Here is a 51,991-nt window from a genome sequence, read left to right as displayed (position 1 = left end):
TGACTGCATTAAAAACTCCAATGAAACTTCACAAAGAGGGGACGGGGCGCCTGGGTGGCTCAATCGGTTAAGCGTCTGACTTCAACTCGGGTCATGATCTCATGATTGGTGTGTTTGAGCCCTACATCAGGCTCTCTGCGGTCAGCCAGACCCCGCTTTAGATCCTTTGTCCCCCTCTCCCTGTGCCCCTCCCCTGCTCTCTCTCAATAAATTAATAATAAAAATAAATTTTAAAAAACTGCACAAAGAGGCTGTGGACTGGAGTTGGACTCTGGGCTGTGGCTTGCCAGCTCCTGGTCTGGGGCACCTGACTCTTTGGGGCCTGGGGTCTCACCCCTCCATTTCCCTCTTTCTCCCCTCTCTCTCTTTTCTCTGTGTCTATCTTCTTCCTCCCTCTCCCCACAAGCCGTCCTGACAGCTGTCTGGCCCAGCCTCTGCGAGAGTGCGCACTAAAAATATCCCCCGGCAGCAGCCAAAGCACCTGGGGGCCCTGGAGCATGCGCCAGGAGCCGGATGTGCGACCTTGGCCCGGGCACTCTCAGCACAGCCTGCTCGCGGGCAGCCCCTCCCTGCTTCCCTGAGCCTGGGCCACAACTGCCCCCTGATTTCTCCATGTTCCTTCAGCATCCAGGTCAGACCTCCAGGCCTCTGCACCCATGCTGTCCTCTCTGGGAGGCCACCATCCAGCCATTCGTCAGTCAACATACTGGATCCTCACGGGGAACAGCGTCCAGTGGGAGAGTCAGACACGTAGGGCGATACAAGCACCCACGGTGTCAGGGGCGGGGGGGTGGGGGGGGTGGGGGGTGGGGCCAGAGGAGGACCCACGTGCCCCTTGGGGATGAGAGAAACCCTCGGGAGGAAGCGGAGAATTAAACCACTTTAGGGGAAGAGGAAGAGCGCACCTGGCGGAGGGACCACAGAGGCCCAGGCTGGGTCTCTTAAAGGAATCGGTGGGGGGGGGGGGGGGGGGGGGGAACTGGTAGTGTTGAAGCTCCCCAGGGGGAGGCTGCTGCAGGTCAGGGCGGGCCCTACAGCTGCCCGGACAACCCCCCCCCCCCCCCCCCCCCCCCCCCCCCGCCAACACTTGGGGCTTCTGCTTCAAGGGACTGGGGGGAGCAGGATGGGGCTGGGAATCTGGGGCATTTTTCTGGGAAGAAGTGGGCTTTTAGGAGGTGGTTATGAAGGAGGGGATGGCTGCCTCTCCCGGGAACAGCAGTGCAATAAGCTCTCGTCTTCCAAGCCCCACCTGCTAGGACCTCTCCTCCAGGAAGCCCTCCCTGTGCTCCCTCTGGTTCTGTCCTACCCCACTCCAGGCCCTCCTCTGGCTCTTCCCGACCCACTCCCTTTAAATGCCAGGCTGCCACCGGAAGTCACCCTCCTCTGTTTCCTTCTCATCTGTAGTCTGGGTTGCAGCCAGGACGGGACAAGGTGGGCACCCATCTACACACGATATGTGCCTTTACCCTGCATGGCACATAGTAGGTGCTCAGGAAATGTTGATTGCACTGCTGGTGACCTTGGGGACGTTCCTTAACCTCCCTGTGGGCCCCTGCCCCCACCTCTCCCTATCTTAGAAGGAAGAAAATTGGCCTGAATTTCAAGGTGGCCTCAGGGCCTGAGGCCTCCCCCCACCCCCACCCCCAGGGCTTCCTTCCCCAACAGACAGTTCTGCATCCTGTCCTTCCCATCCCCATAGCATCGGTTTTTAGGATCCAAGGTCAGGGCCGGTGAGAGCTTTGGTACCAGTGCACCCGAGCCAAGTCTTGCCTCTGACCTGTCTTCGGAGTGGGACTTCAAAGAGTAGCTTCTTGTCCCGGAGCCTCAGAGCCTCAGTCCTGTAACATAAGAATCACCACCTCCTTTCCCCTGGTCCGGGGGGCGGGGTGTTCAGCATTGGGTCGGAAAGAAGCCTGGGCCAGGGCTTCTGTGTAGGAACTAAGAGCTAAGTCACCAGGTCAGATGTAGAGCTGGGAGGAGAGCACTGCAGGCGAGGGAAGAGCAGGGGCAAAGGCCCTGAGGTGAGACTGGTTTTGTTAGGGCAGCAGTGAACAGGCAGGGAGAAATGAGGACAAGGAGGTGCACAGGGCCCTCCTGCATAGGCCTGGAAGGTTGTGGGGAGGGTGTGGGGGTCTTTACTAAGGGTGCTGACCCCTCAGGAGAGGGCTTGGAGCTGGAAAGGAAGGTGATCCGTCTCTGTCTGGAAACTCCCGCCCAGACCCAGGGGCACATGTAAACATCCTGAAGCCACCGTGCACACACTGGAATGGGGCACTTAAGCAGAGGGTGGGGGCCAGGTTTCTCACTGTCGGCGAGGCATGTTATAGACAGGCAAGGGGAGGAGACTAGAAAGATCCGTCTGCTAATGGATTAGGCGTGGAGACATCTGCATGAATTCATGTGTAACTTAATATAGACATAGTTACATATGGAGGTATTTACAGATCTGTGTATGTACATAGTTAATAGACACATTTTGGATCCTTGCTCCGTCAGCTCTGAGGGCCTAGAAGCAATGACACCCCGGTGGCAGGCCACACACACACCTGCCCAGATCTTGGTTTATATTAATACAGCACCGCGCCCTTTATCTGTGGGGAATACATTCCAAGATCCCCGGTGGATGCCTGAAGCCACAGATAGTCATGAACTGTATATCTATCCTATGTTTTCTCCTCTCCATCCATACCTATGATAGAGTTTAATTTCTAAATTAGGCACATGATAACAATTTACTGCGGTCTGTCTCTCAGATTAGCATCTTGTACTGTACTCGCTCTTTTCGCTCTTCTCGTGGTGATGTGAGACGATAAAATGCCTATGTGAGGAGATGAAGTGAATCGAATGACGCAGGCGTTGTGATGTAGCACCGGGCTACCGTTGACCTTCTGACCATCTGCTTCTGGACTGCGGTTGATCACAAACCACTGACACTGTGCAAAAGGGGAGACTATTTGTACCCTCCAGCAAAAGGCACCAGGGCTGCTCCTTGGAGAAAAGGCCGACGGTCAGAGGGGGGCAGGAAATATACAAGAGGAGCATAAAGTATTTCGTAGGGACAAAGTAAGGAGGTACTAAGAGGGGGAAAGCATGGGTGTCATGGGGGCATGTCAAAGAGCCCTGGGAGCCAACTGAATGAGCTTCCGATGGCCAAAGCTGACACAAATTTGAGCAAGAAAATCAATAAAGTAGTATTGGGTTTTAACCCAAAGTAGGAAGTAAATATCCATGAGTCCATACCGATGTGAATGATTGAAGAAATAAATAAACAGGGAGAAGAGAGGAACTCAAAATAATTTGTGCAGGGGGAAACTTGACTCCCCACCCCTTAGGCGTGGGCTGCACACCCCGACTTCCTTCCACGGGGCACAGCGCCAAAAGAGGGAAGAGAGTAACTTCACAGTGGAGACACTTGAGAGATGCCACTTCCGGCAGGTGAGCAAGGTCAACGTCACAGTCAAGAGTCACGCTCGTGGCATGTTCTGTGGACTTGGTGTGACAAGAAGGGCACTTCACCTCTGTGGTCTTCCCCAGAGCTGTCACCACCTTCCCCCTCCCCCCCAGGCCAACCATGAAAAAACACCAGACAAATCACAGCTCAGGGATTTCCCACAATACACTTGACCCAAACTGGCAAAGACATCAAAAACCAGAAAGCCCAAGGGGCTCCTGGGTGACTCAGTCAGTTAAACCTCCGACTTCAGCTCAGGTCATGATCTCCTAGTTCGTGAGTTCGAGACCCCCATCGAGCTCCCTGCGGCCAGCTCAGAGCCCGCTTCGGATCCTCTGTCCCCCTCTCTCTCTGCCCCTTCCCTGCACGTTCTCTCTCTCTCCAAAATAAATAATAAACATTAAACAACTACAGGGAAGTCCAAGAAACTGTCTGAGCCTAAGGAGACCTGAAGACGAAGTAAAACATGGAGTCCTGGGACAGAGAAAGGATATTAGGGAAAGTGGAGAAAATCTGAATAATATATAGACTTTAGTTATTAGCAATGTCTTGGTATTCAGTTCACAATTGTGACAAATATACCGGATTAATGTAAGGTGTTAATAATCGGGGAAATTGGGCATGGGGTATACAGGAACTCTGTACTATCTTCACCGTAATTCTGGAAATCATAAACTAAAATAAACTGTGTATATTTTATTTTATTTTATTTTATTTTATTTTATTTTATTTTATTTTATTTTAGAGAGAGTGTGAGTGGTGGGGAGCAGAGGGGGAGAGAGAGAGAGGTAATCTTAGGCAGGCTCCATGCTCACCACCCTGGGATCATGACCTGAGCCAACATCAAGAGTCAGGCTGTTTCGAAGGGACACATGCACCCCATGTTTATAGCAGCACTAGCAACCATAGCCAAAGTATGGAAAGAGCCCAAATGTCCGTTGATGGGTGAATGGATAAAGAAGATGTGGCCGAGGGAGTATTACTCGGCAATAAAAAGAATGAACTCTTGGGGTGCCTGGATGGCTCAGTCGGTGGAGCATCCGACTTCGGCTCAGGTCATGATCTCGCAGTTTGTGAGTTTCGGCCCCTCATCGGGCTCTGTGCCGACGGCTCAGAGCCTGCAGCCTGCTTCGGATTCTGTGTCTCCCTCTCTCTCTGCCCCTCCCTTGCTCATACTCTGCCTCTCTCTGTCTCTCAAAAATAAATAAATGTTAAAAAAAATAAATTAAAAAAAAAAAGAACTCTTGCCATTTGCAACTATGTGGATGGAACTGGAGGGTATTATGTTAAGTGAAATTAGTCAGAGAAAGACAAATATATGACTTCACTCATATGAAGACTTTAAGACACAGAACAGATGAACATAAGGGAAGGGATGCAAAAATAATATAAAAACAGGGAGGGGGGCAAAACAGAAGAGACCCTTCAATGTGGAGAACAAACACAGGGTTACTGGAGGGGTTGTGGGAGGGGGGATGGGCTAAATGGGTAAGGGGCATTAGGGAATCTACTCCTGAAATCATTGTTGCACGATATGCTAACTCATTTGGACATAAATTTAAAAAATAAAAAATAATTAAAAATAATTAATTAATTTAAAAAAATAAATAAATGGGGGGAAAAAGAGTCAGGAACTCTACCAACTAAGCCACTCAGGCGCCCCTAAAATAAATCGGGTATAAAAGAAAAAACAGAACAAAACAAAAACCCTATAGTTCCCATGGGAACAGGGACTGTTCTGGGCAGGAGTGGAGGCAACCAGAGGCCCGAGTAGGAAGCCAAGGCAGCATCCAGGCTGGAGATGACTCGGCCTGACCTTGGGCCACGGGGTGAGGAGTTACAGGAAAATGGACAAATTGGGGTGTTTCAGAAACACAGGGCCAGCAGGACCAACGTGGATGACAGGAAGAAAAGACTATGGGACTCGGGGCGCATGCTCTTGGGCTACCCTTACTGAGCTAGGGGAGCAGGCCTGGGGCCGGGAGATCATCCTAGTGTTCCAATGGAGGGCTGAATGACAGGTGCATTGTATAAATCTCACTTTATGAGGGCCCAGGTGAGGGGGGCGGAAGCCTTTCTGATTTGTGACATGACAGCATTCTTGTGGATAGTTCTTCCCAGTCCTGGGGCCAAGGATGCGGACTTGCTGTGTGGCCTCCGAGCGAGTTCTTCCCTTCTGAGTCTCATTTTCTCCATCTATAAACTGAGAATCAATAAGGTCCGATAAGGTTCCGCCCACAAGCTTGTCGGTGGGGGACATCAAATAGCTCTGTTCAGTACCTGGCACACAGTGGGCCCTCAATAAACTGTGGTCACCCCGTCCCTCTCCCCCTGGGTCTCAGGTGGCGGGAGAGGCGCCTGTTGCTTTAACTTATGCAAATAAACTGCGGGTGGTGGAAAGGAGGGGGGTGATGAAAAAAAGGCGCCGCTCCTCTGGATCAGCCAATCAGCTCGCCGGACCGACGGAGCCAGCCGCCTGAATGGCCCAATGGCGGACCGCGCGGACTCCAAGCCCGCCCCTGCCCCCGGGCGCCGTCGGGTGGGTGGGGACTCTCTACGCCACGCCCCGGGGGCGGAGCCAGGCGGCTGCCGCGCCGCAACCGCGGAGGTAGGGGCGGGGCGGGCTCGGGTGTCAGAGACCGAGCCGCAGGTGGCGGCGGGCGCGGGGCTCGGCCAGAGCTCGGGAGGTGAGTGCAGTCCTCGGGACCCCTCGAATCCCCTGGCCCGCGCACTCCCTCATGCGTACCGCGCCCAGTAGCCCAGGAAGCCACTGGGGGCAAAGGCGCGGCAGGGCATGAGGGATGGCGAAATTGGGGGTTGGGGGCTGCGCGGTGGGCGCCCGGCCTCCCAGCGGCCATAATCGGGGGTCTTTGGAGGGAGATAGGGACCCTTCTCCAATTCCCCCGTCTCCTGGCCTAGAATCGGAGCGTGCAGGAGGGCGGCTATCACGTGAGACCCCTCCCCAAATCTCTTTATTCTAAGCCTGCATTTGGGTGCAGGTTCCAGGGCTGCAAAGATGGGGGCGTCGCTCTCCCTCCAGCCTGGGACCCAGGACAGCCGAAGTGGAGACCACTCTCAATTTCCCTCTTCCCAGCTCTGGTCTGCAGACCCCTGAGGACAGAGATGAAGAACCCCCTTCCCTTTTTTCTCCACTGGGAACCCTGATCCGCCTGGAGGAGGAGCTGGGGGGGGGGGGGGGCGGTGGTCCCCGGGCCCCTCCCCTGGACTGTTCTATCCCAGCCCCCTGCCGCAAGGATGAGGTGGGGGGCGTTTCACGGGCATCCTCTGCAGGGACCCCCCAAAGTTGGAATTCTGGGGAGGGGTCAACATGGGGACTGGCCAGGCAAGGCCTGGAAGGGCCTGGAGCACGGACTTGGGGGTGGTCCCTGTCTCAGTGGGGGGTGGGCAGCCAGCATCTGTTCTGGAGATTAAAATAAATCGAGGTAAATTAGGATCTTGCCGGAGGCTGACTGCGAGTGGGGTGCGGAGGAGGGTTGTGGGGTGGGCGGCCCCTCCATCTGCCTCAAATCTGGGAGTTGCCTGCCCCAGCCGCAGTGGGGACCAGGAGGCAGCTTTGATGGACCTGCCTCACTGGTGACCTTGGGCAGGTGACAGCACCTCCCTGAGCCTTGGTTTTCTCCTTTGAAAATGGGGCTGAGGGCTTCAGAGGCTGTATCCCACGGATTCTGAAACCCACACACTCCATCATTAGCCAAACTAGAACTTCCCCTTTTGCTTAAGATGTCAGTGGTTTGGGGGTGAGAGGGCAGTGGGTTGGGAGACCCCCTGACATGCCTTGCCGTCCTCCGAGCCTCAGTTTACTGCACCGCAAAATGGATTCGTGGTCACTCTGGCATTGCTGGAAGGGCTATTCTGCCGGACGGTAAAATATATTACGAAGCTGCGATCATTGGAACAGAGGCCTGGGGCACACCCTGACCCACATATTGTCACCCACGCCAGGGGTAAGCCAGTTCCTGGGTGGGGTCCTGGGTAGGAGGAGGTGGGAGGCACCAGGCCAGCCCATCTCTCGTCTCTGCAGTGGACACAGGGGTGAGTGTGGGCCTGGGAGTCCAACACCCCCAGGTTTAAATTCAATTCTCCCCCCCCCCACCCCCGGAACTTGGCGTGTTCTTCTGTGAAATGGGCTGAATCCCCCTTGGAAGATCATAAGAGACGTGGGAAGATGGGAGCACTGTAAATACAGACATGGTCATTATAATACTATTACAAAATTAGTGATCATAAATGGGGTCACAGCTGCCTGGGAGCAGGGAGGAGAGAGGAGAGTCTTCAAGGGTGTTGCCTGCTGTGTCTCTAGAGCCCGGTACACAGTTGGTGCTCAATAGGTGTTTGCCAAATAGATGACAAAGAGGGAAGAGACTAGTGGGGAGGACTGAAAACTTCCTAAGCCTGACAGTTTGGGCGCCGTATGACATGGGGCGTGTGCCTCAGTTTCCCCAGCGGGGTAATGGCCAAGCTGAGACACTGCCTTGAAGTGAGAATCAACCCGGATTGTGCAAAGGTCACTGGCGGCTGGGCCTGGAAGGGAGGAAGTTCATGACAGAAGATGGTCATTGAAACAGCAGGGCCAAGAGGCCAGTCACAGGAAAGGAAGAGAAAAACCCCAAACTGGCCCTCCTGGGTACAGAACTGGAGTCTGCGGGGAGCAAAATGTCAGAGCCTCTTCCACAGGAACCTGGAGGCCCAGAGGTCAGGGTAGGCCCAAGGTCACAGCAGGAGGTCAGGGGCTTTGGACAGGTGGCTTAGAGTTAGTGAGCCCTGCCTTCTTTGCTGACTCCATTCCTGTCTTGTTTTCTCTGTTCCTGGGTGTGCTCACATGCTCAACCCAGTGCAGAGCCCCAGGTTTTGGGGGGAATTGGTGCTGGCAGCTCCTGGGGCAGGTGTCAGAGAGGCTCTGTTCTCTCCTCCAGGCAGCCAGAGGATGGGGGCATCCCGGTCGACTGACAGCCTGCTGTGTGACCTTGGGCAAGTCCCTGTCCATCTTTGGGCTTTGCCCTGGTGCTATGGACCTCTTTTCTCCATCAGATACAGAGGCCACCGTGTCTCAGACACGATACTTTGAGAGGTCCGTGGAAGTGTCTTAACCTCTTTCAAAATCAGAAGGGAAGAAGATGAGCTTTGGGGTCAAAAAAGACATTTTAACATGTGATATTAATATATGCATTTCTGTGCCACTGCAATCGTAACATGTAGTTTAAATTCTTTTTTTTTTTTTTTTTTTTGCTAGAGGAAGGGGCCCGTGAAAGTTTTCACGCAGCCCTGCATTTGAGCCTCGGCTGTACAAACACGAGCATGTGGTCTCCCCACCTCTCTGAGCCTTGGTTTCCCCTCTGCAAAGCAGGCATCATTAGCCCACCTCAGGATGGGGAGATGTGGAAAGCTTAGCCCAGGACAGATGCAATTTAGGGCATGCTGTTATTTCACAATTGTTGTCATGATTGTTATTTGTTGGGTAATAACAGCCCCAGCCTTGGGGCCCCAGGTTCAGGTACCTCAGTTTACCCGTCCTCGGCCGGCCCAGTTCCAGGGAGGTCCCAGGGGTGCTGGTCTGGTGGGGGAGGTGAGGTGGCGGTTGGGAGGTAGGCGGGGCAGGGTAAGCTTCCTGTCCCCCAGGCACACAGGCCTCCTTGGGGCTTGGTGCTGACTGACGGAAGTGACAGGGGCCCGCGTGGCTATCTCCTGGTGCCCACCCTGTCTGTCGGGGGTCCCCCAGCCCCGCTCGCTGCCCTGTCTGGTGAGTTCGAGCCCTGCCAGGAGGTCCCCATTGCCCCCCTCAGGAACAGAAGTTGGGGGGGGGGGCCTCTGCCTGGCCTGGGGTTTCTGGAGAAGCAGCAGGTGTCACTTCCTGGGCCGGGCAGGAGCTTGCGTGGCGGCTACCTTTCGCTCTGCCCCTCTGCCCCCCATTACGGTTCGGAGTGGTGGGCCTGGCTGTGGGGCAGTAGGGGGGGACACGGACCCCCAGAGCCGCATGCGGTGGTTCCAAACCAGAGTTCTTTGGCAGGCAGGCCAGGGACAAAATCACAGGGACCTTGGGACAGTGAGTTCTTTCTCTGTGGCTCAGTTTCCTCATCTGTAAAGCTGGGGTTGAGCCCCATGGTGTGGCTGTGAAGGCTGAATGAACGGGTACCTCTGGCGGGGGGGGAGCTGGGTACTGACCCACAAACATACTGGCTCTCGGCGCGTTGTGGGGGGAGGGGCAATCTAATCGGAGCTGTGAAAACAGTTGAGATTCTAGGTTTCTGAGGAACTTGGGCCCGGGGGCTCCTAGGATCCTCTAAGCAGCATCTTCTAGCAGAACTTTCTCTGTGCTGTCCGATATGGTGGCCACCAGCCCTGGAAGCAAGGTTGGCTCCAAGGAGCTGGGATTGGGGGGGGACAGGAGGGGGCGTTCATTGTATTTCATTGCACTTCGTTTAAAATTCAGTTGCCACATGAGGTTAGTGGTTCCCATATCACTCAGCTCAGCCCTAAGGGATCTGGAGATACTCCGGGTCCAAATCGTGGTCAGGAATGAAGAAATGAGATGGGAATTTAGGGCTTTTCCCCCTTGGGAGGTCAGCCTAGCTCCGGACCAGACTGGGTTTCCTCTGGGAGGGCACAGTGACTAGGGTTTCTCAAGGTCCCCAGCATCACCCGGCACAGGGTGGTTATTGGAAGTAAATATTTTTTTAATACACGTATTTTTTTTTTCAACTTTTTTTTTATTTTTATTTTTTATTTTTTTTAATTTTTGGGACAGAGAGAGACAGAGCATGAACGGGGGAGGGGCAGAGAGAGAGGGAGACACAGAATCGGAAACAGGCTCCAGGCTCTGAGCCATCAGCCCAGAGCCTGACGCGGGGCTCGAACTCACGGACCGCGAGATCGTGACCTGGCTGAAGTCGGACGCTTAACTGACTGCGCCATCCAGGCGCCCCTTAATACACGTATTTTTAAGTTGACTTATTTATTTTGAGAGAGACAGAGACAGCATGAGTGGGGGAGGGGCAGAGAGAAACAGAGAGAGAGAGAGAGAGAGAGAGAGAGAGAGAGAGAGAGAGAGAGAATCCCAAGCAGGCTCCGTGCTACCAGCACAGAGCCCAACAGGGGGCTTGAACCCACCAAGCCGCGAAGATCGTGACCTAAGCCAAAACCAAGAGTCCAACGCTTAACCAACTGAGCCACCCAGGCGCCCCGGGAATATTTGCTGAATGGAATAATTTTTTGCCTGGTGAACTCCTATCCATGCTTTAACCTCCCACCTCCCATGCCCCCCTCCTTCAGTCCAGGCTCCCACAGTCCCTTCTAACATTTGGCCCAGCCCTGATCCTGCAGGACTGGTGTGTCTGCGTCTGGCTGTACACCCCTAGGCTGGGGGCTCCTCAGGCTCCTCAGTGACCAGACCCAGGACCCAGACCTCGGGTCCCTCTCGTGAACCCTTGCATTGCCCTGGCCACATGGGTACATGTGCTGGGTGACTTAGAGAAGTCAAAGGACCTGGGGCTAGACGACAATGGTTCAAATTAAACTCACTTTTAAGGTTAGCTAAACTGAGGCTCGATGAAGGCAGCCTTGTCCAAGGTCCTTGCTTGGTCCTTTCCCAGTGAGGCCCAAGGAGCTTTCCCTTTTGCGGTCACCAGCCCTGTCCCTGCTGCCACTGTGCCTCCTAGGCTCCCAGCTGCTGCTGAGCTGCCCGAGGGGTCATGAATTATGGATGAGGCCTGCGGGTTCCTGTGACAAGCCCAGCGTCGAGAACGTGCCAAGGACACCAAGTGTCCCTCCTTTGCCAGGCAGCTTGGCCCAGCCCCCCTCTGCGGGGAGGCCTGGGTTCCCCCAACAAGACCCCTTCTAGGCATTCCCTCTTGTTTTGCAGATGGGGAAACTGAGGCACAGAGCTGGATAGTGACTCAGACACCAGGTGAACAGTGGCTTCTGGGAGTCGGGCTTGGGACTCATGGGGGCCCCACTGCCAGCTGGGTCATCATGGTGAGGGGTGAGCTCTCCATTCCAGAGCGTGCATGAGATGCGGACTCACGTAGAGGGATTTGGGAGACCCCCAGGGGTCCTTGGGGACACTTCAGGGACCCCAGCCCCCATGTGGCTGATCACAGTCCCAGTGTCCATTTCTCAGCAGACCCTTTCCAACAGGAGCTGCCCAGCGTGGAGCTGAGTGCTCAGGTCTCGATTCAGCTGGCCCAGGGTGAAAATCTACTGTCATTTCCTGGCTGTGTGACCTTGGCAAGTGGCTTCCCTCTGCAGGGGGTGGGGGTGGGGGGCTCAGTTTTTCCATCTGTGAAATGGCCCTGAGGTTTTCTGCTCAGGCTGAGGGGCTCATCCAGTATTCCAGCCCCCAGTGAACTCCTATTTGTGCTTAAAAACCCCGACTCTTGTGCCTTTTCCTCTAGACCAAGCTCCCCAGCCCCTATCCTTCTATCTAGTCCAGCTCTGACTGCACAGGACTTGGGACATCTATATCCTGATCTGTCCCCGCTAGAATGGGGGCTACTTGGGGGCCAGGCCTGGGGATGAATCGTCTCAGGGGCCCTGGCATGCCAGCCTTGGGGCTTTTGGTTCCTCCTTCATCCTTTCTCTTCCTCTTCCACAGGGAGGATAGTTGGAATTTCCCCTCTTAGGCCCAAGCTGGCCATGGCTTTGTAGCTCAAATTTGCCTCTTTTTGGACAGACACTAAACAGGAACCTGCCGGGGGCTCCACAGAGGCCATCAGGATGTCGTATTTTGGGGAGCACTTTTGGGTAAGTAAGATGCACTTTTATTTTGATGGGGGCTCCTGGAAGGGCTGTGGGGACTTTTATAGAGCTGGGGGTATGTGGCGGCCTATGGGCAGAGCCTTGGACAGGTGGAGGGTCTGCAAGGTGTCGAAGTTAATGTGGGAGGAGTCAGGCTGGATATGAATCTATACCCTCAGACCTCATGGACCTTGTGACCTTGGACAAGTCCCGGCTTCAACAGGGAGACTAAGGCCCAGAGTAGGATTCTCTTTCCTAAAGTTGCCTAGTGAGAAAGTGCAGAGTCGGGGCTCAAACCCAGCGCCGGACTGAACTTCCAGGATCCAGGGTCATTGCAGCCAGGGAATTTCCACGTCTTTCCCACCCTGGAGAGTTGGGGGGTTTCTTGACTTGGCCCCTAGTGGCCCTCCTCAGCCCTGTGCCTTCCGGGCTGGGGACCACATACTGTGACCCAAGGGGGCCAGTGAGACAAAGTTGTTTTTATTCATTCATTTGCTCCCTCCCTCCCTTCCACCATTACTCCACACCCAACCTACTGTGGAACCTGAGGAGGCCCCCAAGAGGCTTCATCCTGGCTCTGACCCCAAGAAGCCCCCAATCTGGGAATCATAGAGCCAGCCAGAGATTCGCAGCCCTGCAGGGTCACGGCTGGGCCCCCCGACTTGGGGGCAACCAGAGGAGGGCTGAGAGCCATGTTTCCCATGGGCTTGGAGGGCTGAGATTTTCCAGAATGTAAGAAAGGCATTCCAGGCAGGGGGAACAGCCTGAGCAAAAGCCCAGAAGCGTGACAAGGTTGACTAGTTGAGGGCACAAGGACTCCTCTTCCAGGGCCGGGCTACTGGGAAGCCACAGGGAATGTATGAACAGAAGAATCTAGGAAGGACCAGGGCAGAAAGCCCCTTCCCCAGTTGCACGCCCTGAGCTTGCCAGAGGAAGCTTGTTGCTAGGTAACTGGTTGCCCCTGGCAACAGGCCTTCTCCCTCCCTTTCCCCTCCCCAGCTGGGGCTCCTCTTACTGCCACTTGCTTTCTTAAAGGGGCCTCACCCCCTTGCCACCTGCTGGGAGGGAGTGGGGGGAGGGGGCCTGACCTCCACCGGCTCCCCAAGGGTCAGATTCCCGGGATTTGTCTCTGAATAGCTATGTGACCCCAGCAAGGGGCCCCCGCTCCTCTCTGAGCCCCTGTTGGTGCCTCTATGTAAGGAGGTTGACTGTTTGCTGATCAGTTGTTGCCCACGTTTTGGAACCCTGACAGCAGCACCTACATTTATTTTAAATTCTTTTTAATTGCATGAGGCATGCAAGCTTGCTGCAGAAAATCCAGATCAGCAGAGAGAAAATAGAAGCCACCCCCGATGCACTCCCCACCCAAAGATAGCCTGGTGCAGAGTGGATAAGGGCTTTGAGTTCAGGATTTGATCTGGGCTCTGCTGGGAGCCCTTGGGCAAGTGACTTTGTCTCTCCAGCCTTCAGCTTTCCCATCTGGGAAAGGGGATATAATTCCTGCCTCCCAAGAGGACTCAGGGAGTACCCTGGGATGTCTTTCACTGGCAAGGTTTCTTTTAATCAATTGTCTGTATTGGTGGCTCTTTGCTGGGTGTCGCTGGCCTGAAGGAGGCTCCTCCAGTCGGGGGAGATCAAGCCAGAGAGGGAAGCCCTGGTCCCACTGGGCCAAGGCAGGGCTGGAGGCATAGAGGGCACTGGGGAGCCATGAGGGAAGTGTGAGCAGGAGAGGGACATCATCAAGCGGTGTTAGAAAGATCCCTCTGGGGTTGGCCTGGGGGCAAGACTGGAGTCCAGAGAGGTTCTGATAAGAGACACAGGCCCAAGACACCCCCTCCTAGGACCCTCGCTGCCAGCACAGCCTGAGAGAGGCAGATACCACTGGGGGCCTTGCCAGGTCTGGGAAACGGGCCAGTGGTTGGCTGCAAGTCAGCCCCAGATGCTGGCCTGGGCAGCGATGCCTGGTGCAGCCTTACTCGAGGATCCCCTGGGTGGGGCAGGCGGGGGTGGGGGGGCTGCTGGGCCTGTTTGCTGAGCCCTCCCCACTGTGCAGGAAGCCCTGTGTTCAGCACACTGCGAGCCTCATCCCACCGAGACCTGTGGGAGGTGGGTGCTGACCTTGTCCCCATTTGTCAGATGAGGAAACGGAGGCCCAGAGAGGTGAAGTTACTAGCTCAGAGCGACCCAGGGCACAAAAGGAGGCTCTGAGACACATCCCTGGGAAGCAGGAGGGGGCACCACTGAACATTCAGGGAAGTGAGCCTCCGAAGAGGGCGGGCCTGGAACTGATCCTTGACAGGCGGAAGGATTTGGATGGATGGGAAGAGAGGCACCCTGGTGGGCTGGAACAGCCCAGGCTAAGGGACAGTGGTAGGAAGGCACGGTATGTCTTTGCACTGTTTGCCATTTTTCTGGCGAGGCCAAGAGGAAGAAGCTGGGGGATGAGATTGGAAAGCCAATTTTGAGGGGCGCCTGAGTGGCTCAGTCGGTCAAGCGTCCAACTCTTGGTTTCAGCTCAGGTCATGATCTCACCGTTCACGGGCTCCAGTCCCGCGTTGGGCTTCGTGCTGACAGTGTGGAGCCTGCTTGGGATTCTCTTACTCTCCCTCTCTCTCTCTGCCCCCGCCCCTCTCTCTCAAAATAAATAAATAAACTTTAAAAAATGAGGGGCACCTGGGTGGCTCAGCCGGTTAGGCTTCTGACTTCAGCTCAGGTCATGATCTCGTGGTTCGTGAGTTCGAGCCCCACACTGGGCCCTCTGCTGTCAGTACAGAACCCGCTTCGGATCCTGATCCTCTGTCTCCCTCTCTCTCTCTCTCTCTCTCTCTCTCTCTCTCTCTCTCTGCCCCTCCTCTACTTGTTCGTTCTCTCGCTTTCTCTCCCTCTCTCTTTCTCTCAAGCCCCCCAAGGGGATAGACAGCAGGCTGATTGGCTCAGGCCTGAAGCAACCCCCGCCGCCAAGGGGTTGGGCTTCCGCTGGTTGGCTCCTCCGGCCACGCCCCCGTTGCTAGGCAACCTTTGATGCCTCCTCCACCCCTTTTCTCAGTCTCCACGTCCATCCCCTGCAGGGTGAAAAGAACCATGGCTTTGAGGTCCTGTACCACAGCGTGAAGCAGGGGCCCATCTCCACCAAGGAGCTGGCCGACTTCATCCGGGAGAGGTGAGGATCCCTAGGCTCGGTCCGCACCTGGCCACGCCCCGCAGCCCAGTCAGCCCCGCCTGCCTCGTGGCCCCGCCCTGGCTCCGCCCCACCTCTCCCCGGCCCGTCCCACCGCCTCCACTCCACACCCTGCCCAACCTGCTCGAACGCCCTGGAAACCAGCGGTTCTCAACACTGTCAGCCCTGTGCCCGCTTGTCAACAATTCCCAGGTTTCTGACGCCTCCTCCTGAAGAGACGGTGATATGACCTACTTACAAGGGGAATTCTGAAAACTCAGTCTCATGCCCTGAATATGATAAAACACACGTATGAGGAAATAATCGACATTTCGGCATGGAAATGCTCATGCTCCGACATCTATATCCCAGAAAACATAATACATTGAAATTGCAAGGCAGCCTTCTGCCCCCCCCCGCCACTCGCTAGCTGAATGCGCGTTGAATCCGGGCAGAGTTCAAAAGATTATAACCAGGTTTTTCTCTTTGTGGCTGTCTGGCGAGACCTGTCTGCGCTGTCTAGGACAGGGGCCACTCTTTATTTAGAGAGCCCTCCCGGACCCATCCACGATTGCCCGTGGTACCCTCTGGGTGCCTCTATCAAAAAATGAGCCCATGGGTAGTTGGTTTTCACGGGGGCATATTGTGGCCCCAAAGAAAATCGAGGTTCTGTTAACCTGGACGAAAATGTGAGTGGAGATTAGGTAGGCATTAGCGGTGTCTGTCCAGAGGGAAAAAGGTAATAGAAGTTCGTCTCCCGCAGTTAAACAAGACGAAGCATATAAAGCATTTGTAGTATGTGCTCAAAAACTTTTTTATCTGATGCTGTTACTGCTGTTCCTCCTGCTGTCGTTAGTAAAGCATATTACTTAACCTCGCCCGTGACTTTCCAAAATGCCTCCTCCCAGCAGGGGACTATACTATCCTCCTTGAGAGCTACTGCTCAGATGTCTGAATGAGGAAACTGAGGCCCAAGGGGATGGAGCGTCTCCCAAGGGCGCCCAGAACCTTCTGCATCTTTTCTCCATTCTATTCAGGGCCACCATCGAGGAGACCTACTCAAAGGCGATGGCAAAACTTTCCAAGCTGGCCAGTAACGGGACCCCCGTGGGGTGAGTGGGCCTTGGCTGAGGCAGGGGTCGCCAAGGATGCAGGGTCCTGGGGTATCGGGGGCCTACTCTTGGGTGGACATCTCTTCACACAAGTGATATGTAGAATAGGGAGTCAACCCTCCCCCACGCAAGGGGCTAATTGGACAGGAGGATATAAATCATTCATTCGCTTCCTCCTCATTCATTCATTCAACACATACTTATCTGTTGTGTGCCAGGCACCATTCTAGGTACTGGGGGCCCAGGAGCGATCAAGACAGATAAAACCCCAGTCACCTGCATGCCACGTTCACGTAGGGCGTGCGGCAAGATAGATGTTAACTACAAACATGAACAAAAGTCCCTTCCTGGGGTGAACAGCTCTAGGAAGGGGATGAAATGGGAGCGTGAGAGGTCAGGTGCTTCCTCTGGGGTGGGCTTGGTTCCGTGAGCTGAGACCTTGATAGCGGCGTGGAGCCAGCTACAGGGGTGTCTGGGTCAGAGACCCGGGCAGTGCAAAGGTCCTGAGGCAACCATGGGTTTTGCATGTTCAAGGAAGAGCAAAGAGGCTGGCTGCAGGGTCTGGGTGAGGGACAGATGAGACGGGAGGTTGGACAAGGGGGGGAGCGGTGCACGCCCGATTCACAGGTGACGTGGTCCCATTGGCATCTGCAGGATTTCCTGGGGCTGCTCTGGGGCAAAGGTTCTGGGGGGGAGGGGGGGAGGCCAAAGAGGTCTTCTGCGGATGTAGGAAAGCCCTGTGAACTTGATTTGGGCAAGTTGAGCCTTCGCTGCCCTTGAGTATCAGCTGGGGCCTGGAGTCCAGAGTGAGGATGCTGGGGGCCTCAGAGCCTGGGTTTCAATTTCCTAAGGAGCCTTGGGTGAATTGTGGAGCCTCCTATGCCTCAGTTTCCCCATCTGTCACAGACCTGCCTCCTAGTTGTGGTGCAGCTGCCTCAGCAGGGCCTGGGGCGCGCGGTGGGTGCTGGCGTGCTGTTTGTGGGGAGCCCCCGGGGGGGTGGGCCCCGCCGAACCCTGGGTGTGACCTGTTTCCAGGACCTTCGCCCCACTGTGGGAGGTCTTCCGCGTCTCCTCAGACAAGCTGGCGCTCTGTCACCTAGAGCTGACACGGAAACTACAGGACCTCATCAAGGACGTGCTCCGCTACGGCGAGGAGCAGCTCAAGATACACAAAAAGGTGTGTGTGTCGCCGCGGGGCGGGTGGTGACAGTGGCAGGAAGGACCCCAGAACGTACGGGGCTTTTGAACCTCCAGCTCCTGGCGTGTGTTCCTCCGCGAATTCAGTCGATTCCACCACGTCAAACCCAGGGTCCCACAGACCTGACCCCGGTCAAATTTCAGACTCAAAATTCTAGACCAGGGGTCTGCACGCTATGGGACACCGACCAGATCCAGCCTGTTTTTGTACAGCCTGAGAGCTAAGAATGGATTTTGCGTGCTTTTTTTTTTTTTTTTTAAATTTTTAATTTTATCTGTTTGTTTGTTTAGCTCTGATTTATTTTTGAGAGAGAGAAAAAGAGACAGGGAGTGAGTGGGGGAGGGGCAGAGAGAGAGGGAGGCATAGAATCCGAAGCAGGCTCCAGGCTCCGAGCTGTCAGCGCAGAGCCCGTCGCGGGGCTCGAACTCGTGAACCGCGAGACTGTGACCTGAGCTGAAGTCAGATGCCCAACCGACTAAGCCCCCCAGGCGCCCCTGGTTTTTACATTCTTAAATGGTGAGGGCGGGGGGGGGGGGCGTTAAAAGAAGAATATTTCATAATAGGTGAAAACTCTATAACCCTTAGATTTCAGTGCCAGTGAATCAAGCTTTATTGGCCTAGAGCCGCATCTATTCCTGTCCAAAAAGGGAGTTGGGGGGCTGCCTGGGTGGCTCAGTCAGTTAAGCGTCTGACTTCAGCCCAAATCATGCTCTCGTGGTCCATGGGTTTGAGCCCCACATCAGGCTCTGTGTTGACAATGTGGAGCCTGCTTGAGATTCTCTCTCTCTCCCTCTCTCTTTGCTCCTCCCCTGCTCTCTCTCTCTCAAAAGAAAGAAATAAATACCCGCCCCCCCCCCAAAAGAATCTTTCTTTCTTTCTTTCTTTCTTTCTTTCTTTCTTTCTTTCTTTCTTTCTTTCTTGTTTTGGAACTGGGGGACAAGGAAGTTTTCTGCGGGCTAATACAGAATAACCTTGGGAATAGATTATGAAGCTGAAAAAGCTGTGACTTACACAGAGGTTGCCCCTACTTGTCATTAAAAAATGGCCTAGAACAAACACATCTGCTTGTCTATGTGCTGATTATTTCTGGAGACAGATCTATTCCTAGGCAGAGGCTTGGGAGGCTGGGGATCAGGGAGGGGTAGGTTTTTCCCTGAGCTCACCCCGTAAAACTTTCTGAAATAAGAACTGTGTGTAACTATCACCTATTTTAAAAAGTTAAGACTTTTTTTTTTAACGTTTATTTGTTTTTGAGACAGAGAGAGACAGAGCATGAATGGGGGAGGGTCAGAGAGAGAGGGAGGCACAGAATCGAAACAGGCTCCGGGCTCTGAGCTGTCAGCACAGGGGCCCGACGCGGGGCTCGAACTCACGGACCGCGAGATCGTGACCTGAGCCGAAGTCGGCGCTCAACCGACTGAGCCACCCAGGCGCCCCTAAAAAGTTAAAACTTTTGAAAGCAATAGAATACTCAGAAAAAAGTAATCTGTGGAACCTGGGTTTCAGAGCCGGGAGTTTCCCAGTGGACACCTGCTGGGGGCTTCAGGGCCTACCCATGCTCCCCCTGCCCCCGCCCCCTGCAGTGCAAAGAGGAAGCAGTGGGCACCCTGGACGCCGTGCAGGTCCTGGCAGGTGTCAGCCAGCTCCTGCCCAAGTCCCGCGAGAACTACCTGAACCGTTGCATGGACCAGGAGCGGCTGCGGAGGGAGAGCACCAGCCAGAAGGAGATGGACAAGGTGGGCCTTGGGCTGCGGGTCCCCGGCTGCCGTCGGCCCTCTGCAGACCCAGGGGACGCTTGTCCCCTCCCGACCTCATCCCCTCCCTGTGCCTCCTAGGCGGAGACCAAGACGAAGAAGGCGGCAGAGAGCCTGAGGCGCTCGGTGGAAAAATACAACTCAGCCCGCGCAGACTTTGAACAGAAGATGCTGGATTCGGCTGTGGTAAGAAGCAGGCATCGGCACCTTGGAGACCCACACATCCCTTGGCCCAGGATCCATGGGCGCCGGAAGTCCAGAACCTCTGAAAGCCTCGCCTCCCGGCAGCCTTAGAACCGCAGGTTTAAAGGCATAGAATCCTAGAGACTGTTGGCTGTGGTGGTGGTGGTTGGCATTAGTATTTCAAAGGCCAAATCCTTTTTGTGCCTCGGCTTCCCCATCTGTAAAATGGGAACAGTAAGAGTACCTGCCTCGCAGAGTTTTTGTGAAGATTAAATGAACCGGTCTATGTGATGTTTGCAGACTAGTAAGTACTGGGTGCATGGACACCTCTCTAGAAGGGATTACAGTTTCTATCGTTACGGATGAGGTTTGTGAACAGGGCAGGGCAGGGTTTAGAAGCCAAGAGCCTACTGATGGTTCATGGTGGCTGAAAGACCTGGGTCCCGCCCCAGTCTCCATTCTTCACCAGCTGTGTAACCTTTTTATAAGACGTTACACCTCTCTGGAACTACTCAAATGTGTGAAAAGCAGATTGGAATGTCAGGATTAGGAATCGGATTTTTTTTTTTTTCTGACTTTCTATCTGCAAGTGATAGAAAGTTGCAAATGATAGAAACCTTCATTCAAACTGACAAGGAAGACTAAAGGCTCAGGGGACTGAAAAGTTTGAAGGGAGAGCTTCAGGCATGGCTAGATCCAGGTACTCAACTGGTGTTGGCGGGAAGTTGTGCCTCTCTGCTCTTTGAGTCTGTTTTTCTCCCTGGGGACTTCACACCCAAGCCGAGATGCCCCTCCTGGGTGTGCGTGGGTGTGTGTGTTTGTTGCGGGGGTGGGGGGCGGTGGCACACGCTCGCAGCAAAGTGGCCACCTGCAGCCTCCACATGGATCCCACCATCTCATTGACTCAGGGTACGAAAGTGTCTCTTTTCCCGTAGTTTTAGCCAAAGTCCCAGGGAAGACTCTCATTGGCTCTTCCCCGCCCAGTCACTGAGGCCAGGGGGGTTGGAACGTTCTGATTGGTCAGGCTGGGTCACCTGGCCACTCCTCGTGGCCTCCACCTTCCTGTTTGCCCCTCCCCTCCCGGCTCAGCGTTTCCAAGCCATGGAGGAGACCCACCTGCGTCACATGAAGGCACTGCTAGGCTCCTACGCCCACTCCGTGGAGGACACCCATGTGCAGATCGGGCAGGTGAGGCGCCCCAGGGGTGGGAAGCGAGGCAAAGGGCGCCGGGCAGGAGGGCCCCGGCCGCGCCTGGTTACACGCTTCATCCGCCTGGCCCAGGTGCACGAGGAGTTTAAGCAGAACATCGAGAACGTCAGCGTGGAGATGCTGCTGAAGAAGTTTGCAGAGAGCAAGGGCACAGGCCGGGAGAAGCCTGGTGAGTTGGGACATCGTGGGGGTTGGGCTCTGGGGCCACAACTACAGGGAAGGAACAGGACTCAAGAGGCAGGAGACTGAACCTCCCTGCACCTCGGTTTCCTCATCAGAAAAACGGGCCGATGACAAATCTAACTCCACAGCCCACATAGGAACAGTATTTGATGCCCCATCTTATTATTATTATTTATTTATTTAAGTAATCTACACCCAGGGGTGCCTGGGTGGCTCAGTCAGTTGAGCGTTGGGTATGGGGCTTGAACTCACGAACCGTGAGATCATGACCTGAGCTGAAGTCAGATGCTTAATTGACTGAGCCACCCAGGCGCCCCTTCGTGGCCCATCTTATGTGTAAATCTCTTACAACCAGATACCAGAGGGACCTTGAAGGCCAGGCCCAGCCTTTCATTCTTTACCCTGAGGGCCCAAGGGAGCCCTTGAGGACTGTTGAGCAAAGGACCAATTTGAAAAACCAATGTCCAAATGAGAGGTCAGGGAGGAGTTGAAGAGCAAAAGTGTTGGGGTCAGATCTGGGTTTGTGTCTGTTCCTCACTAGTTGCTATGTGACCTTGGGTGACTGTCTTGACTTCTCTGAGCCTCAGTCCCCTGTACAGACTCACGGTCCATCCCCTGACCCACTCAAGTGCCCGTGAACAATGCCGGAAGTAGAAAAAGTAACTCGGGCATCGCTCCGTCCGGTGCATCCCCAAGGGGGACCTGAACCCCTGGCCCATCCCACTCATGACCATCTCTGGGGCTGGCTCAGCCCCTTGGCTTGCGCACTGGATGCCCGCTGGCCTCGAGCTCCGATGCAGGTGCCATTGTGAGCCCGCGGGTGCTTCGCTGCCCTTCCCCGGGCGGGGTCTCCCAGCCAGGCTGAGTTTCTCCGTCTCTTCCATCCCAGGGCCTTTGGATTTTGAGGCATACAGTGCAGCTGCCCTGCAGGAAGGCAAGTACGTCTGGGCCTGGATGCCCAGGCTGGACAGACGCTGGGGGTGCGGGAGGCAGATCTGAATGGGAAGGGGGCACCCCCAGGGCTCAGCTGCACCCCCTCCTCTGTTCTCAGCAATGAAACGTTTGCGGGGAGCCAAGGCCTTTCGCCTCCCAGGACTGAGCCGGCGGGAGCGGGAGCCCCCTGCAGCTGTGTGAGGAAGCACCCCTGCCCAGCCCTGGCCCAGGCTAGCCCGGGATCCCTTCCCCCTTCCCAGGCTATCCCAGAAGTCCCCTGCTGAGGGTAGCCCCGGGAGAATTCCTGTCCCAGGCTATCCCGAAACCTCTGTCTCCCAGCTAGCTCAGTTTGCCACTCCCCAACCTAATCCCAAACCCTTCCTCTTGTCAAGGTCAGTCCTGGTGGTTCCCTGCCGAGGCTAGCCCTTCCATTCCCGACCTCCTCGAGCCAACCCCTCAGAGTAGCTCCAGGTTCCTCCCCTGCCAAGCTGTTTGCGGAGACCTTGTGCTCAGCCAACTCCAGACTCACCGCCCCCAGCCCCAGGCAAACCCCTGGGTCCTATCACCGGGAGGACCAGCTCAGGACATCGTGGCCCAGGGGCCACTCCCAGGCGCCATGTCTAGTGTTGGGGGGTCGGGGGGGGGGGGGTCGGGAGCATGCAGGTGAGGTGGGAGAGCTGACATCGGTATCTCTTTCTCCATCCCCAGAGATTCCCTGGAACCCGATTCAGGGGTGAGTACGGGGCTGCGAGTGCGAGGGGTTCAATCCCACCTTGGGCCCCAAGCCTGGAGCTCAGGGGGCTAAATCTCATCCCGGCTGCGTGTGGAGCCATGTGGGAGGGACTGATGTCCCCACTTAGCTTCAAGGTGCCCCTCAGTCTTACCGCCATAGCGTACTCTGTTCCCTCAAGCCCCTGCTTGCACCAGGGAAGACTGTTATTGCCACTGGGGCTGTTTTTAGGTCTGAGTCCGGGCCCAGAGGTGGGAGGGGCCGTGGCAGGGAGAGACGGGAGGGAGGTTCGGTAGCGGGGAGCCTGACTCCCTGCCTGTCCCCGCAGACGTGTCCAGAGGTGGATGAAGAAGGTTTCACTGTCCGGCCTGATGTGACCCAGAACAATATCCTCCTGGTGCCCCCTGGCGGCAACTGTGGGCACAGCAAGGACAAAGCGCTGTGCGGCCGTGATCCCTCCGCGAATAGCGACCCTCTCTGCGTACATCCTGCGGGGGGAGGGGGGGGGGGGCCCTCCAGGGTAGACAAAGCAGATTGAAACGAAGAATCCTCAGGGCTGAGGAAGAGAGGCAGGGCGAGAGCCAAGGGGGCTTCCTGGAGGAGAGGGCACCGGTGTTGGGGTTTAGCATCTGACCAAGAGTTTGCTAGTTAGGGCCGGGCGTGCTTGTGCAAAGACCTGGGGGCAAAACCGTGGTGTCGAGGAGGCCGGGGTGGCAAGTGGTGATAGACCGGATTGCGCAGGGCCTTGAAGGGGTGGGTGACCCCCGTGTCGGGATCCGCTTGGCCCCTTGACCGCGGTGCACGCCCGGCGGAGCCCTCCCGCTTTTCCTCCAGCGACTCCGACTTCGATGACGAGGAACCCCGCAAGTTCTACGTGCACATCAAGCCCGCCCCTGCCCGCGCCCCGGCCTGCAGCCCCGAGGCAGCTGCGGCGCAACTCAGGGCCACGGCCGGCAGCCTCATCCTTCCTCCCGGCCCAGGGGTGAGGCGTAGGAGGGGTGTGCGCGGGTGGGGCCGGTGGGGCTGGCTGGCTGCACCCGACCTGACGCCACCCACTTTGTCCACAGGGCACCATGAAACGCCACGCTTCACGTGAGCAGCCTCCGAAGGGGTCTCGGGTGTGGGGAGGAGCACGAAGAGGGGAGGCTGGGCCTGGAGTATGAGTGTGGCTTTGAATCCCAGCCCTGCCGTGCAAGCAGGCTGCTTACCCCTTGTGACCCTCCGTCTCTTCTTCTATGAAATGGGGTCATTGCGACAGTTAAATGAGAGCTGAGACAGGTTGGCTCGGGCGCAAAGCCCTCTCTGCCCGACTTGCTGATCACCTTGGACAGCTGGCTGGACAGGCCCAAGCCTTAGTCTCTTGGTCTGTGACAGAGGGGGCACTGGAGGCAGGGTGACAGGAAGGCTCAAGGTGGTATATCTCTCATAGGGGACGCTGCTGGAAAACCACAGAGGCCTCGATCTGCCCCAAGAGCCAGCAGGTGGGTCCTATAGCGGGGGGGGGGGGGGGGGGGGGGTTGATGGGGACACACTGGGCCCACATGAATGAGCAGATGGGGGCTGTCCCTGACTCCTCTCCCCTCTTCCCCTGCTGCCTCCCTGTGTCTCTGCCTCCCCTCCTCTCACCCTGGCAGGGAGTTGAGGGTATGCTGTATCTGAGGAACCACTTAGTCGTTCATTTGACGAGCATTTATTGAGCACTCACTGTGTACTCCTGCTATTCTGGGTTCAGAGACATATGCCCAAGATAGCTCTTCCTTCTCAGATTCACATTGTCGTGGCCCGGGATTTTTTTGTTTTTGTTTTTGTTTTTAAGCGTTTATTTATTATTGAGCGACAGGGAGACACAGAGCATGAGCAGGGGAGGGGCAGAGAGAGGGGGAGATGCAGAATCCGAAGCAGGCTCCGGGCTCCGAGCTGTCAGCGCAGGGCCCGACGCGGGGCTGGAACTCACGAACCGTGAGATCATGACCCGAGCCCAAGTCAGTCGCTTAACCCACTGAGCCACCCAGGCGCCCCATCGTGGCTCGGGTTTGAAGAACAGCAAACAAGTTAGAGCATGTTGGATACTTCCAGATGCTGTGAAGAAACTGAAGCAGGCAGTGTGGTGGGAGATACCAGCGGGCAGCTTTAGTTGAGGCCCGGGAGGCTGCTCTGGGATGGGGGTGGGAGGTTTTGAGCCCAGCCTTGAAGACGGCAGGATGTGGCCTCAGGGAGGGCTGGGGGCACGGAGCTCGGGACCAGGAACGGTCTGTGCACGGGCCCTGAGGAGGGGAGGAGACGTGGAAAGGATAGAAACCATCCCTGTGTTCCGCTTGGTCCACAGCTGTGCGGAGAAGCTGCAGTCAGATGAGCAGTTTTCCAAGAACCTCTTTGGGCCGCCCCTAGAGTCGGCCTTTGACCACGAAGACTTTACAGGTGATGGGGGTGGGGACTTCGGGGCCACAGGCTTGGCTAGCGAGATGGGTGGGTCCGTTGCCAGGGCAGGTTTGGCGGGGGACAGGCTGGAGGGAGCACTTGGGGGTCCTGGTTAGGCAACCGAGAAGATAGACTTGGCAGTGAGATGGTGGGCGGGGCCGACGAGAAGGCGGGGAGTGTAGGTGACAATGGGCAGATGGGCGGAGCATCGTGGAGATGGAACTGACCAGAGGGCCTGGCCTGAGGGGGGTGGGCCCCTCCTCGGCGTGGGCGTGGCCTGCAGGAGGAAGGAAAGGGCCTCCGTGTGGGCGGGGTCTGGAGCTGGCGCCCCCACCCCCCCCAACCCCCCCCCCCCCTCTAGGCTCCAGCAGCCTCGGCTTCACCTCCAGCCCCTCACCTTTCTCCTCCTCGTCGCCCGAGAATGTGGAGGACTCCGGCCTGGACTCGCCATCCCACGTGGCGCCTGGCCCCTCCCCGGATTCCTGGGTCCCCCGCCCCGGCACCCCGCAGAGCCCACCTAGCTATAGGGCACCGGCCTCCGAGTCGAGGGGGACACGGCCCCTGCCAGCATCGGACTCGCCGCAGCCCCTCGCCCCATCCCCGGGTCCCTGGGGGCTGGAGGCTGTGGCCGGAGGAGGTGAGTCCAGGAGTCTGAGAGTCATCAGAGCCCTGGGTGGGGAAGACTGAGCGCCTGCTGTGGCCAGGGCCTGAATGGGCGGCTGGGGACACAGCCCAGAACCTTCACCCTGGCAGGGACAATAATGAGATGGACATTTAACAAAGTGGAGGTGGCAGGTGCCTGGTGAGGGCTCAGAAGGTTGGAACCTCCCTGAGGAGGTGACATTTGAGCTGAGATTTGTTGGAAGTGAGGAAGGAGCCATTGGGATGTGGTGGGGGGTTGGGGGGGGTGCTTCCCAGCAGAGGGCGCATCCTGTACAAAGGCCTTGTGGTGGGTAGCTGCCTAGGCCCTCTGAGGAACAGCTTGGGGGCTGGGGGGTGGGCCGTGAGGCCAGAACAGAGTGATGACCCGGAAGCGGAGGGAGAGGAGGGAGCGATGTCAGCAGGGAGACGGGCCCAAGCAGGGTCTGGGACCTGATGGGAGTGATGTGAGCTTTACTCCTAGCAAGGTCTGGGCCACAGAGGGGCTGTGAGCGGAGGAGTAGCGGCACCTGACTCAGCAGGCTCCCTCTGTCCACCTGGGGGGCGAGGGTGGGAGCTGGAGACCAGGGACGGGAGTCCAGGGAGGTGGGGAGACGCGGGCGCGAGGGCACAGGGCTGAGACGGCAGCAGGGTCGGGGAGGAGGGCTTGCGGGCAGCTGGCTGTTCTTCCAGGAAGGGACAGGAGGGGCAGGGAATGTGGGGCGGAAGAAGCCAGGGGCGTGTTGGGACTGGGCCTTTAGATGTCAGGCGGACAGTGGGCCCTGAGTTCGGGGGAGTCCAGCTTGGGGCACCCCAGGCACAGCTGTGTGAAGCGGGAGGGGAGGCCACCCGGGAGAGGGCAGGGCCTAGTGCTACAGGTCCTAAGAAGAGACAAGTGAAGGGGGTGGGGGATGGGCTCTCCTGGGGGCCTGAGTCCAAGGGCTGTGGGCTTCGACCCCATGAGGTCCCCAGAAGTGGTGACAGGGGTGCTTGGCACCATCCTTGAATAGCGAAAGAGCCGGTTCGGAGCTGGGTCAAGGAAGGGTCCAGGAGAGTGAGTGTAGACCACGGTGTAGATTAGTCCAGTTGAGTTGTCTGAGCGGCACTATGGAATTAGGCCTCTCAACCAAGCCTGTTCTGCCCCCTGGGGGACACTTGGCAGTGTCACCCGTGATATTAGACTGTCACCACTAGGGGGGGTGGGTACTAGGGACATCTGCGGTGGGTGGAGGCCAGGGAGGCTGGTCAGCGCCCCACGGTGCCCAGGACGGTCCCCGCCCCCCCCCGCCCCCCCCGCCCGGAGAATGCTCCAGCCCCAGGCGTCAGCAGAGCGGCTGAGCAGCCCTGGGGAAGAGAGGAGCACGTCTCGGGGGTGGGTGGCAGGGGACACCGAGGAAGCAGGGAAATGAGAGAAAGCTGAGTTTTATGCAGTCACTAGTTAATCTTAACGGGTGAGACTCGGACAGAGGCCAGGGTGGGAGGCTACCTCATCCTCACAGAGAGGATGAAGGTCACGGAACTGCTGATGTTGGATGAAAATGCCTGCCGCGTCTCCCCCCCCCCCCCCCCCCCCGGACTGTGCCTGCCTCCTGAGCATCCAGCCCTTGCTTGCGCACTCCCAGTAACCTCCCATCGGGCTGGTGTCTGGGAGGCTGGGGGTTGTGGATGGCCTCTGCAGTCCTGTCCGGCAGTTCTCTCCGCGGCCCCGAGACCTCAGACCCAAGGGGTGTCCCCAGAATAAGCCCGGCTCCCGGTCTGGGGCCAAGTCCCTTCTCTGGGGCGGCCCGAGAGGCCCACGGCAGCATCTGAGCTCTGTCTGTCTAACGCTCGCTCCCCAGACCTGATGCCTGCCCCTGCTGACCTTACAGCCAGAGACGGTCTGGCAGCCCCACCCCGGAGACCCCGCACCAGGAAGGTGTCCTGCCCCCTCACGCGCAGCAACGGGGACCTGGTAGGGTGAGGGGGCGCGCGGCAGGAGTGGGGCTGGGGGCGCCTCTGGTGGGGGCACGGGCAGCCCCAGGGCACTGCTCCTGGGTGATCGCAGCCCGGCCTGTCTCCTTCCCCAGTCCCGGTCTCTGAGCCCCTCCCCGCTGGGCTCCTCGTCCGCCAGCACCATCTCAGAGCGGCCTAGCTTCTCGTCGCAGGCAGGACACGGTATGGGGGGCGGCCCTGGGCCCTTCTTGGGCATCACTAAGTGATGCGTTGGAGGCCCGGAGGGCAGAGGGTGGGTTCTGGAGCCTGGGACCCGTGCCCACTCTGTCTGTCCCTGTCCCCTCCCCTCCACCACCAGGAGTCTCCCGGGGACCCAGCCCTGTGGTCTTGGGCTCCCAGGATGCCCTGCCTGTGGCTACAGCCTTCACCGAATACGTCCACGCCTACTTTCGAGGCCATAGCCCCAGGTACGCAGTGGTCGGGGAGAGTACAGACAGTGACAGGGACAAACAGGACTCTCTGGGGCCTATGTGTCTAGGGTCCAGGAGAAACAGCCTTCCGGTGTGTTTCCTGACCTGCTTTACCACGGAAGGGCCTTGAACTCTGAGCCAAGCAACCAGGCCCCTGTCCCGAGGGCAGTGGGAACCACAGAGGGTGTTTGAGCAGGGGCCAGGCCTTGCTGTAACCACAGTTGAGAGCAAGTCCCCTAAGGCTGCTGTGGGCATCACACTGAAGGGAGCAAGGCCCTTGGCGGGGTGGGTTAAGGGTGAGTTGAGGGGCCAGGAATAATCTGGGAGCAGTGCTCAGCAGGAAAGATCAGACCACACATAGGAGAGAGTATTAGGCCTGAAACCCAAGCTGAGGACCGTATTATAACTGTTTTGCTTTGAGCTTCCTGGCGGCCTAGAGGAAAAGAGAACTAGGGAAAGGGGATGTTTCTGCCTTCTTCAGCCCAGTGTGGTTTCTTCCCGGTGCCTGGATGGCTGTCCAGGCAAGGACACGAGGAGGGGAGGCTGGGAGTGAGGATGCCGGGCACGGTCAGGGCCTTGCTTCTTCTGGGGAGCCTGGGGGGCCCACAAGCTGCAGCAGAGCCAGGAGAGAGGGGAGGACGAGGTACCAGGCAGAGCCCTGAGCCAACACGCAGTCTCCTCACCTCCCCCCCCCCCCCCACCTCAGCTGCCTGGCTCGAGTAACTGGGGAACTGACCATGACCTTCCCTGCTGGCATCGTGCGTGTGTTCAGCGGGACCCCACCCCCACCTGTCCTCAGCTTCCGCCTCGTGCACACGTCCGCCATTGAGCACTTCCAGCCCAATGCTGACCTGCTCTTTAGGTACTATAGGGGGAGTGAGGGGGTCAGAGGCAGGGGGGCCCGGGAGCTCCCCGGCGGTGAATTCCTGCTCTGCCTCCTGGGAATTGCTGTGTGGCCCGGGGCAAATCACTGTCCCTTCTGAACCCCATTTTTCTTTTCTCCTTTGCTTCCCATCCCCCCCCACCCTCCCCCCAGGGGGTGGGGGGGGGGGGTCATGCTCTACTGGCCCCAAGGTGAGCCAAGGAATCTGCATCTTTAGGAAGCCCTTGGGGTAGGTCAGATGCCAAGGGCCTTGGGAAGGGGCCTCCCAAGGGTTGGGGTGATTATTCCTGGTCTCCGTAGTGACCCCTCCCAGAGCGACCCTGAGACCAAAGACTTCTGGCTCAACATGGCGGCTCTGACTGAGGCCCTGCAGCACCAGGCAGAGCAGAATCCAGCTGCCTCCTACTACAATGTGGTGTTGCTAAGATACCAGGTGGGCCGTGTGGATGGGCCCCTGACGGAGGGAGCAGGGAGGGGCGAGAAGCTGGGCAGGGTGGGCAAGCAGTGGCAATGGGGGTGGGGGGGGGGTAGAGGGAGCAGGGGAGGTAGTCAGGGAGGGAGCCAATGAATGGGGGCTGGGTGGGCGTTTGCCGCGGTGCAGACGGCACCATTATGGAAATTAGAAGAGGGCCTGTCCCAAGGACCCTGCACCAGCACCTGCCCACTGCTCTGTCGAAACCGGGCGCCCTCTCGCCCTCTGCTGGAAACATGGCGTCACGCGGACCCCGATCTGCGGTGTCTCTGAGGGAGAAGGACTAGGCCCCACCCAGTGGTCTATGCAGCGGTGACGCTGAGCTGGGTCTGAGTTAGGTCCTCGTGGAACAGCACATGCTGGGGCAGGACCAGAGGGCCTCAGCTGTGTGCTGTCTCCTGTTCTCGCCCCTCCTAGTTTTCCCGCCCGGGTCCCCAGTCTGTGCCTCTGCAGCTGAGCGCCCACTGGCAGTGCGGGGGGACCCTCACTCAGGTGTCGGTGGAGTACAGCTACCGGCCCGGCGCCACGGCCGTGCCCACGCCCCTCACCAACGTCCAGATCCTGCTGCCCGTGGGGGAGCCCGTGACCAACATCCGCCTACAGCCAGCCGCCACCTGGTGAGGGTGTGCGGGAGGGAGGCCGGAGGAGGCTCGGCACTGGCCCAGGACCCTCCCGGGCCTCCCCTCGATGCAGCAGCTAAAGGGTCCCCCGTGGGTCCAGCCGTTCCGTGTGCACTCGCCTTGCTTAGAGCTCAGGACGACACACTGAACCATAATAACATTGGACACCAAGGGCTTCCTGTGTGTCGGGCGTGTTCCACGGGCTCCATACACGCTGACCAGCTCAGGGCTTCTAGCAACCCCTCGAGGTGCGGACTGCCGTCATTCCCACTTACGGAGGCAGAACCGAGGCACAGAGGGGCCGAGTCGCTTATCTGAGGCCGTACCAGGATTTGAACCCAGACAGCCCCTCTCTGCCCTGGGCTATTTTTTTGGAAGTTTATTTCTTTTGAGGGAGAGAGCGCACAGGTGCGTGTGCGCGAGCGGGGGAGGAGCAGAGAGAGAGGGAGAGAGAGAATCCCAAGCAGGCTGCACGCTATCAGCACAGAGCCTGACCTGGGGCTGAACCTCAACGAACCGTGAGACCACGACCTGAGCCGAAAGCCAGAGTCTGCCGCTTGACCGACTGAACCGCCCTGGCGCCCCTGCCCTGGTCTCTTAGTCGCCACGCAGCGTCGCCTTTGTTTCGTGCCAAAGCTAGAACCTGGCGCAAAGAAGCCAGGCTTAAAGGACTTGAGTGTATGATCTAAAGATGCTGCGAGGCTCTGGGGTCCCCGGGGACCAGCTGCTCCGTACCCCACACCCATTTTACAGATGGGGAAACTGAGGTGGGGGGAGAGGGGACCTGGCTTGCCGGGGTCGTGTAGCTTGAGAGGTGGCCGAGCTGGGACCCTGGGCTCCCCGTGTCCTCTCGGGGAGAGAGCTGACCAAGCTTTTTCTTGACGCCAGGAATCTGGAGGAGAAGCGGCTCCTTTGGAAGCTTCCAGATGTGTCTGAAGCAGGGGGTGAGTTATGGCTGTGCAGGAGATCGCGGGGGTTTCAGGTGGGAGGGGCTTATTGAAAATGGGGGAGAATTGGGGATGTGCTCGGGGTGGAGGAGCGTGGGCACGAGGGAAAGCTTGAAAGGGCTGTGACAAAGCTGTGAGGGAGGACATGGCGGGAGGCAGGCATAGCAGGTACAAAGGCCCTGAGGCAGAACTCCTTTGCAAATTACACATAGCCCCACGGGGCCAAAGGAGGAGGGTACCGGGGCGCAAGAGGAGGTCAGAAGGGGGCAGACGGCGGCCACAGATCAAAAGGCCCGGGAAGAGCCCAGGTCACAGCAGGACTCGACTCGGGCTGAGGCTGGGGCACGGCTGACCTCAGGCCTCCCCAGGCTCTGGCCACCTATCCGCCAGCTGGGAGCCCTGCTCGGGGCCCAGCACGCCCAGCCCTGTGGCCGCCCAGTTCACCAGCGAGGGGGCCACTCTGTCTGGCGTGGACCTGGAGTTGGTGGGCAGCGGCTACCGCATGTCGCTTGTAAAGAGGAGGTTTGCCACAGGTATGCCGCCCCCCACCCCCCATCCGGCTGCTGCGCATCCCTGGGGCCGGGCCCCCTGCTTCTGCCAGGGTACGGGGGGAGGGGGAGGAGTTGGGGCGTTTGGGAAGGTCGGTGGGCGTTGGGCCCTGGAGGCCCAGGTTGGTGGGCACAAGTGGGGAGGGGTCAGGAAGGGCCCCCGTAGGGTGTCCTCGCCAGGACCCAAGGCAGGAGGCCAGAAGCCCCACTGCCACGCGGCTCCCAGCCCATTCTCCTGCTGCCACAGGGGCTGCTGGGGCCCACGGGGCACCCGGAAGAGTGAATTACAGGGGTGCTTTGAGGAAGATTGGGAGGTCCCAGGGTAGGGGCAAGGGACCCCCCCTCTTCCTCCCTGCTCACGGTGCCACCCGCACAGGGATGTACCTGGTGAGCTGCTGAGCCCGCAGAGGCCGACCGGCACCGCTGGCCCCAGCTCTGCACTGTCCTGGTGCTCGCTGACTGATCCCCGCCTTCCTGCCGGACCCTGGGCGCGCCCCCCCCCCGCCTCCCGACTCCGCGGAGAGGAGACCCACACCCAGCCTGGCTGAGCCTGAGGGTCACTCCTGCTCCAGCCAATTCTCACGCGGGTCCTCGGACTTTTAATGTTCTTTGAATAAACACTTTATTTTCTAATAAAATAAATAAGCCTTTTCCTGCTCCAGGAAATTTCCTTCACGTCGCCGGAGAGGAGAGGAAGGGAAGATGGCTGGATGGGTGGGGAAGATATAATAGCCCTAATGTTCCCTCATCACCACGCCCCCCCCCCCCCACGCTATGCAAGGCGGCACCAGGGGGAGAAAAAGCCAGACACAGGCGCCCCAGGCTCCATGGACATCTGAGCTAGCAGAAGGGACTAGAGGAACCCAGAGGGGGATGTCAGATTCTTCCTAAGGAGAGGGCATTATAAATGGGGCTGTGACGTACGAATAAGAGTTTGCAAGATGGGGATGGGCATCCCAGGCAAAAGAATGGGGACTTGTGAGTCCTGAGAGAAATCAATTAGTCAATCCACAAACATTAATTGACTACCTACTGTATGCCAGGCTGTATGGGACGTGGCTGTGAGCAGGACAGCGCTCTTGGAAGCTATGAGGCTCTGAAGCCAAAAGGTCTGGGTTTAGAGCCTGCTTGGCCACCGGTGGCCGTGTGACTTTGTGCGAGTGACTTAACCTCCCTGGCCTCGAGTGTCCTCCCCCGTAACCCACCTCAGTCGGAGGCTGTAAGGGAGGTTGCACAGTTTGAAGACCACCTGACACGGAATGAGCTCCCCCGCAGGGCTGGGCTGGCAGCTGTTGGGAGCCAGGGCGGAGGGCGGCGGCGCACATGGGCAAGGGGTGTGGCCTGAGTGGGGCCCGGGTCAGTCCGGGTGGACACGTGAGGATCCTGAGCCCACACAGATCCCGAGGACCAAGCCGGGGCCAGATGGTCCTCCCACTTGGTCCTCCCAAGACACAAGGCACCGACCGTGTGTGGGCGGGGGGGGGTGGGGGGTGTCTGGGTGTGCCTCAGTTTCCTCATCTGCAAAACGGAGGGGGGGGAGAATCCTCTAGCTGGGAGACGTCTGGGGAGCATCAACCACCCAGTGCATCATCGTGGGTGCCTGCATGGACGGCAGTTACAGGAGTCGCTGTAACAAACGGGGGCGTTCCAGGCGGCGACGGCTCCAGGCTCCACTGTGCTCACTTTGTCGCCTTAAACAGGTACGGCGCTGAGACTTCAGGGCCAACTGGGGCGCCTGGGGTGAAGCGTCCGACCTCGGCGCAGGTCACGATCTCAGGGTTCGTGGGTTCGAGCCCCGCGTCGGGCTCTGTGCCGACAGCTAGGAGCCCGGAGCCTCTTTCGGATTCTGTGTCTCCCTCTCTCTCTGCCCCTCCCCTGCTTGTTCTCTCTCTCTCAAAGATACATAAACTTTTCTTAAGTGAACGATTCAGCGACATGGCACAGTCACAATGTTGTACAACCGTCACCTCTATCTAGTTCCAGAACATTTCCATCACCCCCCAAAAGGAGACCCCGTCCCCATCAGCTGTCACTTCCCCTCCCCCTCCCCCAGCCCCTGGCAACCACCAACCTGCTTGCCGCCTCTGTAGACCTACCTGTTCTGTACATTTCCTATGAATCGAGTCGCGCACTATGTGCGGCCTTTTGTGTCTGGCTTCTTTCACGCACCGTGTTTTTGAGGTTCAGCCATGTCGTAGCGTGTCAGCGCTTTATTCCTTGTTATGGCTGAGTAATAGTCCATTGCAGGGGTTGCTAACCTTAAAAATAAGACAGCAAATATTTTACCAGCAAAATTGGTTTATTCGAGCTCAACAGAGGAACTGCAACTTGGGGCACGAAAGCTACGGCAAAACCTAGGCATGTCCAAGAAACAAAGGAGAGGTACGTTGTTTCACAGAGGAGGAGGAAGCCGGGATGGGGTTGTTTTGGACTAAAGTCCATTGGAGAGAAGTGGGAGTTGGGACAATTTCTTGTAGGAGGTGCAATGCCCCTCCTTTCCTGTTGGGGGCGCTAGTTGATGATTCTTTCCCCTCGAGGATTCTTCTGTCCGAGTCTGTAATTGACCGTCCTTCCCGTCACTGACGTTGAGGGGTAGGGCTCCCTCTCCTGGCGCCACTTTTTGTGTCTGTTTTGGGTTGTTTCGTTTTGCTTTTGTTTCAAGGTTTCCTTTAAATTCGAGTTAATTACCATATGGTGTAAATTTGCCCAGATCTGAGAGTAGCCAACTAAAAATATTTATTGGCACCGGGGCTCGTGGCTGGCTCAGTCGGTGGAGCGTGAGACTTTTGATCTCGGGGTTGTGAGTTGGGGCCCCATAGTGGGTGCGGAGATTACTGAAAAATAAAATCTTTAGGGCACCTGGGTGGCTCAGTTGGTTAAGCGTCTGACTCTTGGTTTCAGCTGAGGTCATGATCTCGTGGTTCGTGTGTTCGAGCCCCACGTCGGGGCTCTGTGCTGACATTGCGGAGCCTGCTTGGGATTCTGTCTCCCTCCCTCGGCCCCTCCCCTGCTCACTCTCTATCTTTCTCTTTCAAATTTAAATAAACATTAGAGACAAAAGAATTTCTAAAAAATAAAATCGTTAAAAAAATTTTATCGCGGGGTGGCGGGGGGGGGGGGGGGGGGGGGGTTGGCGCCTGGGTGGCTCAGTCATTTAAACGTCCGACTCTTGGTTTCTGCCCAGGTCATGATCTCACGGTTCATGGGTTCAAGTTCCAAGTTGGGCTCTGTGCTGACAGTGTGGAGCCTGCTTGGGATTCTCTCTCTCTCTCCCTCTCTCTATGCCCCTCTCCTGCTAGCACGCACTCGAGCTCTCTCTCTCTCAGAATAAATAAACTTAAAAAATATATTTTTTTAATTTTTTTAACATTTATTTATTTTTGAGACAGAGAGAGACAGAGCATGAACGGGGGGAGGGTCAGAGAGAGAGGGAGACACAGAATCTGAAACGGGCTCCAGGCTCTGAGCCATCAGCCCAGAGCCCGACGCGGGGCCCGAACTCACATACCGCGAGATCGTGACCTGAGCCGAAGTCGGACGCTTAACCGACTGAGCCACCCAGGCGCCCCTAAAAAATATTTTTTAATACAAATAATTTTAAAAATTAATGTATCATCGCTTCTCGGCCTTTTGGCTAAGATCAAGTGTAAAAATTAATGTACCGGCACTTATTCCAACAGGGGAGAAAAGTTCTCTCTATGGAGGCAAACCCAGAGTCGTGTGTGCCTCCTGGAAGTCCCTGCTTAAAGCGGGCATGAAAACAGAAGAGTGACTATGGCAGGAGTACGCTGAAGGAATTTACCAGATGCATTTGGGAAGATACGGGGCAGGCGACAGCTAGTGAACTTTTTGCAAAACAGCACAACTTCTAAGAAAAGGTGTGCAGGCCGGCTCCGCGGACATCGTGGGGAAGCCATCACATCAGATGTCACCGGCTTGGGTTCTGGGAAGTCTTTTTTTTTTTTTTTAATTTTTTTTCAACGTTTTTTATTTATTTTTGGGACAGAGAGAGACATAGCATGAACGGGGGAGGGGCAGAGAGAGAGGGAGACACAGAATCGGAAACAGGCTCCAGGCTCCGAGCCATCAGCCCAGAGCCCGACGCGGGGCTCGAACTCACGGACCTGGCTGAAGTCGGACGCTTAACCGACTGCGCCACCCAGGCGCCCCTGGGAAGTCTTTACTTACGAGTCACCAGATGGTACGCAGGCCCAGCCAGGGTTAGACAAGTCACGTGAACCCAAGTCTGTTCTCTGTGGCGTCTGGTGGCACAAGGGTGGTTAGCGGTACCTGAGAAGGGCCTTCCCAGCAAGGCTGAAGACCACCTCCCCGGAGGTGTCTCTTCCAAGAGGTGAAATCACCAGGTTGGCAAGGGGTGATGCTTAAGGTCGTCGGCCCCCGGGGAGCGGGCTGTGAAAAGATCTTTCTACCACAGCAGGGTTAGTTTCTTCTAGAAGCTATTAGGGTTTTACAGTTTTGTTTTGTTTTTTTTAACGTTTATTTATTTTTGAGACAGAGAGAGACAGAGCATGAACGGGGGAGGGTCAGAGAGAGGGAGACACAGAATCCGAAACAGGCTCCAGGCTGTCAGCACAGAGCCCGACGCGGGGCTCGAACTCACGGACCGTGAGATCATGACCTGCGCCGAGGTCGGCCGCTTAACCGACTGAGCCACCCAGGCGCCCCTACAGTTTTATCAACTGTAGGGCCAAAAAGACAGCGGTCAAGTGCACTGGACATCCTGTGACTATCTCAAAGGGTGACCATCTAGGAGTTCCAGACGGGGTGCACTTGAGATTTCAAAGACCAACGGCAATGTTCTCGGTGCATTTGGAGAGTCTGTACAAATTTTGTGTCTTAAATTGAGTCTTTTTTTTTTTCTTTTTTTTAAGTAATTTCTATGGCCAACGTCGGCCTTGAACTCATGACGCGGAGATCAAGAGTCGCATGCTCTACCTACCGGCTGGAGCCAGCCGGGTGCCCCTTAAATCGAGTCTTAATGATGCTGTTAGTGTTTTCCACTGACCCTGAGGCTTGAGGATGCTATGCACCGTCAAAGTTAAACCAGCCAAACAGCGGACTGGTTGTTGAGGCACCTGACTGGTAAAATGGGTTCCCCGATTGCTATGAAGTTCGAGAGGAGTCCCCAGGTGGAGAGAATCTTTTCTCTCTTTTTTTTTTTAATTAACTTTTTAAAGTTTTTTTTAATGTCAATTATTTTTGAGAGGGAGAGGGAGAGACAGAGACAGAGAGACAGAGCTCAAGCAGGAGAGAGGCAGAGACAGCGGGAGACACAGAATCCGAGGCGGGCCCTGGGCCCCGAGCTGTCCGCACAGAGCCCGATGCGGGGCTCGAACCCACGAACCGTGAGATCGTGACCCGAGCCGAAGTCAGACGCTTCACCGATTGAGCCACCCAGGCACCCCCTTTTTATTAATTTTTTAAATGTTTGCTTATTTTTGAGAGAGAGCAGGCACTGGAGAGGGGCAGAGAGAGAGGGAGACAGGGGATCTGAAGCAGGCTCTACACTGTCAACGCAGAGCCGGATGCAGGGCTTGAACCCACGAGCATTGGAAGCTGTATGAAATCCATTGTGCAAACAGGTTTCCCAGGATTGTATTTTGAACAGGTGAGACAAGCGAGATAGGCACTTTTGGTGGTTTTATTGCCATTCCTCACCAGCACTGGTTCATGGATGCTCTCATTTTGTCAAGAGACCGATGGCTTAATGCCTATACAGTGGTAACTCGTGGGAATTTCAGGATTTCTGCTAGGGCCGAATTCCTTGGTCCAAACCAGAGTTCTCTCTTTTTATCAAACCAACAATTATTAGATTCCCAATATTGTTTTTTCCTTTTCTGGAGCCAATTATTGGATGTCTCTGGTCAGTCGTTTCCAAATTATCGTGTGGGAGAATGTCCCTTTGGACCATGACAGAGGTTTAGCTATTGGCTTTCTGGAGAGCGGCATTTGGGGCAGAAACGTCAGCGAGGTGGTTTATTTTGTCCTCCAGGGATTTGAGTCTGGAATGCCTGGCCATCTTAATAATAGCCTGAGAGACCAGCACATGTATGGCAGCTAATAATTTTTGGACACAGGAGCCATTTTTTTTTAAATTAAATTTTTAAAAATGTTTATTTATTTTTGAGAGAGAGAGCAGAGTGCGAGCAGGGGAGAGGCAGGGAGAGAGGGAGACACAGAATCCGAAGCAGGCCCCAGGCTCTGAGCTGTCAGCACAGAGCCCGACGCGGGGCTCGAACTCACGAACCACGAGATCACGATCTGAGCCGAAGTCGGACGCTCAACCGACGGAGCCACCCGGGTGCCCCAGGCCTGTTGTTTTTAGTAAGCCATATGGCGATTGAGCTTGTAGAGAGAAGTCTGGCACCCAGTTCTGCCAGTAGTCCTCTCCAGTCCAAGAAAGCCTCGTAATGGGCACTTATTTTCAGATTTGGGGAAATTCAGGATGCCTTGAAGGCTGCCTGGATCCAAACTTGTTCTGAGATCAAGTGAGCAAATAGCAATTTTTCTTTGGAGGCTTTATGGCCCTTTAAGGTCACAGATGTTAACAGGTGGATGCTGTCTTTCTGTGAAGAGGTTTCAGAAGGGGAGCAGAGAGGCAACTCCTGGGCATATGGTAACAAAGCAGAACCTTCAGGAAAGGTTATGGTCATCCAAATCAGCTGCGAAGATTTGTGAAAAGTAAGAAGGACCCTCTGTGAAGCCGTAGGCGTTCCTGCCCAGGTATATTTCCATCCTTCCCAAGTGAAAGCAAAAAAATATTGGCTTTCCTCATCAATTGCAATACTCAAAAAACTCACTGAGGGATGCCCGGGTGGCTCAGTGGGTCAAGCATCTGACTTCAGCTCAGGGCATGGTCTCATGGTTCATGAGTTCGAGCCCCGCGTTGGGGCTCTGTGCTGACAGCTCAGAGCCCGGAGCCTGCTTCGGATTCTGTGTCTCCCTCTCTCTCTGCCCCTCCCCCGTTCATGCTCTGTCTCTCTCTGTCCCAAAAATAAATAAACGTTAAAAAAAAATTTAAAAAAAAACACTGAGAATAAACTGAGGGTTGATGGGTGGGTGGGAGGGAGGGGAGAGTGGGTGATGGGCATTGAGGGCACCTGTCGGGATGAGTCCTGGGTGTTGTATGGAAACCAATTTGACAATAAATGTCATATTAAAAAAATAATAAATAGGGGCGCCTGGGTGGCTTGGTCGGTTAAGTGTCCGACTTCAGCTCACGATCTCACAGTCCGTGAGTTCGAGCCCCGCATCGGGCTCTGGGCTGACGGCTCAGAGCCTGGAGCCTGCTTCCGATTCTGTGTCTCCCTCTCTCTCTGCCCCTCCCCCGTTCATGCTCTGTCTCTCTCTGTCTCAAAAATAAATTTAAAAAATGTTAAAAAATAATAATAATAAATAAATAAATAATAAAACATTAAAAAAATTCGAAAACTCACTGAATAAATCAATTACAGAGGAAAACATTGGCTTTCAGTGGGAATGGGTGTCAGAGAACGGGAGCCACAGGGTGCTGAGGGGTGACAATGCTATTTACTGCTCGGAGGTCCCGGACAAACCTCCACTCTTGGCCTGTTGGGTTTTCTCCCAGGTAAGATGGGGGTGTTACAGGACGCGTGCAGCGGATAATGAGGCCATGAGCCTTGTAGTCGTCTATCGTGGGCCCGATAATAGGCTTATTATCATTATATATCATTATTTATAGGCTACTCATTAATTCCAGGGAGAACTTTTAAGGGAGCTATTTGAATCTCGCCGCGAGGTGCTGTGAGTTCGGCGGCCATCAGTTGAAGATCTGGCCCGGGCAAGACGACGCAAGCTGTACCCAAAGGGACAAGTGCTCAGTGCCCGCAGACTCCACGGGTCGTGCTGTCAGACACGGAGCAAATCAAAGATGTCGAAGGGTCCTCTGTCCACCTGCTGGGTGACTTTGATTACACTGTCAAATGCGAGAGTTATATCCCCCTGTTGGACGGAAGAAATCCCAGCGTGGTACTTTTCTGAGAAATCTCGGCCCAACACATGGATGGGAGCAGAGGAGCTAAGGAGAAAAGGGTGTGCGTCTCTCAAAGGGCGCAAAGGGGATAAGTTCAGAGACAGGAACATGTTGAAGGCTATCAGAGCCCCGGACTACGTGAACTGCTCTCTAGTCCTCCCAGGCAGGGGCTGCTGGAGAGCAGCGGGGTTGAGCTCTGAGGGTGGCTCTGGTGTCCATAAGGACACAGAGAGATTCATTCCCCAACTGGAGACAGGTTTCTCTGAGCCAGTTAAGAGGGAGGACTGGGAAGAACCCCGGTCCCTGAGGATTAGAAGGGCGTTGGAAAGGCTGGCTGGGGGCTGAAGGCGCCTGGGGCACTTAAATTGGTAACAATCTTTTCTCCCAATGTTCTAGCCCTTGGCAATAACAGCAGAAAATGGCCGGGCGGGGTGGCGGGGGAGGTTGGTGTGGGTTGGGGGCCTTCATTTGCTGGAGCTGAAAATTGAGAATTAGCAGGCTTTCCTCTGGCTGACTCATGTAGGATGCCAGAGAGGTGGTTTGCCAAATTAACTAAATCTGGAGCGGAGACAGATTTCTCCTTCCATCCTGGTCCTTTGAACTGGTTCAGCCCATTAATAAAACAAAGGGTTGGGGCGCCTGGGTGGCCCAGTCGGTTAAGCGTCTGACTTTGGCTCAGGTCATGATCTCGCGATTCATGAGTTCGAGCCCCGCATCAGGCTCTGTGCTGACAGCCTGGAGCCTGTTTCAGATTCTGTGTCTCCCTCTCTCTCTGCCCCTCCCCTGCTCGTGCTCTGTCTCTCTCTCTCTGTCTCAAAAATAAATAAAAACATTAAAAAAATTTTTTTTAAACAAAAAAACAAAGGGTTAAATGCTACCCGGGTGGATCCAACATCTAAAGGAAGACCAGAATTTTCTTTCAGGACAATTTAAGTGGCGCCCGGGTGGCTCGGTCGTGAAGTGTCTACCTTCAGCTCAAGTCATGATTTCACGGTCGTGGGTTCAAGCCCCACGTCGGGCTCTCCGCTATCAGGGCAGAGCCCACTTCAGATCCTCTGTCCCCCACTCTCTCCGCCCCTCTCTTTCTAGCTCTCAAAAAAAAAAAATGGAAGTAATTAAATAATTAAAAAAAAATCAATTTGACATTGATTAAATGGCCCTGAACAGGTTCACCAGGCTTTTACGTACAAGCCTGAATTTTGTTCCAAAAGCTACTATAATTGCTCAGTGGAGATTTCCAGCGAGAATTCTAGCATCTTGCCAGAAGTTAGGGGTCTGTTTCTCCAAATCCCTTTCAGGATGTTCTCACCAGGCTAGTGTGTGTCATCCAGTGTTTGGCCTGGCCCTCACCACCGAGCATGTGGATTAATTGGTAAAAATCTCAGAAACCAGCTTGGTAAGTTTTGAATAACGAGGCTAAATTCCTCAGCAAACCTATGGGGTTCCTCGGTCACCTTGGGAAACCCTGACCCTGGGGGCGCCTGGGTGGCTCAGTCGGTTAAGGAAGTACCTGACTCTTGATTTTGGCTCAGGTTGTGATCTCACCATTTAGGGGTTTGAGCTCTCACAGCAGACAGTGCCTGCTGGAGAATCTCCCTTTTTCTGACCCTTCCCTGCTCACTTGCTCTCTCTTTCTCTCAAAAAAAAAAAAAAAAAAATGGGGGGGAACTCTTGCTCATAATTCATACTTAATCCAGAGAACTGTAAGAAATTTGGGGTTTCTTTGGTTCCTCAAGTACTTACTTTCATTATTATTTTTAACGTTTTATTTACTTTCGAGAGAGAGAGAGACTGAGCAGGGAGGGGCAGAGAGAGAGAGGAAGACAGAATCGGAAGCAGGCTCCAGGCTCAGAGTTGCCAGCACAGAGCCCAACACGGGGTTCGAACTCACGATCTGTCAGATCATGGCCTGAGACGAAGCTGGACGCTTAACCCACTCAGCCACCACCCAGGCGCCCCTATTTTATTTTAAAGTTTATTTATTTTTGAGAGAGAGAGAGAGAGAGAGAAAGCAAGCAACAGGCGGAGAGAGAGGGAGAAAGAGAATCCCACGCAGGCTCCACACTGTTAGCGCGGAGCCTGATGCAGGGCTTGAGTTCGCCCAACACGAGGCTCGAACTCACGATCCAGGAGATCAGACCGGAGCTGAAGTGAAGCCGGATGCTTAACCGACTCAGCCACCCAGGCGCCCCCGGGACTGCACTTTCTAAACTTAAAACCGGCCGGGGTCCCAGTAAGGGGAGCTCACAGCATTTTGATGACTAAGATCCCATTTCTTAGAAGTTTCCTCTAGAGCAAGAAGAAAAACTCAACAGCCCAGTTTCAACAGGAATAGCCCAGTTCCAGAAGGAATCGGAACAAAGGCCAGTACAGTTCCAATCAGAGCAGCTCAGTTCCGAAAAGGTGGGAGCCCAGAGGCGTCAGTTCCAATAGGAACAATCTGGTGCCCGAAAGGATACAGACCAAAGGCCAAATGAGTCCTCTCAGAAAAGACAAAGCCTTAAAACAGATCCTGAATGAAAACCGGGAGAGCTCAAAACACACAGATGGCAGGGCTTAAAATCCAGGAGAGACTTACCCTCCACGGTTGGGAAGAAAGTATTAGGGTGTTACATCCACACGACTCCTGAAACAGAACGCTACGGGCACCAGTGACAGTCACAACAAAGTTTATTACAATGAGAGGCAAGGCCGACCGATCGGGACCAACACTCTTGATAAGAGTGCGCCCCAAACAGCCGGGGGACAGAGTTTTTATAACCGATCACATCGTTTTATCATCACCTGGGAACAGAACAAAGAAACAGGTTCCAGATGAGTTAGAAACAGTTGCCTAATGAGGTGTTTACTTTAGACTTTCTGCCTCTAAGTTGCAACCAGTGGCTCTCCTGGACCCTGCCTCTGATGCTCTTTTCTTTGAACTTTTGTTTCCTTAATTGGTGAAGCCTAATTTACAAGGGTATGAGGCCTAGTTTACCAGAGCAAAGCAAGGCTGTTATCTCTTAACCTTCAGTGTCAACACAAAGCTGTTATTTTTCAAGCTAAGCATTAGCCCTACACTACAATTTAACCCTTACAAGGGCTCCGTTGGCTCTGTGGGTTCTGGCACCTCTTTGCTAACCAGCCTCAGGATTGTTGGGGTGGGGGTGGGGTTCTTCTCTGGATCCCACTTGTGATCACCAAATAATGTTAATCTTAAAAATAGGGGCGCCTGGGTGATTCAGGTCGCTGAACATCGGCCTCTGGATCTCAGCTCACTTCATGACCGCAGGGTCCTGGGAGCAAGCCCCGTGTTGGTCTCTGTGCTGAGCATGGAAACTGCTTGGAAGTCTCTCTCTTTCTCTCTCTCCCTGTCTCCCTCTGCCCCGCTCTCTCTCTCTCTCTCTCTCTCTTAAAAATAATAATTTTTAAAAATAAAATAAAAATTAAACAGCTGGTTAGTTTACCAGCAAAATGGGTTTATTCGAGAACAGCAGAGAAACCACAACTTGGGACAAGCAAGCTCAGACATAACTATGGGCATGTCAAAAAACAAAGGAGAGGAGGAACAGTTGTTTTATGGAGAAGTTAGTTGGGAGGGGTTGTTTTGAACTAAAGCCCATTGGAGAAAAGCAGAAGTTCAGGGTGATTGACGGCATTTACTAGCTGAGTTTGACACGTTTACTGGCCAAGGGCCAGAGGTAATTGATCTCTTACGGGGAAATGCAAAAGTCTACCTTTTCCCCTTTAGGGCCTGCCATTGATCATTCTTCCCTCTTGATGGCTCTTCTGTTGGATCTGTAATTGACAATTCTTCCTGCAATTGACAGTTGAGTGGTATGGCTCCCCCTTCCCAAGTCGACTTGAGCAAGGTTTCCCTTTATTAACTTTCACAGAATAGACACTGTGTCCATCCACTGGTCTGTTGATGGACTCTGGAGTTGTTTCCACCTCTTGGCTACCGTGAATAGTCCTGCTAGGGACATACATGTACGAGGATTTGCTTGAACACCGGTTTGCAGTTCTCTTGGGTAGCTACCTACCAGGAGAACTGCTTAGGTGATGAGATACTTCCTTCTGGGTGCAACGTGAACCCAGGCCCCCGGGAAGATTATGGAGTCACTCCTGCTGTCTCCAGGCTTCTCCCTTCAGACCTGGCAGGCCTCAGTTTCCTGCAGCCATTGGGGCTGGGTGTGCCTCAGCTGACTTCCTCCACCGTGACTCTGAACCCAAGATTACACCTAAGTAAGTTTCCAGGGCAAGGGATGCAGGAAGTGTCTGTTGCAGAGGGGATGGGAGGGGCTGCTCCCTCCAGAACAGGCACCTGATGCCAGCTCCTTGTGCGGCCCATGAATTCAGAAAACCCAAGGGACCCCATAAGGTAAAAGCAAGGAACCTAAACTGAAACCTGAGCTGACGCTCCCCACCCCCCCCCCCTGGGGGGGGGGGCGGGGAGAATTGACCTCAAAAGGCTCCAAAGTTACAGCATTTTTCCTAGCAAGAAAGTGTGGGTGGGCACCCAGTGCAGCATGAAAAGCCCACGTTTGGTGCAGTGACATTTGATGCAATGGCCCTTCATACCCGCAGTGTATGGAGGTGACGCACGTGCTCTGTGTTGACCCTGCTCCCCAGACCTCTCCCAACTAAAGGAGCCAGGGCTTAGTTCCTCCATTTTCCACGGCAGGAAACTGAGGCACACCCACCCAGGACGCGCCCCCCTTTCCTCCTTGGGGCGGGGAGGCAGGGGGTGACTCGAACCATCACCTGGTTCACACCTACGGAACTGGTTCTCCCCCAAACCAGAGCTCCTGACCCCAACGTGTCAAGACTAGAAATTTCAGACGCGGCGTGAGGCAGGATTCGGATCTTTACCAACCCCAACCGCAAGAACCTTCAAATCCGACTTCCAACTTCCAGAACCTCTCCCATCCCGAGGGCTGTGGGTTCAGGACAGGCTTTCGGGTTGCGGAGTCTTCAAACCCCTTGCAGAGAGCCGAGGAGCCCCTGGGCTCAACCTGCTTTGCTGTCGCCCTTTCAATCATCTCTTCATCGAACACAGGGTGGATCAACCCTGCACGGGGCCCCGTGCCAGGGGCTGGGAAGGCGCTGCTTGCTCACCTCCGGGCCGCGGGGAGCTCACTCTCTGGCTGACGGGGGCGGTGGGGGGAGGGCGGGACCCAATTGGGGTTGAGAGCCCCGAGGGGGCGCGGAGGAGGTGGTAGAGGAAGGTTGCGGTGGGAGCCGGCAGGCAGAGGTGAAGGGGCGGGGTCGGGAGGGGAAGAAGGGAGGGGCCGGCGGGGTGAATTTCTACTGGGCTATTAAGCAGCTCGGCCAGGCGCGGAGAGGGGAGCCTGGAGGGAGGTGAGGCTGGGAGGAGGCAGGAAGGAATTAAACCTGGGGGGGGCGGACGGAGGAAGGTAGGCGGAGGCTCGCGCGCAGGTGAAGCTCTCCCTCCTGCTCGCAGCGCAGAGGAGCCAAGAGGTCAGAGGCTGGACCGTGGTCCGGGGTGAGTGTTGGGGGCCCCTGAAGACCTGGCGGACCTCCGGGGTGGGGAGAGGAGAAGTCGGGGCTCTAGGGAAGCCCAGGCAGGACCCTGGGGTCGGGTCTCCACCGCGCTTACCCTCAAGATGCCGGGAGATCCCGGAGCCCCAGGTCTCAATGACTCCGCGGCCCTCACCCATCGGTGATCGTCGTCGCCGGCATCTCCAAGACCCGCTCGAGCCTGGCGGGCAAGGAAGCCTCTCCTGGCACTGTCCCGTCGCAGCTCTGGACATAGGGAGGCGTCCCTGGACCCCTGTCCCCACTCCCCAGCGCCCACTTCCCAGGAAAGGGCTGAATCGGAATGGAGAAGTGGAGGGCGCTCTTCAGGCTCCGGCTGTTACTCTTAACTGTCGTCGTTTGTGTCGAGATTGTTGGCGCACTGATAGGGTCTGGCAGGAACAGCACCCTGGTGCCCAGGCTGGGGTTTTTATTGTTTCCCGAGGGAACCACCGCTGACCGCCAGCCTTCCCAGGCGCTGGGGACCTCAGCTCACGGCTCCCTCTGGGGTTCCCATCCCTCCCTGTTCGGCCAATGCCTCGCTCGGTGGCCTGGGCAGGGTGCCCTGGTTTTTGAACGCACCTCAGTGTCACCTCCCTGACTGACTAGGACAATGACTCAGCTTCCATTTGGTTGCCCGAGATGTCCGGCCAGCGGCAGTTTTTATGACGGGGGGCCCCCTGACCCCTGGTGACTTTGGGTCTCTGAGTTTCCGTTCCCCTATGTGTCAAGGTGGGGCGGGTTGGAAGGGACTGTGGGGAGGGTCAAGTACGTGGGCTCGCACTGCCGCCGTGGAGTGAGTGGACGTCCAGGGGAAGCCAGCTGTCACTATATTAAATATTACTGTATCATTAGCCACCCTTCCAGGTTCCCCGGGGGTGCGAGTTTTTTTTATGGCCATTTTTCAGATGGGGAAACTGAGCTCTCCCACTTTCCCACCCCCCCCCCCCCCCCAGAGCCTCCTGTAGTCCAGCTTTGGGGCTAGCCCTGCGGGTTCCTAAGGCGGCCACCCGGCCAGGCAAGGGCTGAGGAGTCTAGAGAAAGAGGTGTGGACCCTGCGTCGGGCAGCGGGGGCCCCACTCAACCCAAGTGAGAGGATTCCTTTCCCTTTCTCCCTCACCCGTCGGGTGTGGCAATTCCTTCCAGGTGCCCTGGGTGTGGGGGAACCAAGGAGGGGCCTCGAAACGTCCCTTCTCCAGGCCAGAGCTTGAGGGATTCAGACAGGCTTCCTTGGCCCAGGAACCCCAGGGCTGGGCTAGGTGAGCCTTGGAGGAGGAGGGAAGGTGTTACTGGACGCCTTCTCTTCCTGCCACTGCCTCTGAGGCCCAGAGTGGGACAGTGACTTGTCCCCCCACCCCCCCCCATGAATCAAGATGGCTACCCACTGTGATCCGGCCCCCTGATGGGAGTGTGGCTCAGCTTGATCCCCGTCACGGGGAGCTCACTACCAGCACAGCAAACTAAAGGAAGCCTCATCAGGCAGGGATTGAGGTCCCACGTGACCTTCCTTGGATGAAGGCTCTGTGCCTCAGTTTCCCTATCCATAAAAAACCAGGCCAACAAAGCCCTCCCTGCCAGTCGCAGGTGTGGTGGGTGGAGAGCAGGTGGTCCCAATGGGACCACACACAGGGCTTAAGAAGTGTTAACAGGTGTTAACTCTAATCCTGACCGAAGGAGGGCATGAAGGTGTGGGGGGCTTTCGGGAGGCCCCCAGAGGAAGGTCCCATGAGACCTCGATTCCTCCATCTAGGAAACAAGCCCAAGGATGTCCTTTGAGGCTCGGCTGGGGCAGGACCGGCATTTAGTTCGAGGCCCCAGGTCCCCACCTGGCCCATCCCACATACTCTGAGCAGTTTCTGAGGTGGGCTCTCCCAGGTCACCTCCTCCACGGAGCCATCCTCGACGAGCCCTTTTTTCCTGCCCCCCCCCGCCCCCCCGCCTTCTGCTTACAAAAATAACTTCTACTTCTTGCAAAAATGGACCGGTCCATCATTACTGGGAGGCCTAGCTGGTATGAAATCAGTGATCAGGGTCCAGCGGATCAGGGTTCAAATCCTAGCAACCACTCTTGGCCTTGGTTGGCCGTGTGACCTCTGGTGGGGGGCGGGGGGTGAGGGCTCCCTTTCTGGGCCCAGCTCAGCCACCTGGGAACTGGAGATTTGGTCTGCCTGGAAGGTAGTTCACGGGCTTCACAAGGACAGTCACAGGGATCACGCCCAGGCCGGGGCCTCACGCCCTCTCCTGCAAATACCCTGAGTCCCACCCTTGAGTCTCTTCCAGGAACTTCTCTAGAAAGCTGTCGCATTCACTGCCTTTCTGCCCCTGATTCACACATCAGCTCCGTGAGCACGGGCGTTTCTTGCAGTCTTCTTGGCCGCGTGCCCAGAAACGTATACCAAGGGCATGGCACACACTAGGTGCTCGGCGCTGGCTCAGCAGTCACAGCGTGTACATGACAACGGTCACCGACGCTGATGTTAACTGGTCCTTGTTGGCGCTTCCTAAATGTGTGGTTTGGCTTACAGCCTGTCTCAGGACCCCGGTCGCCATGTGCACAACTGGGGTTCTCCTGTCACCACCACCCCCCCTGCCCCTCCCCTTGCCTTCTGGAAGTCCCAGAACGTTCCATGCCCTTTTCAGAATCCCAGCTGAGCCTTGTCAAGTTAAGTACAGCATGAGGAAGACCCCAGTGAGGCCGGTATTCATTCGCCTGCGGGAAGTGAGCCATGGGTTAGCAGCTGACAGCATCCGGCTTTGCAGATGAGGCCCAGAAGGGACCCGCTACCAGCCCCGGGTCCACTGACGGGGCCGCCACAGCCGACTTCGGGGGCTGTCGGTCTTCCCGGCTGCCGGGTGAGGGTTTTAGCCCTCACTTCTCTGATTCAGAAACTGAGACCCAGCGACTGGGGCAGGGAGTGGATCTGTGTCTGACGGGCCCAGAGAGCGGTCCAGGACTCACCCTCTCCGGGCCTCAGTTTCGTCATCGGGAAAGTGGGAGCATCACGCGGGGAATCCCCTTGATTTGATGGGACCCTCCAAGCCCGTGTCAGGCGGGCCCGCCATGGTCTCACAGGAGCAGGCGTCCTGAACGAACGAACGAACGAATGAATGAATGAATGAATTCTGCTGAGTGGTCAGCCCCTTCTGTACTTAGTGTCTCATCAATATTCAGTGAATCCTTAGTATTTAGTGCTGCGCATTTGCGATGAATCGTGGCCACCCAGCGACTGTATATTTTAGTCTCCGGACCCTTCAGTGGCTTGTTCATGTTCATTGTCATTTGTGTTCATGTTCACTCATGCATCACGAATGCGAACGTGTTCTGTCGTATATTAGAACTCCTGGGTGCTTCCCGCGTATTTAGCCGGTCATTAACGGTTACGAACGTCGGGGTTCATGCTCATTAAACGTATCATGAATATTTCAGCGCTGCGGAGATTTGGCTCTTTAGTGCATTCGTACCTCTTGGTCCTGTCTCTGCTCTACAGGCCCTTGCTAACTCACCGTGACTGAATCGCCGTCGTCCCCCAAGGCCTGTAGGGCAGACGGGGCCGTGGCACCTGTCACGTGCAGCGGGCTTTGGGCTGAAATGAGGCATGAGGAAATTGTTGCTATGTGGGCCGTTGTCTTTTTCCCCCGTTCAACAAACAGCCAGTGAGCGTCACATGGGGACACAGCTGTCGGGGGCGAGACACCTGGCCCCACCTCTGGGGCTCCAGGCCGGTTGGGGAGATAAACGGGAGAGAAGTGAGTAGATTTCCCACGTGCAGTGGTGGTGAGAGCGGCAGAGAATCAGAGCCGGGGGCAGGGTGTTTTAGCTGGGAGGTTGAGGCCCTTCTGAAAAGGCAACATTGAGGGCACCTGGGTGGCTCAGTTGGTTAAGCGTCCCACTTCGGCTCAGGTCATGATCGCGCGTTTTGTGAGTTCAAGTTCCGTATCGGGCTTTGCAGTGACAGCGAGGAACCTGCCTTGGATCCTCTGTTTCCCTGTCTCTCTCTGTACTCGCACGCATGCTCGCTCTCTCTCTCTCTCTCTCTCTCTCTCTCTCAAAGATAAACATTAAAAAAAAATTAGAAGGCAGCATTGGGCTGAGCCTAAAGATCAATGGGGAAAGAGCAGAAGTCCAACAGGTGCAAAGGCCCTGTGGCAGGGCTGAAAGAAGCTGACAAGGCTGGTGCGGCTGGAGCAGAACAGGAGGCAATGGTCATTAGGGGCGGGGGAACAGGAGCTGAGAGGTCCCATACCTGGCAGCCACACCCCAGAGGGAGGCTCTTGGATCTTGAAAACGTTGAAACAAGTGGCTTTTCCGAGTACACTAGAAGACGCAGGCTCTGGGTGATGGCGAAATCGCACCAGTGTCTGGAAGGCAAACAGCCAGGAGCAGGATCAGCTGGTCTGGCAGTGAGGCTCCCTGAGAGTCAGCCCAGACGTCACTGCTGTGACTCTGTCCACAGCCGCTATGTCTGATCTGCAGGGAAGAAGCATGAAGGAGGCCTTGCCGTGGGCAAGCAGTGGAAAGATGTGCTCATCCATCAAATACCTGCTGGGCCTTCCTGGTTTACTTGCCATCGTGTCCCCACAGCTCTTGGCTGGACACCACACCGAAGTCAGCCCCTGCCCCAGAACATCCCATGGGCAAGGCTCCCAGGCTTTGTACAGTCTGTTCCTCCCGATCCTTCCTTCTCCGTCTCCCATGGGCCTTACCCATCGATGACTCCCTTCATCGTCTTTCCTGAATCCACTCCCCTCCCTGCACCTCGCTGACCAGCCCCTGTCCAGGCCCCCAGATTCTTCTGCCTGGTTGCTGCCTGGCCTCTACTCCTGCCTGACTGTCCTTATCCCCTCCGAAGCCACAGGGGGCTTCTTAAAAGCATAAATCGATCTTTTCCCTCTCCTGCTCAACACCCCCTCCGTGGCTCCCATTGCCCCTGACATGTGCCAACGTAAGAGGTTCTTCGTGGCCTGCCCCATTTCCCCCCACCCTCCCCCTGGCATGGTCTGACAACCCACCATCATCTCCCTCCTGTCGCCCTGTTCCAGCCACAGGGCCTCCCTCTCTCTGCCTTCGGCACCTTACGTTTGGGGTCTGACCCTTTGCCCTTGCTAAGCCCTCAGCCCAAGATGCCCTTCCCCCAAGACTTTGACCTTTTTATCTTTCCTTATTATCTTTATTATCCTTCAGGAGTTCCCAGGCTGATCAGGTGCCCCACCCATGGGCCTGCCCTTCTTCCACAGTGTTAATCAGGATGCTGCTAAACGAATTACCTCCTTCCGGTGTTAACGTCGGAAAAAAGGGGCTGGTTTAGTTATACCTGTTCATAGGTTTCACTCGCCTGTCTGCACCCAGGGTGGCCCAGCAGCGGAGTGTTGGCTGACCTGGGCTCCGGTTGTCTGTCCTTTGTCAGATGTTTAAGTGCGTGATTCCTTTGACAGATTCTGGAAGGCTCTGAGGTCCGGGTGGGGAATCTCCCAGGAATTCTACATCTCGGGAAGAATAGGATAGACGGACTCCACCCGTCAGAGTCCTGGGCTCCTACGCTGAGTCTCAGTGTCCCCATCTGCAAGCAGGGACTTTAGGGGCACCTAAGGAGCCAGTACAGTGACAAGGTCACTGAGTGGTTACCACACAGCCAGTGTGGTTAAAGCCAAGCCCTTTTTTTTTTTTTTTTTAATTTTTTTTAACGTTTATTTATTTTTGAGACAGAGAGAGACAGAGCGTGAACAGGGGAGGGTCACAGAGAGAGGGAGACACAGAATCTGAAACAGGCTCCAGGCTCTGAGATGTCAGCTCAGAGCCCGACGCGGGGCTCGAACTCACGGACCGCGAGATCGTGACCTGAGCCGAAGTCGGACACCCAACCGACTGAGCCACCCAGGCGCCCCAAAGCCAAGCCCTTTAACACACAATTCCAAGTGACCTCATTGCGGGTGGGTGTCGGGGGGGCTCAGCACTGCCTCGTCCAAAGGGACGTGGCTGGCCAAGGTCAATTCGGGGCTGAGGTTCAGCAACGAATCGGGCTTTCCCACTCCTTGTTCGCATACCCTCTGTGGCTTCCCCCGACCTCCAGGAGATAGCCCACTTCTCAATCTGGCATTCAAGGTCTTTACGGGGTCTGGCCCCACTCCCTAGCCTCGGAAATCACCCCCTCTCCAAATTTTGCTTTTCAGCAAAATAAACCACAGATGATACCTTGAATAGGCCTGTTTTCTTTCCCTTCCATGCCTTTCCGTTTGCTCTTTCCTCTACCTGAATTCCCCTCGGTGAGCTCCTATGCATCCTTCAAAGCCTTAGCTTCAATATCCTGGTCCCTTCTTCTGGCCCCAGGCCTGATCCCACAGGTACCTGGATTTGTCTCTCCCAGATTGGGAGCTTCTGGGGGGGGGGGGGGGGGGCGGGCCCTGGGTTGAGGCTTCTCAGGTTCCCCAGACCTATTTGTTGAATGAATGAAAGAATGCGTGAATGAATGAACGGTTTTCATATTATCGGTTTTTTGGGGATAAGAGCTGCTGAGACCCTTCTCAGGACTGAAGGACCTGGAGACAAAGCAGGTTGTTTCTGTGGTGACATGAGGTACCCACTGGGCCACCCTGGGATAACTGTGAGCTCCGCCTCCCCATCTATGAAACAGGGGTAGTGATTTCCCGAGGGTTATTCAAAGCCCATGGACTTCACTGAGTTAGCAGCTGTTTGGACTTCTGTAAATCCAGTCATTCTGTACAATGAGGACTGGAGGGGGTGGACAGCAGGGTCTTGGATAGGGGTCAGGGAATTGGACCCAGGCCTGCAAGGAGTTTCTTTCTCACCAGCTACCTGGCCCACCCAGCAACAGGCTGCCACTCAGTAGCTTGGAGGAAGTAATAACCAAACCC

General features: G+C 55.9%; 1 protein-coding gene and 1 long non-coding RNA gene across 3 annotated transcripts; one reads left to right on the top strand and one right to left on the bottom strand.

The window, feature by feature from the left end:
- The first annotated feature begins 6,076 nt into the window (after nt 1–6,076).
- Nucleotides 6,077–32,240, top strand: FCHO1 (FCH and mu domain containing endocytic adaptor 1). Of its 2 annotated transcripts, none has more exons than XM_058727495.1 (28): nt 6,077–6,138; nt 11,328–11,372; nt 12,138–12,208; nt 15,271–15,362; nt 16,397–16,471; nt 17,507–17,648; nt 19,253–19,405; nt 19,505–19,609; nt 20,696–20,794; nt 20,888–20,984; nt 21,888–21,932; nt 22,050–22,128; nt 22,640–22,664; nt 22,990–23,058; nt 23,476–23,643; nt 23,729–23,753; nt 24,091–24,142; nt 24,988–25,079; nt 25,441–25,716; nt 27,557–27,669; nt 27,785–27,872; nt 28,009–28,117; nt 28,827–28,982; nt 29,304–29,436; nt 29,893–30,092; nt 30,984–31,039; nt 31,411–31,575; nt 31,967–32,240. In XM_058727495.1, exons 3-28 carry the CDS (start codon nt 12,182–12,184, stop codon nt 31,987–31,989), a joined length of 2,664 nt encoding a protein of 887 aa, XP_058583478.1. In that variant the 5' UTR covers nt 6,077–6,138; nt 11,328–11,372; nt 12,138–12,181; the 3' UTR covers nt 31,990–32,240. The 2 variants fall into 2 exon arrangements, with proteins under 2 accessions (XP_058583478.1, XP_058583477.1); XM_058727494.1 differs by lacking the exon at nt 6,077–6,138 and adding an exon at nt 11,603–11,692 and having other exon boundaries at nt 22,990–23,047; nt 23,465–23,643.
- On the bottom strand, nt 25,073–38,613 carry LOC131510391 (uncharacterized). The gene is made up of 3 exons (XR_009261036.1): nt 35,779–38,613; nt 33,687–33,848; nt 25,073–25,356 (listed from the first exon to the last, which is right to left on the bottom strand). It is a non-coding gene; the product is annotated as an uncharacterized LOC131510391 (long non-coding RNA).
- Nucleotides 38,614–51,991: the final 13,378 nt, after the last annotated feature.

The sequence above is a fragment of the Neofelis nebulosa genome, chromosome 4 (assembly GCF_028018385.1).
Source record: "Neofelis nebulosa isolate mNeoNeb1 chromosome 4, mNeoNeb1.pri, whole genome shotgun sequence".
NCBI classification, from domain to species: Eukaryota; Metazoa; Chordata; class Mammalia; order Carnivora; family Felidae; genus Neofelis; species Neofelis nebulosa.
The sequence above is the reverse complement of the archived record's forward strand: the minus strand, read 5'-3'. Positions and strand labels throughout refer to the sequence as shown.

What these genes read in the sequence shown, in the direction of transcription:
- FCHO1 (XM_058727495.1), top strand. Translation starts at nt 12,182, where the DNA reads ATGTCGTATTTTGGGGAGCACTTTTGG. An exon ending in CCCTGGAACCCGATTCAGGG is followed by an intron (nt 22,665 to 22,989) that starts GTGAGTACGGGG and finishes CTGTCCCCGCAG; the next exon opens with ACGTGTCCAGAGGTGGATGA. An exon ending in GGAGGCTGTGGCCGGAGGAG is followed by an intron (nt 25,717 to 27,556) that starts GTGAGTCCAGGA and finishes CTCGCTCCCCAG; the next exon opens with ACCTGATGCCTGCCCCTGCT.